Below are 72,089 nucleotides of genomic sequence, written 5' to 3' on the forward strand. Positions count from 1 at the left end.
ATCGAAGGAGATCAAAGTTACTACATGGCTGAAGTCAATCAGGTCAATAAAACTAGTTTCGACAGGAATTTGGCGAACATAGGACCTTGCCATGCTGCTGAAGATATATACACTCCAAACAAAAATGCTTTGTACTGTTTGTCTTTACATCCTAATGGATTCCAATGGAATAGAGAGATAATGGACGGTCCAAAAGATATCCCACCAGCGGAGCATTCACCAACAATACGGCCAACAGGCTGGGATGATGACGTTGATGATGTCTGAGTCATCCTTCTTCGAAAAGATTTCGGCTTATATAGCCGAGAACAAAAGAAAAACGGCTCTTGAAGCCGAATTATCAAACATGATGGTTAACGCAGTTCCAAGAAAGGAAGAAACGACAGATTCGGGGATACACATGATCCCTCAATCCCTTGAAGATCCAGTTCAGGACGAAGTGATCTCAGGAGAAGAATCGAGTCAAAGATTAGACGCAATCTACGATGAAGAACCCTTGGGATTTGAGAAAGACCCAATGGGGGCAACTATCAAAATGTTAGCCCAAGATCCACTCGAAGAAGTAAATCTCGGAGATGGAGATCAGAAGAGGGTAACATACATCAGTGCGAAACTGGCGCAAACGCTGAAGGCAAAAGTCATCGCGTTGTTGAAGGAGAACAAAGATTGCTTTGCATGGGACTACGACGAGATGCCTGGTCTAGGGCGAGATTTGGTCGAATTAAAGTTGCCCATAAAGGAGGGAAAAAAGCCCATCAAGCAAACTCCTAGGAGGTTCGCACCAGAAATTCATTCGAAGATCAAAGCAGAGGTCGAAAGACTTCTACGATGCAAGTTCATCAGAACCACGAGGCTGGAGATTTCCTGGGCTTCGTGGTCCACAAAAAGGGAATAGAAATTAATCAAAATAAACAAAGGCTATTATGGAAACGAAGCCTCCATCCACGAAGAAATAATTACAGTCTTTACTGGGAAAGATAAACTTCTTGAGAAGATTCATTTCCAACTTGAGTGGACGCACACAAGCATTTTCTCCCTTACTTCGACTAAAGCAAGGAAAGTTCGAATGGCGTGCTGAACATCAAGAAGCTTTCGAGAAGATAAAGCGATACTTGATGCATCCACCAATCTTATCTCCCCCGAATGGGAAGAAACACATGCGCCTGTATATTTCAGAGTCAGATAATACAATAGGTAGCATGTTAGCTCAAGAAGATGATAATGGCATCGAAAGAGCCATTTATTACTTAAGTAGGGTACTCAATGATGCAGAGACTAGGTATAGTGCAATAGAAAAACTCTGCCTTTGTTTATATTTCTCTTGTATCAAACTAAAGTATTATATAAAGCCAGTTGATATTTATGTTTCGTCTCACTGTGATGTGATTAAACACATGCTATCAAAGCCTATATTGCATAGTCGAATTGGCAAATGGGCGTTGGCCCTTATTGAGTACTCTTTGATATTTCAACCCCTTAAAGCAATGAAAGGTCAAATTGTATCAGATTTCATTGTTGACCACGCCGTGCTCGAAAACCCTCAACAATACGTAGAATTGAAGCCTTGGAAGCTATACTTCGATGGTTCAACCCATAAAGAAGGGACTGGCGTTGGAATACTAATAATTTCTCCTGATGGAATTCCAACAAAGCTCAAGTATAAGATTGAAGGTCCCTTATGCTCTAACAACGAAGCTGAATACGAAGCACTGATTGCTGGACTTGAGGCTTTGTTAGAATTGGGGGCAACTAGAGTCGAAATTAAAGGAGACTCTGAACTAGTGATTAAGCAGTTGATGAAAGAATACAAGTGTATCAAAGAAAATTTGATCATGTATTTTGTCATAGCAAATAGGCTGCTCAAAAAATTCGAGTACGTGGATTTAAGTCACGTTTCAAGGATGAAAAATCAAGAAGCGAATGATTTGGCACATTTAGCTTCAGGATACAGGGTATCAAAAGAAAAACTGGAAGAACTGATCGAAGTAAGAGGCAAGGGAATGGCTACCAGGCTTTCCCCAAGTGACTTGGAGAATTCACAATTAGGTTTTGCCAACAAACAAGAGTTTGAAATTTTGAATATAAACTCTTTGGCAGACACAGATTGGAGAAGTCCAATTGTGAACTATTTAAAAGATCCTTCGACAGACACGGATAGAAAGGTAAAATATCGAGCTTTATCATACTTTTTAATGGGAAATGAGTTGTTTAAGAAAACTCCCGAAGGAGTTTTATTAAAGTGTCTGGGCGAAGCAGAAGCATATTTGGCTCTCTCAAATGTACATAGCGGAGCATGTGGTGCGCACCAAGCGGGGCACAAAATGAAATGAATTTTGTTTCGATACGGAATGTATTGGCCTTCTATGTTGAAAGATTGCATAGAATTTGCAAAGGGATGTCAAGAATGTCAAGAGCATGCAGGTATTCAACATGCTCCTGCAAATGAATTAAGTTCGATAATAAAACCATGGCCTTTCAGAGGCTGGGCATTAGACTTAATTAGAGAAATTCACCCCAAGTCTTCTAGAGGCCAAAGGTATATTTTGGTAGGAATAGACTACTTCACAAAATGGGTCGAAGCGATACCACTTGCGAATGTGGATCAGGAGGCTGTGATTGAGTTTATTCAAAAACACATCATATACAGATTCGGAATCCCAGAAAGTATAACCACGGATCAAGGTTCAGTGTTCACTGGGCAAAAGATGCAAGATTTCGCTAAAGATATAGGGTTCAAGTTATTTACCTCTACACCTTACTATGCTCAGGCAAATGGACAAGTCGAAGCAGCAAATAAGATAATAATTAGTCTTATAAAGAAACATGTAGGGAAAAAACCCAAGAATTGGCATAAAACTTTGGACCAAGCGCTTTGGGCCTGTCGAACATCGCCAAAAGAAGCTACAAACACAACACCTTTCCAATTGACGTTTGGACATGATGCAGTACTCCCAATTGAGAAATACCTGCAATCAGTTAGGATCCAAAGGCAAGCAGAAATTCCTCCTAACACTTACTGGGAATTGATGATGAATGAGTTAGTAGATTTGGACGAAGACAGACTTCGAGCATTGGAGATGATAAAAAGACAGAAAGAAAGAGTGTCCAGAGCATATGACTTAGTTTGGAAAGCTATTTTACCTATAGATCGAAAGAATCAGGCGTTAGGTAAATGGTCCCCACATTGGGAAGGCCCTTTTTGAATCTTGAAAGTGTTCTCAAATAACGCTTATGAGATAGAAGAATTGGCAGAAGATCGTAGAATTTTAAGGGTAAATGGAAAGTATCTGAAAAGATACAAACCAAGCATGCATGAAGTAAAGATTCTTGAAAAAACGTAGATATTCGAAGTATATTACGTAGGCCAAAATGGTTGAACTAACACCAAAATGGCTATATTTTCAAACAAACATGCATGGTAAATACAGTAAGAAGACAAAGAAACGCCAAAATATTTTTCATTAATATCAAAGGAATACATTCGTTACAGAGAAGGTGGTTCCCAGGAACATTGAGGATTACAAAATTCAAAACATGAAGCCTAAAACAACCCACCTCCTAGTAGATCCTTTGGTCTAAATCTTCTAGGGACAGCAGGGGCAAGCTTTCCGCCTCGAACATGTCCAAGGATCCAAATCTACGCATCCTTATCACTATTCCCTTTTTAAGGAACATGTAGGACAAGAGTCTTCCATATGGAAGACATGTTACTACACCTTGCCGAGCAGCAGCCATAGAAACTACTTCAACAAGTCCTTTGAAGATCATTAGAGGAAAGTTAATTTTCTTCCCACGGAGGGCACAGAGTATAAACTCCAAATCCTCCACCATGATGCTATTTTGATCATGGTTTCGTGGACGAAAGTTGCCCACGAGGAGTTGGTGCCAAACCCTAATGACCTTGGCGCTGAAAGGATCATTATCCATAAGAGTCCTCAACATAAGATGGGTGGTCATGTTGAAGGTATTGTCATCAAAAGTCTCTCCAGAGTTATTGCATCTCAGCAGGTTGGAGATGGTGGAGGGAGTGATAGTAATATGGGCCCTTCGAACCTCAGAAATGATAGTGGTTCTGCCTTCCGGATCTATGCGCAGAGACGCAAACATCCAAAAGTCCGCTAACATATTGGGATAAACAGATCCCTCCAGGATTTCATGGTAAAAGTCAAGCTCTTGGTTAGCAAAGAGGGCACCAATATTTATAAAGTTTTCATCAAGTTCTTCTTCAGAGAGTCTGAATTCTTTCTTGATGCAAGCCCTGATGTTAGCATAAGTTAGGGGTAGTGCCATTTGGAGAAGAAAGGTTGGAGAAGGTTTTATCTGACTCTGTATTTGAGAGAATGCAAGAAGAAACGAAAATTTTGGGCAAAAGTTTGAAGAAAGTGTGAAGGAAGAAGTGGAATGCCAACCCTTTATATAGAATAAGTTGGCAGTAGAGGAACAGTTCATTTTAATGTTTGATTGGACTGCGTTTGGTATTCCAAAGAGAAGTTATGGCTTCCGCCGTTTCCCGCCCTTGGAAGTTGAAATGTAATCATGATGAGAACTGATGCACGCACGTCTCAAATAGACGTTTTGGAAAAGGTGACGTCAGCTTTCAATGATGGTTACGGCTAAGGGTAGTAGAAACGTCAAGTCTAGGCTCAAAGGGCTGCGAAGGGTAATCATGTCACGTGGTTTACATTTATTAAAATTACAGTGACAATGAAAAAGTATATTTTGGCAAGTTTTAGAGAATTGCTAAGGCATTACTTATGACAATTGCAAAATAAAATATATGGGGAGATTGAAAGATAAAGTTGCACATATATATATTCTTGGAGAAATTTGATTACAAAACAAGATAAGTACGCAGCACAAAAAAGAGTACAAGGTTCGAAGCAACTAATTAAAATCTTTGGGAAGGTTATCTTTTATCTTCGAGTACTGGATCTCCCATAAGGACATATGACGTTCGATCAATGCCTGTTGTCTTTTCAGTTCTTCGATCTCTGGCACTAGCTGCTGTGCCGTCTCGAAGTGTCGAGTCCCTGACTGTGCCACTTCAGTTAATTCATCTTGATTGGTTTTTTGGATTTCTACCTGACGAGACTAGGCATCCTTTATCTTCCCTTTGAGTTGCTCAATTTCTTTTTTCCAGGCTTTGATATTTGTCTCACACTCTTCATATTCTCGTTGGTTCTTCGAACGCTCGAGCTTAAGGGTTTCAACCTTCTTCGTTGCATCGTTAGCAGCTTCCCATGAAGAACTGTGAGAAGTCATTTTTGCTGTGAGTTGTCCGTCAATATCCCGTTTTCGAAGGAGATTAGATTAGAGTTGTTCAATCAGAGAACTCAATAAAACAATTACTTCTGAGATTTCCACTGGAACAAGCAGTAAATCCACTTTCTTCAGAAGGTTGTTTAGACCATAATATTTGGTGGAATCCTTGCTGAGAGCTTCGACGAGGTTGGTTTCAAAGAACCTCTCTCTTATCTGATGAAGGAGTTTAGGAATATCATCCTTGTCACCAGCACCTGCCAAGACAGTCGAAGGAGTTCCAACAGACGAAGCGCTATCGATACTCATCATGGTCTTGAGGAAGCTCACAGGATCAGTCTTCTTGAGTTGCTCTAGTTCTGAGGGAGTAGGCATCGCAGGGGCTTGCTTCGAAGTAGTCACAAGAGTGACTGTAGTCCCAAGGTTCGAAGTTTCATTAGAACCAGGTGTAGCCAGTTTGGAAGTATCTTCTGCAGCATCTTGTTCAGATATAGTGTTTTCGCTGCCAGTTGGTTGTCCAGCTGCGTTACCACTATTCGAACATTGCGGATTTTCCTCCATAGTTTCATTTTGGTGTACAGGTGGATACTCATCATTTGAATGGCTTTCTTCAACAGACGCAGTCGGAATAATGGTTGCAAGAGGTTGAGTGTCTTCGAGAACGGGAGAAAGCACATGAAGTTCGTGTTGAGAAGCACCTGTAATGGACAGTTAAAGTCGATCAAAATGGAGGAAAAGGCAGAAAAGTCCATCTTTCATTCAAAAGAGCGGACATTTACCTCGAAGGTTGTCAAGGTCAATGTGTAAACTTGAGGCTTTGAGATCAGAAGTAGCGGTACCAGCATCATCCTACATTTACAAGGTAAAAATGTGAGCTTAATCATTAGAATTAGAATGTAAAGAAATGATTAAATGGTGAAACCCAAAATACCTTGGTCGCAATGTTGTCTGGACTGGAGTTATGACTCTCCATAATGGGGATAGTGCTAGCAGCCTTCAAGGGTGAGTCCTCAGAAGATACCTTGTCACTCGAAGAGGTAAGCTTCGAAGTCCCAGATCCCTTTCCTTTGGCTGAAGGGGTGGCAGCTTTTTGTCTTTTCTTTATTGTTTGCCTGGTGCGAGGAGGAGATTTATCTTCATCGTCTGAGTCGGCTGTTGGAGGAACTTTTCGTTTCGAAGGCGCTGGAGGTTTCGAGCTCTGAAGTACATATTAAAACCAAGTGAGTGACATTCATTAAATTTTACAAGCTAAAATATAAGGTATCCATGTACCGTAGGTTTCTTGCCAGTGGTGACAGAATCACTCCCACTCGCCCTGGTGTTCCTCGAAGTTCCAGAACCCTTTTGTACAGGGGCTTCCTTGATTTGTCTCTTTCGAGCAACAGTTGTGAACAAAATATAAATCAGTATTTCAATGAAAAAGGAAGAATTAGTCGAAGGATTGTCTAAACCCCAACCTTCAGGCATTGGAGTCAAAACGCGAACATGCTAAAGATCTATATGAAGATGTCCTTTGAAAGTATCCAAGGTGTGCTTAGTCGGGACCACTCGTTCAACGCGTTTTTTAGTTTGTTCATGAAGAATTTTCATAGGATTCCCACACACAAACCAGTCTGGAAAAGGAGGGATTAAGGCCACCCCAAAATCAGCACTAGGAAGTGGAGGAAATTTTGGGGGATGAAGTTCGAAAGCCACTTTATAACGTAGTTCAGGTCGAACAGACGTAGGCAATTTCAACTTATCCAGTTTAGCAGAAAACGTTTCACGTAAAGTAACTGCAGCCTCACGAACGGTCCGACTAAGGTCATCAGGCCTGTAGATAGTTTCAAAGAACTTTTGAAATGCTTGAATTTCTTTAATATGATTCGAAGTACCTTTCTGGAAATTCTCCTGCACATCAGCAAAAGCTGCAGTTAGTTCCCGAGTAAGGCTTTCAGCATCGAAGATTTGCGTAGAATAATATTCTGTCCACCATTGATGAAAATCTATGGTAGAATAAAAAGCAGGCTCGAAGGAAACGGGAGACAAAGTGGTGATGCCAACATATCGGGAGATTTTTGATTCATATTCATCTTCTGCCAGATGCGAAGTGTGTAGACACATGTGATTCCTTTTATCATACAAACACTTTGGTTTGAGTTGAACCAGCCCAAATTGTCTTGAAACCAGATTTGGTTGATAGCAGAGGAGACAGCAATGACTTTTTGGAGATCGAAGTCGGTGATATAACAGCTTTGGGGTGAGGAAAGCTTCCCAGGTGGCCATAGATTCAACTTGTTGATCAGAAGAAGTTGTTGGAAATTCTCGAGTAAACCATTCGGGACCCACCTTACGTTGTACGAATGGAGCCATCGAAGGAGTGAACTGATGACGTTCAGCGAACATCATTATGAATGCCAGGAAGGTTTCACGAAGTTTGCCACTTTCTTCCTTGGGAGTTAGGTAAGCCAATTTGGTTCCTTCCACTGTTCGATCCTTTATGTCTGCACTTTCTTTGTCCACGACATTTTTATATGGGAGGTGAGCCTCAAAAGTAGCATTAAGCCATAGTTGCAACAGCCAGAAAGGACCAGCGAAAAGAAGAGATTCTGTTTTGTAGTTCTTAACAAGGTCCGTTGCCTCACCAAGATTCTCATAAAGAAATCCAAGAATTAACTGGCTTAGGTTTAACTTTTTCCCAGCATTTAACTTGTTAGCCATGCAAAGATATCTTTTTTCTACTTGTATGGACCTAGAGCAAAAGACGCATCTCGAGAGCCAAAGCGCTAGAAAAGCTATGTGTTCTTCGTCAGAAACGTCTGGGTCCGTTTTGTTGTGGTATTGTTGAATGAAGGCAGTATAGGTGACTGTTGCTTCATTAAAATTGATGGTGTCAGTATACATGAAATTAGGGTCGAAGGTTTCCCTAGTTGGTCGAAGCCCTGTAATGGCAGCTACATTGAAGAGGGTAGGGGTAACCATCCCGCATGGAAGGTGAAAAGTATTGTGAGAAGCATCCCAGAAGTAAACTGACGCTACTAGCATGGTTTGGTTATATTCTAAGCCTGTTTTGGATAATTGGATTAAATCATAAATCCCTAGTTGTTTCCAGAAAGGCGCTTTTTGCTTTTCTACCTTCGTTAGCCAAGCATAATACAGTTCAGGATCCTTTGCCAAAGGGATTGACCTAAAGACTTTCACAAAATTGGTTACATAGTTTAACCTAATTTTCTCTAAGGCCAAAGGAGTTTTAGTTGAGGTTTCTTTTGGGCTATCAGGGTTGGATGAGACTGGGTGACCTTCATCGTCTATCTTATTCTTGCTAACTAAAGGCCTAGTTTTGTAATAAGCAGGAAAGAATTTATTCAAAGAAGAGTTATTTTCTCTTGGTAAAGGACCCATGAAGGCATGAGTTTTTCCAGAAAGTTCAAAGGGAATGATTACCTGAGAAGCATAGATGGCGCGCGCCTCTGCAGAATTTGGACTTGGTATGTGTTCTTGATTCCCTGTCCGCGTAGGATTTTGAAGTTTTAGAACGGGTTGAAGAACATTTGAAGAAGACGCCATGGATAAGTTTGATTTGGGAAATGGGTTTGAATGTAGCCGAAGATGTTCTTTTCTGTGGAGAGAATGAGGAGATAGAAGTGAAAGTTATATGAAGGTAGGAGTTCAAGTATTTAAAGGTTTAACGGAAACCCTTTCAAATCTTTTGGGTAAAAGCCAAGGGACACGCGGTAGGCGTTGATTTAATCCAACGGCGGTCGAATAATTATTAGCTTTACTCCTAGTATATAGGAGTAATGATCATGAAGTAAGACCAGACCGTGGGAATGTAAGTTATGAGAAGACATCTTTGAAAATGACAAGACGTTTTGGAAACAGAGTCATAAATGATTATGACGTCAGTCAATGGTCTTGGAACTCTAAGAAGTAAGTAAAACGAAATCTCGTTATAACAAGAAACGCCTATTTCTCTTGTCTACGAAACAGGCATTTATTGGGGGCAATTTGTTAGCTGAAGATTTCGTTTGGGAAGAATATCCTTCGAAGGTTTGAAATTTGAAGGAAGATGGTTACTGATGACCATCTTTGAGATCAATAATGGCTACTGATGGCCATGTTCGAGAATGATGGTTTAAGTTGGAACGGAGATAGTTAGCACTGAAGCTAAATTCAAAAAGAATCATCTTTGGGGACTTAAACGTTTTTACGAAATATGTAAAGTACTGAAGCTTAACGTATTTTCGTGGTATTCTCGATTCTGATTACATTGCCACGCGTCGAAAGAGGATTCAGGCGGGAGGATTTGAATTTCGAAGTAGTTTTTATAACTGCACAAAGACAGATGGCATCCCAAGGATTCTCGGGAGTAACGTGGCATCAGATTAGTGTAGGACCGTTAGGGTCGAATTTAGTATAAATAAGGGTCTTAGTATTAGGATTCCGGGTGTTCATTTTGTACAAATCACTCACATATTGCTCAAGTATCAAGTGTTAAGAGAACGAGTTTCGCTGAGAAATGTACGTATGACACCAACATCATTTTAAATACATTTGTATCTTTCGTTATTCAAGTATCTTTTGATATTATTGCATTTCGTTTACTTTCTGTCATTTACATTCCTGCACTCTTTATTTTCATTCTATTTAGTTTCGAAGCATTTAAGTTTCTGCACTTTAAGATCCTTGCACTTTACAGTTTTGTCTTATATTTTATCTTTATCTTACCCTTCGCTGATGTTATATTTACGTGTATAACAAGGTGATTGTTAATCTTTATTTCTTTGATTAAGTGTTTCTTATTTCGAGACAAATCAACCATAGACATGATTCGAACTATCATGAATAACAACCCTTTTAACTATGTCCTAGGATCAATCTAGTCGATCATGCGAGTAACCAAATCATATTTATTATAGTTTGGAAGACTAGCGGTTGTTTACCGGAAATCACCGTAAACAAATACCCAAGTCAAAATTAAGATCTCACCTTATGAGATATTAAAGAAAAGACAACCAAACTTGTCTTATTTGAGAACTTGGGGATGTCTGGCCTATGTCAGAATTCCGGATCCTAAACGAGTTAAACTCGCTAGTAGAGCATACGAATGTGTATTCATTGGGTATGCAGAAAATAGTAAGGCATATAGGTTTTATGACCTAAATGCAAAAGTGATCATAGAATCAAATGATGTTGATTTCTATGAAGACAAATTTCCCTTCAAATCGAGAAATAGTGGGGGCACTCAATCGCGTCACATTCCTGTGATAAGAAGCACAGAAAGCAACGACAATGTAGAAACATAACTTCGACGAAGTAAAAGAGTAAGAGTCTCTAAAGACTATGGGCCTGACTATGCGGCTTATAATATAGAAGAAGATCCAATAAATCTTCAAGAAGCTTTGTTATTGCTGGATGTAGACTTATGGCAAGAAGCTATTAATGATGAGATAGATTCTCTGGAGTCTAACAAGACCTGGCACTTAGTAGACTTGCCTCCTGGATGCAAACCAATCGATTGTAAATGAGTTTTGAAAAAGAAACTAAAACCTGATGGAACTATTGATAAATACAAGGCTTGCCTTGTAGCCAAAGGTTTTAGACAAAGAGAAAATGTATATTTCTTCGATACCTTCTCTCCAGTCACTAGAATTACATCTATTAAGGTACTTATTTCAATTGCTGCTATTTATAATATAATAGTACACCAAATGGATGTTAAAATTGCCTTTTTAAATGGTGACTTAGAAGAAGAAATCTATATGGAACAACCAGAAGGGTTTATGATCCATGTACAAGAAAACAAGGTCTGTAAGTTAGATAAGTCTTTGTATGGACTAAAACAAGCTCCTAAGCAATGGCATGAAAAGTTTGATAACCTAATGATATCGAATGGATACAAAGTGAATGAAAGTGACAAATGCGTTTATTATAAATCTGAGAATCGCATATGCACTATCATATGTCTATATGTAGACGATCTACTCATATTTGGATCAAACATTCATGCCATTAATGCTATGAAATCATTATTGTGCAACAATTTTGATATGAAAGATCTCGGAGAAGCGAGTGTGATTCTTGGTATCAAGATCACAAGATCCGAACAAGGAATTTCTTTGGATCAATCTCACTATATGGAGAAGATCTTAAAGAAATATAAATACTTTGATTGTAAGCCAGCATGCACTCCATATGATCCAAGTGTGAAAATGTTTAAGAACACTGGAGAAAGTGTCAGACAATCCGAATATGCGAGCATCATTAGCAGTCTTAGATATGCCACTGATTGTACTAGACCTGACATTCCATATGTCGTTGGTTTGTTATGCAGGTTTACGAGTAGGCCAAGCAATAAGCACTGGAAAGCTATTGAGCGAGTCACGAGTCTGAGATGATAGCTGGGGGAGCTGTATCTTGGAAATCAAAGAAACAGACCATCCTGGCTCAGTCTACAATGGAGTCTGAGATGATAGCACTAGCCACAGCTAGTGAAGAAGCAAGTTGGTTAAGATGCTTGCTATCTGAGATTCCCTTATGGGAAAAATCTATGTCATCTGTGTTGATCCACTACGATAGTACCACGGTTATTGCAAAAATCGAAAACCGTTATTATAATGGTAAAAGACGTCAAATTAGAAGAAAGCACAACACTATTAGAGGCTGTATCTCTAAAGGAGCTGTAAGAGTGGATTATGTACGCACTGATGAAAACTTAGAAGATCCTTTGACGAAAGGATTAGCTAGAGAGAAAGTCCACAATACATCCAAGAAGATAGGACTAATGCCTATACAGAACTAAGTTGCTCATGATGGTAACCCGACCTAAATGACTGGAGATCCCAAGAAATAGGTTCAATGGGCAATAACAAGTTGTGAGTAATATGTAGAGATCATGCTAGAGTAAATATGAGAAGCATGAATCCTGAAGTAATAAGAGGATGAGATAATAGAAACTCTTAATGAGATCTATACTCTTTATGAGGGAGTACCTAGGCTACAGGAGTACTCTTGGTAGACTCACCTATGTGATTGTGGAACTGAGGCCGGTTCCTATGGAATTTCGAGGCAGAATTCCTAGAGCCTTCACTAAACCGGGATACACGTGCAGGGCCATTAAAAGCACGGGCTATTGAGAATACACCTTAAGAAAGGTTGTGTGCAGGTCTGATGTCTGAGATAGAGTTCAAGACAATAGTGTCACTCTTGTTGAATCGGAATCTTACTTGCAATGCAAAGGTTCAAGTCGTAGACACCTTTGCTTATGCACAATCTTAGAAACGTTTAACGTACTTCTAAAATTCACCTTCTAAATTCAAGTGGGGGATTGTTGGAATACTTGGAATGATGATAACTTGGAGGAAGAGTTGGAATGATTTATTGACATTAAATGAGCACAAGTAAGAGCTAATATGGAGATGAATTTGAAAAGATTCATTTTAAGTCCCACATTGGAGGGAACACAAATATTAGTAGTGTATTTATATTCCAACTTGAACAATTATTGTTGGGCCCAAGGGCACCTACAATTTTGTAAAGGAGTGAGGACACACCAATGTGCCAAGAAGACAAACATACACGCGCGTGTGCCGCCGCCGTCTGTCCGTCCGGCCGGCTTGGCTCGACTCGGTTCGGTCCGGTCTACATGAATTATTTTTTTTGGAACCCGAATTAATGGAAATTAATTATCATTGAATAATTAATTAATTCAGTAAAAATTAAATACTATTAAATATGAAATTAATTAATATTTAATATTAATTAATACGAATTGGTGACGTGTCCTAAGACCAAGTCTTAACCTAGATTTTGACTAGGTTTACTTGTCCTCCATGCTTGCTGACCAAGTAAATAACGGCTACCTTGACTGGGCCGGTTCAACTCTCCCACTATATTTTCGCCCACGATTTGGCTATAAATACATTTCTTTCATTCATTTGTTCACTACTCCAGAATTCACAACCAAATTCTTCCTCCTCTCTCTACTCTGCTTCATCTAAATTTTTCTTTTCTGATTTACGACTGGAATTTATTCCAGATACTACGTCTGGTTTTTATACCATCTGAAGGTGTAATTCGAACGACACATCATAGTGCAAGTGATTGTCGAATTATCTGAACGGGCTGTTTTATCCTGGAGACGTCATCGTGTCTCGAACTGCTTTGCATAATTACTGGCAGTACAGTGAAACGTCTTAAAGAAAGCGACCTAGTACGCGACTTGTCCCGATAATTTTCTTTGTGCCAATATTTTCAAATTCGAAAAACAACCGTCAGTATTTGGAAATGATTGGTGATTGAATGCACAATAGCTCCATTCATACCAGAATTATGAACCAACAATTGCCCATCCCCCCAGAATTTCATCAGCATTAGCACTTCCCCTATTAGGCATTTGTGTCTCATGCGACTGAGAGTGATCATCCGCAGCTTCATTTTGTGCCCTACCACTGTCATCTTCCTTTAACCACCGTGAAGTGCCACCACCAAACCTCCTATTATCTGCTATAATCTCCGTAAATCATTTATTCTTTGAGGGCAGGAAAACAAATAAAATTAAAAAAAAGATTATTGATTGGCTTAGTATAACTAGATATCAAATGAATTAGAACCGAGAAGTTATATGGCTAATCAAGAAGACAAAAGACAAAGAAGAAAGGTTGACAAAGACGAGTGTTAAAGATTGCTTTAGCAGAAACAATTTATGATATTCTCTCTAAAGAACATGGAGTATAGAATTAAAGATGTTATTATACAAACCATTAAAATGAGATGTAGTTTGCATTGTAAACTAGGCATACATGTAAGGAATCTTGCTTAGTTGATATTTTCCTTGAATTTTCCTGGATTTTAGCAATAGGGTGTATTTACTTGTTTTTGGTTGATGAGAATATTTCTTTGCTTAAAACAATCATCCTATAAATCAAATATTTCTTATTTAACTCATATATATATATATATATATATATATATATATATATATATATATATATATATATATATATATATATTAAAAAGTATCTAAAAAACTAAAATAATTTGCTTTTAATAAAGAATATGAAGGAAGTAAATTTTTTTTTTATATATTTTTCATATGAAATTAATTTATTATTATATACAATGTAAGTTTCCCTTTACTCTTTTTTTGCACTTATATTTACTACAAATTTTTTTTTTTTTGAAATTCTAATTACTTCTTATATATGCTAACCTAATTATTTCAATGTAGTTTATTTCATATATAAATAGGTTTCCTAATTGGATTTGGTTGAATTATTGTTTATAGGTTATGGTTAAATAATAATGACAATCATTTATCATGGTAAGTGTTTCATAGATATGGATTATGGATAGGTTTTTTTGGATATTATATTTAATAAATTATTTTTTAATTACAGTTAAATAATTATCATACATATCAAATGTTTCTTAATATATATATATATATATATATATATATATATATATATATATATATATATATATATATAAGGTATTTTATTTATTTATTAGTTATTACATTAATTTATAAAAAGAACTAAAATTTTCTTATAATAAAAAGGGAACGGTGTATAAATACATAGAAGTAAATAAAATTAAATATAATTTTAAGTTCATTTTTATAAAATAGAGGTTAATTTGTTGTCAAGTACCTTGTATATTTCCTTTATTCTATTTTGTACAGATATTTTTTATTTAATTATTTCTTAATAAAATATTCTAATTACTTATTATATATATGAACCTAATTATATATTTTAATGATTTTTGTTCCATATGCATATAGGTTTCCTAATTGGATTTGATTGAGTTGTTTTTTAATAGCTTATGGTTAAATATTAATGACAATAATTATTTATGGCAATTGTTTCATAGATTTGGATAGATTCTTTTGGATATTATTTTTAATAAGTTATTTTTTAATTATAGTTAAATAATTATCCTACAATATCAAATGTTACTTAATTAACTCGTAAATAATCTATTTTGTACAGATATTAATTGATAAGTCTATTTATAAATTAAGTTCTACCCATTCAATTATTAAACTTTTTTTTTTATATTAATTGATTTGTTCTAACAATGCATGCGGAACTTATGATCATGCTGGTATCAAAACAATTTGTGGAAAGTGTTTCATGGAGAGTCAAAAAGAACATTTTCAAAGACTCTTCAAACATGAAGATGGAAAGTGTTCTAAATCAAAGGAAATTTATGAAGGCGGTGTTTTAGATGGTGAAAAAGAAAACACCACTAAGTCAGAAAAACTTCACGGAGGTCTTATTTTGGATAGTTTCAAAGAAAACTCTCCAAAACATGAAGATGAAGAGTGTGTTGAATCAGAAAAAATTGAAGATGATATTCTAGATAATTTCAATGTATGTGATGCTATAGCTGCTATTAAGCTCAAAGATTCTAAACATATCTAGATGAATAAAATCTAGCTTAGAATGTGTGATATATCCGATAGGATATAATCAATAATAAGGGTTATTGAAGTTTTAAAATTATTAATCATGAATTGTTTTTTTTTTCTTTCCTTTTTTTTTGTTTTAATTTATGATATATGTGTGCGGTAATGAAATTGAAATAACATAATTTTTTAGAAATTTTTGGTTTATTAGTCGTCATTAAAAAGCACTTCTAAACTATTAAATTTTATGGTTGGTTCATGTTAGAAATATATATTTCTGTTAAGAGTTTGTTAGCAAGTAGTTATGTAAGGCTAAAAAACTATACAGTTGTAGCGATGTATATAAGACTTGCAATTGTATCTTGAAGTCATAATGAATAACAATGCAATATGCAGATTTTTTGTAGTACTCTCTCCCTCTGCAATTTTAATATGATATCAGAGTCTATCGATCGGATCATGGGCCGCCTACCGTTAATATCCACGCACTAAGCCCAAAAAGAATGTTGAGCGTGAGAGGGTGTATTAAAAAGATCCTAAAGTTTCACATTGGTTGGAGATAGAGCATTGAAAGAGTTTATATAGAGTGACACTCCTCACTTTACCAGCCGGTTTTATAAGGATGAGTTAGGTCAAACTCTAATATGGTATCAGGAGTGGTTCAAATCTAAACCACGTATTTCCGCTTCTCCTTTCCCTTTCACATCTTCTTCCTCACAAGAACCAGGAATCCTAACCAACCTTCCCTTCTTTCTTCCCTCTGCTTCAACAATGGCGACCTACACAAAAAATCAAGATCCGTCTCGCAACAACACTTCAAGCTTCTTCACACCAAACTCAAACAATCCCTATGGCCCAAAACTCTCAATTCAGCTCAAGGATAACAACTATCTCCTGTGGAATCAGCAAGTAGAAGGGGTCATTCTCACCCAAAAGATGCACAAATTTGTGGTGAATCCTCAAATTCCGATGAAGTTCAAGACAGATCAATATCGCCTTAAGAACGTTATCTCCGAAGAATACGAATCTTGGATTGTCTAGGATCAGGCGTTGTTCATATGGCTTCTCTCCACCATCTCAGAGTCGGTTCTTCCTCGAGTTCTGTCTTGCAAACACTCGTATGAGATTTGGGACAAAATCCACAAGTTCTACAACGCCCAAATGCGAGCCAGAGCTCGTCAGCTGAGAGTGGAATTGAAATCCACCAAGAAAGGTAACCATTCAATCACTGAATTCGTGCTTCGAATCAAGTCAATTGCGATCTCCCTATTGCAAGTAGGTGACTCAATCTCGGAGCAGGATCAAATTGACTCTATACTCAATGGGTTACCAGAAGAGTACAACCCATTTGTGATGCAAATGTATGGGAGCACTGAACCATTGTCACTATGTGATGTAGAAGCACTCTTGTATGTGCAAGAAGCATATTTGGACAACTTCAGGCAAGAATTGGTTGTGGCACAGGTAGCTGCGGATGTAGCTCATACTGGTCATGAAGCACATGAAACTCATGGAGGATTTAACAATACTAGAGGAAGGGGTCGAGTATATAGAGGAAGAGGGCGTGGCAGAGGAAGACTTGCACCAGGGAATAGGTCTGTATGTCAAGTGTGTGGAAGACCAGGCCATGTAGCTCTAAATTGTTGGCATAGGTTTGATGAAAGCTACACTCCCAACCACTCTCAGGTCAGACTAGATGCTTCTTAGCGTGACAAAGAGGCCAAAGGAGAAGGTACAAGCTCAGGGTCCCCTGCAATGGCAATGAAAGCTTTAACAAATCCATATCATGCACTGACTCAGGAATACTTCCTACCTTTTGAATTGGATTCTCAGGCTTGGTTTGTTGACTCAGGTGCATCTCATCATCTTACACCCTTTGAAAATTGTCTGCATAGTAGTAAAACCTATAGGGGTAAATGTTAAGTCTTTATAGTTAATGGAAAGAGTCTCCTTATTAAAACCATTGGCACATCCTTTGCTACAAATAAGCTTATTGTAAAAGATATATTACGCGTGCCTTCCATCACCAAGAATCTTTTGTCTGTGTCAAAATTTTCTAATGATAATCAAGTCATGCTTGAATTTTATCCTAACAAGTGCTATGTCGAATGTCAGGGTTCTAAGGAAGTCCTTCTTGAAAGGTTTTTTGAATCCAATGGACTTTACTGCTTCCCCGACCTAACATTGAATAAAGCCAGGTCTGCAAATTGCCCTACTAGTCATAGTTTTTCTTCAGTTGTTTCCAGTCCTAGTGACATAGTTAACTTAGATGTACTTTGGCATTATAGACTTGGCCATATAAATTTCAATACTGTCAAAAGCATACTTAAACTATGTAATATACCATTACAGAATATAACTTCTCTTGTTTTTTGTAAATCTTGTTGTCTAGGGAAGTCTCATAGATTGCATGCTCCTATGTCTGTTAATACCTACAACAAACCATTTGATCTTGTTTACATTGATCTGTGGGGCCCTTCCCCCTTTGCAACTGTCTCTGGTTTTAATTACTACATAACTTTGGTTGATGTTAAAACTAGATTCACTCGCTTTTATTTACTCAAACAAAAATCTGAGGCTATGAATGCTTTCAATTTATTTTTCAAGTTTGTATAGACACAGTTTCAAACCACCATAAAATCAGTTTAGTCTGATTATGGAGGTGAGTTCAGGCCCTTCACTAGATACCTTAATGACTTGGGCATTACACATAGGCTCACCTGTCCTCATACATCACACCAAAACGGGTCTGTTGAAAGAAAGTATAGAACAATAGTTGAAATTGGTCTCACCCTACTATCTCATGCCAAATTACCTCTGCAATGTTGGGATCACAGTTTCTTAACAGCTATATACCTCATGAATAGGCTTCCCACTACTGCTCTGGCTGATTGCAGCTCACCCTTTCTTGTTTTGTACAACAAAAATCCATATTATACTTCCACGAAAGTTTTTGGGTGCTCCTGCTTCCCATCGTTGAGACCCTATAACAAACACAAACTAGAACTCATAAGTGTATAATGTGTGTATCTAGGGCCTTCTCCACAACACAAAGGCTACAAATGCCTAAGCCCCACTGGAAGAATTTATGTGTCCAAGGATGTTAAATTTGATGAACATAATTTTCCTTATCCAACTCTGTTCTCTGTCAAGTCCAGTACAGTCCAATCACATTCACCATTGTCTCTACCCTGTCCTACTGCTTAGGTTCCTTAGTCAGCAGGTACAGTTCCTGCAGAGTCCCAAGAGTTACCTGCTCCAACATCTAATCAACCTTTCAATCCATCTGACAGTGGCCCTAGTCTTCCTGATATGTCTACACCAAACCTACAACCAGCTCTATTACCTAATGAACCTTTGTCTCCTAATGGAACTTTACCTTCTTCACCTCTCATTTCTTCCCCAAACACGGGGTCCACCAATGAGTTATCTGTCCAATCACAAAACTTACCACATAATGCCAACCCTTTCCCTATAAACACACCTACACACTCCTTATCAGAATTACCATTAAACTCCTCTAAGACATCTCTCTCTCATTCTTTCCACAGCCTGCAACCTACACCATCTCTCCCACAAAATGAACACCTTATGTTAACTAGAGCAAAGACTGGACATTCAAAACCAAAGGTCTTCATAGCCCACACAGAACCAACCAGTGTGAAACAGGCCTTACAACAACCTGAATGGACTCAAGCCATGAAAGTTGAATATGAAGCCCTCATGGCTAACCAAACATGTCCACTCACAAACCTACCTCCTCATAGACAAGCAGTTGGATGTAAGTGGGTTTTCAAGGTCAAGGAAAACCATGATGGAAGTGTCAATAAATACAAATCCAAATTAGTTGCTAAGGGCTTCCATCAACAATAAGGCTTTGATTTCAATGAGACCTTCTCTCTAGTTGTGAAGCCAACAACAATCAAAGTCATCATTAGTCTGGCACTAACATACAAATGGGAAATGCAACAAATCGACATCAACAATGCCTTTTTTAATGGTACACTTCAAGAAGAGGTGTACATGGTTCAACCACCAAGCTTCATTCATCAAAATAAAGACCTGGTTTGCAAACTTCACAAGGCTCTTTATGGACTTAAATAGGCCCCTCGAGCATGGTGTGACAAACTGACTCAGGTCTTTGCCTTAAAGAGGCTAGGAAAACCATAATATTTCCTAGGTATTGAATTCATCTCTCAGGCAAATGGTTCTCTATTGCTTACACAAGCCAAGTACATCAGAGATTTCCTTGAAAGAGCTCACATGCCTAATGCCAATGGTGTGCCAACTCCCATGCTCAACACTTGCGAACTTAGCAGACATGGTGACTAACTCTTTTATGATCCTCAGCTTTACAGGTCTATTGTAGGTGCCTTGCAGTATGTAACACTAACCAGACCTAATATATCATATAGCGTCAATAAAGCTTGTCAATTTGTGGAAACACCTCGTGATCCACATTGGGCTGTAGTAAGGAGGAACTTGAGATACCTCAGTGGCACAATATCGTATGGGCTGGTCTTTTCCCCACCCCTTCAGCTCACAACTTCTCCTTAAGAGCCTATAGTGATTCGGATTGGGCGAGTGATCCGGATAATCGAAGGTCCACCTCAGGATCATGCATATTCTTTGGTCCTAATGTTGTCGCGTGGAGCTCCAAGAAACAGTCCCTTGTAGCTAGATCCAACACGGAAGCCGAATATAGAGCTCTCACGCATACTACCTTTGAACTACTGTGTTTAGAATCTCTTTTAACTGAGCTGAAGATTCCATTTTACCCTCCCACATTTTCATGTGATAACTTGAATGCGATTATGCTTGCTCATAATCCCATCCTGCATGCGCGGACCAAACACATTGAAGTAGATATACACTTTGTGCGTGAAAGAGCTGCGGCCAAGAAACTTGATATTCAACATATGTCTGCCTTTGCTCAAATAGCTAACACACTAACAAAGCCGCTTGGTACCGCCGCATTTCAGAATCTACGAAGCAAGCTCAAGGTGCTTAAATATCAAACCCCTTGATCTTGAGGGGGAGTGTTAGAGATATATATTTCTGTTAAGAGTTTGTTAGCGAGTAGTTATGTAAGGCTAACAAACAATACAGTTGCAGCCATGTAGTATATAAGACTTGCAATTGTATATTGAAATCATAATGAATACTCTCTCTCTCTGCAATTCTAATAGTTCACTTAATAAATATACTGTGTTTTTAAATTTTTAAATTTGTGTTATTGTAATTTATTTATATAAAACTAAATATTCTCAAAAAGAACAATTATATTGAAGAGAAAATAAAACGGTATTAAAAATAATGTATATTTTGAAATATATTTTTTAAAATATTTTTGTTACTTTTGGGATATACACAATTGTTTATTTTAAGAATCTAGTGTCTTATACAAATTTATATATATATTTAAGACAATTAGTTTGCATGTTAAAAATATTATAAATTTAAAACATTTAATTTAGGTAAATTCTTTGGTACCCATGAGTTTTAGTTGGGTAATAGTACCTTTAGTGTAAGTTGATTTTAATTTTAATTTTTTTAAAAAATAAAATAAAACAAAAAAATGATGTGACATTGAATATCATTATTTGATTGAATAAGAGTATCGGTACCCAACTAAACTCGAGGGTACCGGCCTTTCATTTATATTCTTAACTAATGTAACATATGTTAGAAACTTGGTGGTTTTTAATGTCAAGGGTCTAATTGGAATTTTGAACAAGAAAGGGGCATGTTGGTAAATTGTCACGTTGAGAGTTTCTTCTAACTTTAATCATTTCTCTCTTCTCATTAATGAAAATTAAAAAGGAAAAAAAAAAAAAAAGAGAGGAAGAGGAGGAAAACGTGGAAGGGTTTTCTAACTGATTTCATTGGATTGGTTTTTACATAAAGTGTTTCAGAGATTTAAATAGATTATTTTTTATAAGTTGGTATTTATTTATTTTATATAACCGAAAAATAATTATTATATATATTTTTTTTGGCAAAAAAATATGATTAGATTTGATTAGATTGTTTTTTTGTTAAAAAATATGAATAGATTTGATTAGATTGTTTTTCGTAACTGATTATAGTCTATCATTAATGTCCATAATTGCTATTTTTCTTTATAAATTAAACCTACCCCATTCATAAATCATCAAACAATTTCTCATAAACTAGTTTTGTTCTCTACTATTGTGATTTCCTTTTTCGTTCATTCTTTCTTAAGCATTACCTGAAACAACATGGTTTCACTAATTTGTTCCAACAATGTATGCGGCACTTATGACCGTGCTGGCATCAAGAACATTTGTGGAAAATGTTTCATGGAAAGTCACAAAGAAGATTTTCAAAGATTCTTTAAACAGGAAGATAAGAAGTGCCCTAAATCAGAAGGAATTGAAAGTCAAGTTTTGGATAACTTCAATGTATGTGCTACTATGGCTACTATAACTCTTGATGACTCTACAAACTCAAACATGGAAAAGAAGTAGATTGAAAAACAAAATATATTCTATAGGTTATTAGCATAGATTAAGATTCTTGAGGTGTTATATTTTTTATTGATCAAGAATTGTTTCTCTTTTTACTATCAACTAGTGTCTTACCCGTGCGTTCGCACGGGTACCCGTCTGTCTTGCGCATTGGGTTTTAGGGCACTTTAATAAAATAGGGAAAATGAATATATATGTGTAAGTTCATATAATAAGGTAAAATATTTGAAATAGGTTAAAAATACATGTTGGACCTTATAGTTGGTTAATATATCTAAGTTAATAGGACATTAAAGTTTATTGGGCCTTAGATGGTTAGCCTTGGTGCAGAAAACCTATTTTTATTGTTAGACCTAATATGTTAATAGGCCCACAAAAGAATCCTATTATTGTTATTGTTACATAACGTTGGCATTTAAAATTAAAGTAACGTTGGATTCATAACTCTTCAACGTGTTGGCAATCAAAGAGTCTGTCTTTGGCATTGTTGGTGTAAGAAACGCAGGGTTGGGTGATAAGTGTGAAGAACAAAATGTCGCAGCCAAGAAGGTATGTGCATGTGTTACTGTTTATGTTGTTTGCAGAGTTTATCATAAGATATTCATCCATTTAGAGGTCGCAATGTTGTTTTGATTCCAGTTCACCCGATCGGTTGGAGTTGCAAACTCCATGGAAGCGGCTCACAGTTGAGAGGATACTGAGTGGGTCACATGAGAATGAGGATGTTATGGAGGAATGGAAGAAACAACATGAAAGATTGAATCATGTCGAAGATGCCGGTAAAGTTTCTGTAGAGGCTGCCAGGGTTGTTGAAAATAAAGGGTAATCTTATAGTTTAATTTATTTTTTTGTATTGAATTCCATTTAACCTCCACAAAATTGAATGTGTTTCCGGAATAATGAGTTACAACTTAGTTTAATAAATAGTTTGTATGTTATTGTGTTGAAGGGATGATGGAGATGGGAATGAATACATAATGATATCTTCTGATAGTGAGAGGTAAAGTTTATTTATAAGTGATAGGGAATATATTATAGTTATAGGTATATTGATGCTGTTGTGTTGGCATTGTGCTGTAAATGTGGTCTTAATTTCAGGGAAATGAGTCCTATACAGGAAGAGTTCGAAGAAGCGTACTGGACTCGTGAAGTTCATGATGTAAAGAAGTTTTGCTCAAATGTTATGGTAAGCAGTGTTCAAAGTCTATAGTTGTTGGCACAATGGTGTTATACACAGAAGTAATGTAACTGATATTGTATGTCAATGAGTGCAGCATATTCCTGCAGAAATAGTAGAGAAATGTGGGCTTGCTGGAATGTCAGAGATTACCCTCAATGATGTGGACAACGGGTACCCATATGAGTGCAATGTGAAGAAGAGGCAAAAAAAAAATGAAACATATTTGTATGGAGAATGGTTTGACTATGTAAGGGCAGCTGAATTGAAAGAAGGTGATAAAGTGCACTTTGTGATTTATTACCCGCCAGTGTTAGATATTATGGTAACAGTGGAGCGCAGTGGTGATCGTTGATAGAGCTGTTGGTTAGGCAATGTTTGTGGTGGATGTATAGGGCCGTTTTTTAGCAGTTTGGTTTGTATGGGATTTATCGTTTTGTTTTTTTTTGTAATGGTGGATGTGAACAAAGATTAACAATTATGGCACTATGTATGGTTTTAAATTAAATATTATCAATTTTGGTTGTAAGTTTCATGGAATGTGCCAAATCTGCCATGGTTTTTATGCAAAATTGATTACCATTCTGTTTTAAAATTAAGTATTGTTTATTATAAGTATTGAACAGGATATCTATCAAACTTGATCAGAATAGGGTACCTAATTTCATTATTGTTGGTATAAGTAGGGGTATGGCTCCTGTAAATGGTAGGCTATTAAATCTAAATGGTGAACACACAACAATGGACATATGAATAGTTGAAAATTCAATTTAATAGTATATGTTAAAGAGTAGTACGATAATATTAAATGGTTATAAAATAGTTGTAATGTGTTATATTATATTGGGATGTGAAAGATCAATTGGGTTATGGGCAGTTAATGTTTTTCGTGAGGAATATAAATAAAACGAAAACTGTTTTGAAGTGATGTAAATGCAAAGAAGACTAATTGAACAATTGCATTGAATTCTATTGGACGGTGGAAAAGTTGCAGGTATGTGAAGAGTCCATTTAGAGTGTTATATAAGTAATGTGTAGGAAGTTTGAAAGCACTAAAAACTGAAGCATTCATCATTACTCTGGAACCAATAGTGTAAGCTGGGAATTTCTGAAAAGATGGAAGGAAGAGTTGATCAAGCAATGAGAGGTAAAGGTAAACATATCATTTGAAAGTTTGCTCTGTTACATTTTGAATTTAAAAGTTATATATGGTTGCATGCAGGCGAAGAAAACTCGGTGAACCAAATGGCTGTGGGGAAAGCTGTCACTTCTGATAACTCTGTGTATGTTTGAATTAGCTTATGTTGAGTATACGTTTTATGCTTGAATTTAGAATGTTTGATAACACATTTATTTATTGACCATGTTGTTTGTTTGTATAATGTTCCAGATGCCATGAACCGGTTGTTGAGGATTTTAGTTTCCATGCAGAGCAGCCTGCTAAGTTACAATATTGTATCTGGAAGCAAGATGTGGCCAATGGGAAGATGGCTCAGTCATGTCTTCTTGTAAGTTATTATTCGTTTTAAGCTTATTGTCTTTCCCTATCAGTTAATGGGATTATCTAATGTTGTTTTATATCAATATTGCAGGAAATTCCTGAGCATGTTGTGGCAAGTCGCTGGCTCCATGGAGCAAGGTTTGTAGATTTGGTTGACTGGGAAAGGGAAGTCAGGTATGAATGTGAAGTTCATCATACCGAAAAGGGTCAGATGTTCTTAGGGCGTGGTTGGTACAAATTTGCCAAGGAAAGGTGCCTGCTTGATGGAGACTCTATGGGCTTCAGCGTTAAGGATCCCATCAGCAAGGAGATACTTGTAACAATGTTGAAAAATTGAAAATGATGTAAAAGTTTGTTATAAGTATCTAACTCTTTAACTTTTTGTAATTCTCTAGTGGACTTAGGTCCACCTTTATATTAATATATAAGATTTTGGTATTTAGATGTTATGCTATATATATATATATATTATTTCTGTTACTTGCATTGCTAATATGCTGTTAGTAATATATATTACTGCTGTTACTTGCAATACTAATATTCCGTTAGTAATATATATTACCGCTGTTACAGATTTACTGTGATTAATTTTTAAAACTTAGACATTGTTAAAAACTTCTTTATACACAACATTTGTAGTTTTCTCCCTGAATTTCTTTTCTTCATCATGTATCAGTATTTTGATTCCCTTTTTTGTTGTTACTCTTGACAATGCGACATAAATCTGGCCATGTGTGAATACATCTTTCGGTAAGTACAAACCAACGTTATCCAATGACTGTCCTTGTGATTTGTTGATTGTCATAGAATAGGAAACTATAATAGGGAACTGTCTCCTATTCAGTTTGAATGGCCATGGTGATTGGGATGGTGACATGTCCATTCGAGGTATGTAAACCAAATTTCCCAAACCTTTACCACCCATTATTGAAGCCTCGAGTACATGGGCTGCCATCTTTGTTATACACAGCCTTGTGCCGTTACACAAACCTTCAGCTTGATCTATATTTCTCATGAGCATTATAGGTGTCCCAACCTTTAGTTTTAAGTGATGGTTTGGCAACCCTGATGTTCGGAGGGAACTTAGAAATTCTGGCGTGAGGATATCAACTACTGCTGGGTCATGAATCTCAGACTTGTCAACTGAATTTGCGCTGTAGTAGTCACGAATCTCTCCTGCATTGTTGACTGAACAGAATTAGTAAAAGCAAAAATTAGATTAATATAATCCATTAAATTATATATTTTTGTTGCTTAACCTGGCATCAAGTTAAGTATATGGTCATTGATCTGATCAACAATCTCCAGTGTAGAGGCAAGTATCGCTCGACTTTTAAGGTAATCAACACATTGGAAATTATTTATGAAATCAGGGTATGTGGTATTGACAATGGCCACAATTGGATCATCGAATTCTGTTATCAGAATATCAGGTGGTATGTTGATTTCGGCGGTGCCGTCATTAGGCTCAGATATTCGGCCCTCTCCTATTCTTAAAAGCCAATCTGAAAACTGTGCTATCTCATTTTTGTTAGTCTGTGTTGATCCTGTTCGTAGCCGCATGTTTCTTGTCAATGTTAATACCTCAGCTGAATTCCATATGTAAGATGCATTTATGGCACAGTGTACAATATCGGAACGACTGCCTCTGGGGACGACAGGTAAAATCTGTCTGAAATCGCCCCCGAAAACATCAACCTTTCCACCGAATACATCAGTTGAATTTTTGTCTGCACTCATAACATCTTTCAAATTTCTGTCAAGCGATTCTATTGCATACTTATGCGCCATTGGTGCCTCATCCCATATTATAAGCTTTGTCTGTCGTAACATGTCTGCAACATCATCGTTGAATTCAACCTTGCAAGTAGAATTGTCCATAGTTGGTACCGGTATCCTAAACTTTGAATGTGCAGTTCTACCTCCTGGAAGTAACAATGATGCTATACCGCTAGTTGCAACAGTTAAACATATATCGTGTTTTGATCTTAAAGCAGCTGCGAGTGTTCTCCACATATATGTTTTTCCGGTACCACCATAACCATGAAGGAAGAAAACGGCAGGTTTCTGAGACTCCACAGCGTGGATGATTTTTTCATAAATACGTCTTTGCTCATCTTAGGAACATAATATTGATGGTAGAACGGTGTTAAAATAATTGATTCATAGAATTTCAAAGCGTAAAATAAAATGAATTTAATTGACGCAATAGTTACCTGTAAGAGCAGCAAACAGATTTTCAAATTCTGAGTTCATTGATGCTGTATCATAATTACGCTCATCATATATGAGCCTGTTTCCCAACTGTTCAAGAACATAAGCATCCGGATATGGAATAGGACTAAAATCCTTTAGTGTCCTTCTATTTGCTTGAAGCAGTTTCTCAATTTCTATTAAAGTCAAATTTTGTAACTCTTCTTGTGCGAGGACCAATTCTGCATTGATATGAGAAATTGAGTTATAATACTTTTGGTAAGTCATCTGTAGGTTGTTATTAAGAAATTGTTTTGTTTGCTATTTTATTATGTCTAACAAACCTGGATTTGCAGCCAATGCTCTTTGTGTATGTAAGACACCATCAGATAATAGGAGCCAAGTTTGTTCCCAAACATGTGCAGGGCGATTAACAACACCAGACAAAAGCATGATAACAAACAGTTTTCGAAGAAAATGACCAGTCCCCCAATGACTTGCCTCCTTTATAGTAGCTATGTATTCTTTGTCGTCTTCAAAAAATCCCATTGCAAAGCATGCATCTCTGAATGTATCATACTGAATGTTATCCACGATCCTGATTTCCTCATATGTTGTTGGTCCTTTTGCCACCGTCAACATCATGCGCAGGTAAAACAGTTCACCAGTTGTTGGCGGAACCCATATGAGACGTCCAATGGTGAAGCCTTTTTTCCGCGGTTTCCATTCTCTCTGTTTTTTGTGATAAACAAACTTTGAGACAAATTGACCATAAGTTAATGTTTGTGCCTCTTCATATTTAGCATTTGCCACCAGCCATGCAGTAAACATTGATTCAGTCACACTTGCAGTTTCCAACACATTTTCCATGCGTGCATAATCTGTATAGTATATAGGTTTCTCCCCAACCAAATGATAGAACATACGTTCCACAACTGGTTTTCTGCCATGAATATTGTAAGAGTAAATGCGCCAGCATGCTTCACTGGGAGAGACATACCTGCAGTCGAGATATTGTTGGATTTCATCAACAGGTTGATTGCTATTTGTTGAAACTGCTGCTGTTATTCTGTCATAGCCTTTATTGATATATTTGAAAAGATATTTTATGGAAGTACTCTGATTACACCATTCCATGTTTATATGTGCCTGGTATTTCATAAGAAATCTGGTGTTATATGGAACCACATGTCTGTTGTCCAAGGTGATACCATTTTTTTCAATAGTGAAGGTTTTTGATTTTCTCCTATACAATGGATATCCCTCTGCATCAATAATAGTGTGTTCAATAACCTTTTTGGGATAGTATTTAGAACATCGTCCATTCTTCATACATTGTGAGGTCACGCGCGCAAGGCCACGGGGTCCATGCATCATATGTGCCTTAACCAATTTGTATAAATTGGGATGAACAGTCGGGTCGGGAATTTCAGCAGAAATGATCTTGTCTATGTCAGATGGTGTTGGGTATTTGCTCTGAGGGTGTAGGAATATCAAGATGTGAGCATGTGGCAATCCCCGCTTTTGGAATTCAATGGTGTACATATCTATTAAATTGAAAGTTAGTTTGATGTAATATTTTGGTACTACACAGACACATGATTGAAAAGTAGTATAATTAAATGAAACAACTTACATGCAATCACTTTTCCAATGACATGGTGTTTTGTAATATCATCCATGAGGGTATCAAACTTTATTTTGAAAACTTTTGAAATGATATCTGGCCTATCATGGGGTTGTAGACCTGTGCCTGACAATGCTCTTTTAATTTCAGGCCAATTTGGGTTGCAGGTAAAAGTAACAAATAAATCAGGGAATCCCAATCGACTTGAAATGGCCATACCGTCAAAATATAGTTGATCCATATATCTCTTGCTACCAACAAATGTTGATGGCAGAACAACTCGTTTTCCTCGCTTTTGGTGTTCATTTCTTGTATCGCCATCAGTTTGAGCGGCCAAATTATTATATTTGCCCACTCTTAATTTCGATTGATTATCTCTCAACCAATTCAGTCGTTCGGATTCCATCATAGCATAGCCGTCGACTAAGAATTGTTGAAATAGGCGTCTTGAGTAAAGTAGTGTTTTTGCCTCTTTGCGACGTTGTTGTAACCGGTAAGAAAACCAATCCTTAATGCTTTGACGGTTTCTCCTAGTGACCTCAGTTTCATTGCGATATCTGTGCATTATATTTTTCCTGTAACCATCTTCCCCATAAGGAAATATAAGAGGATACTGATAAGCCAAATATGCTGGGTGAAACTCATCTATTCGTTGCAAACCACCATTGCGGCGCTGAATTAAGATGTCCCTTTTATCAGCAGAATCAATGTCTCCCACAATGAGTGCAGCCACTTCTGAGACAGTAGGTTTGTTGTAAACACGGCCATCTTCGGATCTATCAGAAATAAGCCTGAGTTTTAAATCTGTGAAAGAATTTGTCCTTAAAATATCCCTTGCCATTCTAAAAGCTTTGGCATGAACATTGTGCTCATCTAACATCATCTTGAGCTTTTTGACAACCGGTCGCTCGATGCCTTTGTGTCCCTGTTTATTTTTCACAGCCATGAATAAATAGTTTAACAAAATATTTTTATAAAACAATTGTGTAATTATGTCTGAGCAAGCTTACTTGGAACATTCTGTGTTCAACTTCATTGTCCGTGTCATAGATGTATAATTGAGCATATTGCGGAGGTTGCCCTGTTTCTGGCAGCAGTGTACCAATTCGATGACAGGTCTGACCCTGCAGTCTCAAAGTAGGGGGTCCTCCTCTTTTAGAGTATGTTGTGTCGAACTTCATTCCAGGGGAAGTGAATGAGAATATTGCGTTGTATGTTCGTATGTTAGCCTGGTAGTTTTTACTATCTGAATATGTTTTATTAAATAGAAGATCTTGCAACACCTGTGGAGGTTGTTCAAGGAACGGAAGAACAATTTTTCCTCCACGGCAACAACGATAAAAGCGAGGAGTTGCTGTAATTTTGTGTCTATTCACTTTTTCTTGGTACCACATACATGCTTGGCAGTGTGCGCATTCATAACTTTGGTCGCCAATATCGTAATATTCTGAAAGAAGAAAGCACAATACTGAATATGTCTATTAACAGAAGAAGTGTACATCATTTGGTTATCAGTGTATGATATGGAAATACCTTGAAGATGGGCCTCCTGTAATTGTGCCGGGTCTGAATCTTCGTCAGAGTCGGAACTATTAGAAGAATTTAAATTATTGTCAGAGTTGGAGTCATCATTGTCTTGATAATGAGATTCAACAGACATATTATGATTTGAGGTAGATGGATGATCCATGGACTGAATTGACATATTATAATTTGAAGTAGATGCATGATCCATGTTCTGACTTTGACTAACAATGTTGTTTGTATTTTGAACCCTACTAACTTCAGTACTGAACAAATTTCTCAATCTTTTTCTGTTATCCAAGATTATTTTCCTTCTCTTTCTAGCCATAGCCGTTTCAATAGTGGTTTCATATGTTACAGAGGATGTAAAATTATGATTTAAATGGGAAGTGAGGTTGCTTGATCTGACACGGTTTCGATAATCCCTCTTTGCTTTAAGAATAAGCTTTCTCCTCTTTCTTGCAATGGATGTTTGAGGAGCGGTGTTTTTAACAACATCTGTTTCCATCACAAACACAAAAGTAGGATGAATAATAATACTACAAATAAGATTGATTTGTATAGATTTATGCACACAATATGAGATGTATAGCATGCTACTTCATGGTTTTGAATACTAAAAGTTTACAGTTTCTAATTGAAGGGGAATTGGTGGGTTCAAATGTCATGAATGCAGTGTTGATTTTAATTTTTCTTTCATACTTGAATATATATGAAGTTGGAACTGAATATGAATAGAATGATGGTTATAGATTTAAATTACCACTTATCCCTCCCTTATAACTGTTGTGTGTGTTAAATGTATTTAATTTAATCTATACAGGTTATTTATAATATTTTATTTGATGAATGTGTTACTATTTTAAAAAGACTTTAAGTCAAAACTAATATTATAAGTAAATAGAAACTGAACAGTTAACCCACTTTCTGCATGTACCAAGTACTTGTTTCCTATTGCACTTAATAGAAGTTTAGCATTGCAACTGCCTGCGGTTAGGGTTTCGACAATGGCATCTTCACACGGTGGTCCTTCTGTGCGGATACCCTCTGATGATGAAAATGATTTCAGGTATGAGTAGATAATTTTATTTCACCTTTGCTTTGTTGTACAAAATAGGGTATATTGGTATACAAAATATGGTAGTGTGGTAATAACAGTTAACAGCATTTAGTGATGGGTGTAGTATCAATATAGCTTAATGTTGTATTATGTGTGGTATTTGTCAAGAAATCAAATGTGACTGAATGACTATTGTTGTTTTTTATTGTTGGATTGTATATCCCGTCGTTGCTCGACATATGACTACTGCTTAGTAAAGAATGCTTCATATGCGGTTTGTTTTTAATCCATATTTGATGTTGGAACAGCGATGATCAGGCAATGAAAATCATAGAAGATTTGGTAAAGGAAACAGGGTACGATCCTAAGGTGGAAAGAAAACGCAGGAATAAACAGCGCAATGTCACCCCTGGTCGTGTTGTGTCGAATGTTGATGTTGTCACACAAAATAGCACAAGTGTTAAAAGCAATCCCAATGCAGGACCTATAAAGATAAAAGAGGAATCAACAGACATTGACACAAATGAAATCAAAGTTTCTGAAGTTGGTGAACCAAGTGGATCAAAAGAGGGTAAGAAACAAAAGGGTAAAGTGGTTTAAAAAGCAAAGGTGGGTACAGACATTACTGTAGACAGTTCTACAGGGGCTCAAAAAATTTTCTGGAACACCCATGTTACAAATGCTAAATCTACACAGCAGAATGTAATGGTAAGGAGATATTTGAATAATAGCATCATGTTATTGAAAATGTAAATAGTATATATTGTTAATAGTTACCTTATTTCCTGTATGCAGCATTTCCCTAAGGAAATCGCCAAAAGATGCCTCCGTCGCTTTCAAGATGAAATCAACCTGCTGGATGTGAGGACGAAGAACATTGTTACCTATCAGGTTCACAAAGCTAACTGAAAAGGAATACCCCAGCCATATGAAAAGTACATGGCCCTGGGATGGTACGAATTCGCCAAATCTCTTAACCTGCGTAATGGGGATACAATAGCGTGGAGTATGCTGCGATTCTCTCCGTATATCTATGTGAAGGTTGAAAGACAATGAAGAAACTGCTGCTATTTGCAAACCGTGTACTATACCTGAATTTTAATGGTTATATTATATGTTGGGAATGTTATTTTGGTACATTGTGTTATATATATTCTGCTACATGTTATTTTGTAAGCACTTTATCCAAAATGGGAACACAGTAATATTGTGACCATTAGAAGATCTAATATATAATCGTTTTCGGGACAAATTTTTTAAGTTCTCCTATTATATTCTATTAATCCGCTCTGATATGCTGTTAGTTAAAATGAAATCTGTCCCATAATATTGTATCAACATTATACTAAGATCAGACATAAAATTATTTATTGATAGTTAACATAGTCAAATGTTAAAAGTTCTGGTGTTTGTTTGTGAGGCACAATCCATGTTTTAGTTTACAATGTAATGACAGAAAGCTTAGATTTTGCTAATCCAAACAAACCGTTCTTTGCGACATCATTATTGTAACTACATGCAGTAGAATATTCATTAGTATATTACGGTCAATTTCGTACTTTCTATTGTAAGGTTTATATCGTCGAAATAATAAAAAAGCAGCACCCCGTTATAAGAGGTATAGTTAAAATGGAATGTTTGATATATGATCAAAAAGAATCAAAATAATTAATAATAGTATATATAATATGTAGTTGAATTTGAATCATTTGAATATAATAAGCCACACAAACCATTGATAATTCTTAAATCAAATTGAACATAACAGAAGCACATAGCCAGTATTCATGCACTAATTATTACAGAAAATGAAATCACACACATGATTAAAAGCAAAGGAAACTAACATTCAGTTTTTATAACAAACACCTAAGCAAAACACACACGAAATAAAAATAGATCTAATCAATCTTCTCCATTTTAATTATCTTCTTCAGCTTGTTTGATGACAGTTCTCCATCATGTAATCCGTCCAAATCAGTGGATTCACTTGATGCAGCAGGAAGATGCCTCTTACCACCAGGTGTGACAGCATCAGGCTTGTGTTCAGATGTAATTTCCAGGTCCTGCAATGCCACGATGAAGACTATTAGTTAGGAATATTGATATAAATGTAAGTAGGTAAGTGTTAGGAATATTGATATAAATGTAAGTAGGTAAGTGTGTTGCAGTGAGACTTACTGTAACCAATTCACAGTCTTCATTGGCATCTGTTTTAGCCTCATCAACACTCTCTTTAATCTATATATTGTTAAACACAGTTTTCAATATAATATAATCACAGGAAAAGTAAAAAAATGCATACACAGTTTAAAATTTCTACCTCCAGAGTCTCAGGTACGACAGTTTGGATTGGAATAGGTTCCTTGAGAATTTACCAAAGAAAAACAAAATCAGGCAAAAAATTGTTATAATATGAAGTCCTCTTTTATAAAACAAATGTCAGTTTATTAAAGCTGACCTCATCTGTTCCCCATTTTTCCTTAAGTTGCTGGATAATAGGATCATTTTTTATAATCATAACGACGGAACAGTTCTTCCAGCGTGGATGCCACTTAACCTTCATAGCCATTTCCAACTTCAACAACTGATCAAGTGCTAACGGAAAGTCCAATGGATCAGTAATTCCAGCCTATTTAAACAACTGGCCATATTAGTGTACACAGAGTATTGGAAAGTACATTCTAATTCGTCTGCACAATATAAATATAACCTGAATCATAGTGTTACGAAGTTGCGATGCAGATAAACCCAACAACATTTCACATTCTCTGTTCCAGAAAACAAAATTGCAGCTTTTGCCCCCGTGAGTAACCTCAATCTCAATCTTATACCTGAACATCATAAGAAGTCGTTCCGTCAAAAAAGCCGACAACAAAGAAACATCACAAACATGACAGAAACAACATCTATTAGGTGAGAACAACTAAAACCTAAGGACTTCAGCCATGGTTTCATGACCACCTTCACACTCAAAGGGGGGGCTGTCCCCACGCGCTATAGATTGACACATATGACAGGCACGATAGTACCATCCAAACGGAGATGCTACTAATAATTTTGTTGTAGCGACAGTAGCACAAAATGTAACCTGGACAAATAGACGCCAAAATCAGAAACATGTGACGCACTAAACAATGAGGTTAGAATTATGATAATATAGGAAAATAGAAAGACATACACCCGTAAGTTGAATAATCTCAGCAATAGGCAAAACAATAGCCTTTGAGAACAATTTTTGCACAGGAGTGAGCTGTTGATTTTCAGAACTTTGGGAGGAATATTGGGAATTCCCTCCAAGTTGTTCAGACAGGGATACCCTGCTCTCCTCAGGCATTCTGCAGAGCATGGATCATTATCAAATTCATACATGAAAAAAATAATTGCACAAAATGGATGACACTATCAACATACCTATCAATAAAGTCTTTCATGACAGGAAAATCAGCATCAACACATAAAAGGGTCACATTGTAGGTGTTTGTCACAGACAGAGGATACTTTCCTGCAAATTCAAATTATACCTTGTCAATATATTTATCACAGATTTTGTAGTTTTAGTATTAATTTAAAAAATAAGTCATGGAATAACCTTCTTCCTTCACTTTGGCATACTGAAGCAACACAACTGTAGGGAGTGATTCAGCAACCCTAACTTTGTTAAAATTGATGAACTGATCCGCGTATGATTCCCACAGAGTGCAGTTCAACATGTTGTTGCTAAACCATGATCACAACACATTAAGATATATAACATGATTCATATATCAGGCAGTCTAATGTATAAAAAAACAAACCTGTGGTCACGCAACATCATGCTAATTTGCTGCTTCTTTGCACCCGACTCAGTCTGTGCATAACCAATACTATCCACCATTCCAACGACATCTGAAATAAATTTATTAATTTCACACGGCTAAAATGCATCAAAACATGAGATAATAAAACAGCCAAAAACCATACTCACGAATCAGAACATGTTTGTCAAACCTCCCTGTTATGATGTCGGAAAAACTTGTAAATAAAATCGATTTCGGGGGTATCTCATGTTTGTCTTCATCAAGAACAGACGTTCCAGCAGTAAACTTTATCATATATTTGTGTCCCGATGCCCTGAACGCCAGAACATAAGGCACCACCTTAAAATTAGATACAGTATAAGTATGCCCTAATAAGCATTTTTCGGTGAACACCGACACATGCGGTGCTGGAACAACAACATGAATATCATCTCCCTGCAGCAGAAACCAAAAAATGATTCAAACTATACAAACATAGGTAAATGATAAACATACTGAAACATAAACAGGGTAATCACCAATTTGTCAACAAAGATCATTTCAAAATGTTCCTTGTTGTTGGAGACAACATTCCATCTGTGGTGAATCCTAACAACAATCTTCCAAAGCTCTTTTCCATCATTGATCTCTGCTATTCTCTCAACAGGCCTTGACATGATAATGCAAATTCACACTGCACTGAATGATAACCGCAGAAGTTAGCAAGCATGGAAAGAGAAGAATGAAATCACTGATAAATAGGCAAGCCATTTAAACAGGTAATTACTGCAATTGTGCAGTTTGGAACGTGGATAGGCACACAATAATGGACCTTACATAACTGCAACAGCACGAGAAGCTGGGAGGGTGAAACTCCCACAGCAATAACTGCCGCAGCCCACCATGCAGATGAATGATCAAAAATTCAGTATTAACCGCCAAAGCTGATGTGGATTAACCATGGAACATATGCTGATGTGGATAGCCTAAGAAAGTCTCAAATGGTAGACTTTTCTTATATGATAGATATATGAAGTGATGTTATTATCTTCTTAATGAATGTATAGTAGTGCTATTGAAAAGTTACATCAAGAAAAGAAAATAGTTATATCCAAATTTATTTAAAATTAATTAAAATTCTTAATATACGTCTGTTAATAAAACTTTTCAAAATATTTTTCTATATTTTATTTATGAATTCAACATTTAAAATCATTACATAACCTCTATCAGTAACATCAATTTAAAGTGGATAAATAAAAACTGAATCACAGTATTTTGTTATTACATTAATGCTGTATTGCATAAGTAAGTTTACATTTTAATGAGTTTTCTTGGGTGTGAGTACCATACCCAAATGTAGTTTAGTTATATATTTTTTAAGATCTTGGTGGAAAGGAGTATCCTTTTCGGTTCTAAAAAGGATGATTCTTCTAATTGATGTGTAGTAGGGATTGTTAAGAAGATTGGAACATATCTCTAGACTTTTTTTTAGGTAGACCCTTGGATAAGGAGTATACCCCTTAAGACAAAGTTTAAGAGACTTTACACCATCTCCCGAAGGAAAAAATGACATTGTCAGTGAGATTGGTACGTATGTGGGAAGAAGGGGGGATTTCTTGGGACCTTAGTTGGAGGAGACCATTCTGCGTTCATGAAGAACCCATGGTCTCTGATTTCTTCTTTGTTCTGCATGAGGTTAGTTTAGTGAGGTGAGTGATAGGTGGGTTTGGAGACATGTTAGAGATAATATATTCTCTATGGCTTTTGATTATCTAATTGAAGTCGCCTTTTCTCTTCACATGTGGACTCTTTATCTAGGGAGAATCCAACTTTTTCCCTTATTTGGGATACTTGGGCTCCCTCTAATGTGGTGGTATTTTCTTGTTAGATTTTGCAGGACAAATTTCTAACTAGGGGTAGTTTGTTCAAGTGGAAGGTCATTTGTTGACCCGAAGAGTATCTCTTGTATATTTGGTGAAGATTGGCTTGAATCAACCTCTCATTTATTTGTTACATGTAATCTAACTTCTAGGGGTTGATATAGAATATTTAGGCGGTTAGTGGTTCCGTTGGCTATTCCTAGGAAGTTTGCGCTTCTCTTTGAATTTCTTTCTTTAAGTGATAGGGCTATGTATAATGGAGGTTTCATTTTGATTTGTAATGTAGTGATGTGATCCATCTTGTTAGCATGCAATAATAAGTTGTTATCTTAATTGTCAACAAAGATGAAATAGTTGGAGGATAAGATATTTTTTTTTGGCTTGGAGTTGGTTTCTTAACATATCAATATCAAACTCTCTCTCATTCTTCTACTGGCTTTAGAACACTAGTCTTTTTGTTAGTGTCGTACCCTAATTTTTTTCCAAGATTTTTAAATTACTTTTGCATACCATTTGCATTAGGTCAAGTATTACTTCATTTGAAATTGCAAAAATATTCTAAACACACTACATGCATTATATGTGAAATGTATTGTTTAAAATTCATTAATTTCAAGATAACTCCACTAAAAGTCAACCAAAATACAAAATAAGCAATATTTAATTATTTGAATAATTTCGTGGTGTGTATCATTCCAAATAACTTCCTATCATTCATTATATGAATTTTTCATCATTCCAAATCAAAATTAAACATAAAAATAATGTTAAAGTTGACTAAAACATTCAAATTATTTTGATTGATAGGGCTGGCTTGCTCCTCCTATTTTTGTTTGGCTGATTTCGTCTGGGCCTCCCTTGTGGGCTTGAGTGCAATTCTTTTTTGCACCCCCATTTCCTTTTTGTATGCTTTTTATTTATTTATTATTTTTTTGCTTTTATTTTTAGAATAAGGGCCTTAAGCCCATTTAATTTTTTATTTTTTCAAGCTCTTGTATTAATAGTGCATCCCCTTCCCTTTTATTATTTATTTTATTTTGTGTATTTTTTTATTTCCTTTAGTTGATGCACGATTGATAATTGATAGTTCAAAAGATAAAATAATCTTAAAATTAACTTTTCAAAAATACTAAAAATTAAAGATGCTTGATCAACATCAAGTACATCTTTAAAATCACGCCAAAACCTTTCCTAACAAAAAATCAATCGCTTAATATCCATTCGCAAATAAAATCAATCTTTTAACAAAAAATGTTGGATCAACATTAAGCCATTTTTTAACCATTTCGCAATCAAATTTTTATCGATTCAAAAATCAAACGCTTGATCAACATCACGTTCATTTTCCAAACTTAAGAAATCTTCAAATGTGCGAGTAATAACATTTTTCGCTTGAATGTGATTGAGGCATAATCTTCGAGAATCTAGATTATGTTTTATCCATTCTAAATGTGATGGACACACAATGTTCCTTACTCCCAAGGCTAGGTAGCAAGCAATGTTTTTCTCTCGGATGCAATCTGGGAATCTTTCGCTAAAATCAACAACCCACAAACATTTGCTACCCATAACTCATAGCCTTGAGTTTCCCATTGCACCTGAGAATACGTAAGAGCGAGATTCAGCTTCTTGTCGGGCACCATAATAAACAACCTAATTTACCCCTTTTCTTTCTTTATACAATATCCTGGAATAATAAGAAGAAAGACAATAAACAAATCCTAACACTCTTTCGCAAAATTAACTAAATGGCTTCTGACTTTCCGTTGTGTACAACGGATGTGAGGGGTGCTAATACCTTTCCTTCGCGTAATTGACTCCTGAACTTGAGTTTGATTGCGAAGATTATTTTTTCGTTCTTCAAGGGTTTAATTGACATTTTCCATTTCCTTTTGGAATAAATAGATTTCGGTGGCGAATCTGCTGTATTTTGAATGTTCGTTACGCTTTGGTATTTATCACGCTATGATAGTTGGCGACTCTATTGGGAACCTTAAGAGATTCAAGCCTAGTTTAATTAACTTTGTGATAAATGTTAGCATTGTTTATATGCTATCCTTTACTGTCTTTGGATCGTTTATCTCTTATGTTTTATTTTTGTTGTTTCTTTATCTGATGTATAATTCTTATATGATGTGGATAGGATTTTTTGGTTGCTTGTACTTCGAGCGGAGCTCTACACCCGAGCTTGGAGAAAAAAAACTAAGCTTAAGATGGTGTTTGTATAATGTTGACCTTCGAGACGTAAGACTCATTTGGCTGATATGAAGACCCCGTCTAGAGTAGATCCTCTTCAAGGTATTATTGTCTAATGAGTATTCGTGTTATAACGGTAATATTTTCAAATAGGATTTGAGACTCTAGGGACCTTTTAGAACCCTAAAATTTTTTGTTAGGGCCGATGGTTGTGTAGCATCGACCTACTTAATGTAGGTACCGCTTGGTTGACGTAAAGACCCAACTCAGAATATATTCTCTTGAGAGTATTGTTGTCTTATGAGTAGTCATTATGAAGACAATGTTTTCAAATAGGGTCCATGACTTTGAGAATCATGTCTAGAACTTTGGAGTCGATGGCTGTGTAGTGTTGACCTTCGAAACGTAGGACTCATTTGGTTGATGCAAAGACCACACTTAGAATAGATCCTCTTGAGGGTATTGTTGTCTAATGAGTAGTCATTATTGAGGAAATATTTTCAAATAGGATCCGTGACTCTAGGAACCTTTTAAACCCTAGAGCCTGCCTGTGAGGGGATTGTTGGTTAGATAGATCCTAAAATCCTCCTACCTCGAGAAACTACACGTGAACATTTTGAAATTGTATCATACGTGCCATTATGCATCCATGCATAACATAACATTTCATTTCATAAAAAACATTTTGCATATAAAAAAACTCATTCAATTCCTTTCCACTCTTTCCATCCTAACAGTTAACAAAGCAAGTTGATTACATAGCATTTGCCTCGAACTTGAAGTATGTTTTGAAAACCCATGGACGAACTTCAGCAAGGCCATAAATTGTTAAGAGAGGAGGTTAACCATTTGAAAAAGCCAGATGGGCCAGATCATGAAAATCCTACAAGTTTTATTAAAGGGATGCAATCTTCCACCAATTGTTACAGCTGAAATGGTTAATACCCAAGGTCATTGGAGTCTGAATGAGAACCAAAATCAAATCAGAGAAACATGGCTCCATTCGGCGTGATTCCCATATCATACATTCAGATCTACCTGTTCTTGATCTAGAACTTATTGGTGACTCCTCTGTCTAATGATCCTTTTTCAGCACCATATCCAGCATGGTACAACCCAAATGTGACATGCAAGTACAATGAAGGGGTAGTGGGACATTGCCGAGATACTTGCATGGAACTCAAGGATAAAATGCAAGAGCTGATCGGCAAAAAGATGATTAATTTCAAGGAGAGTAACCCGAACGTCAAGAGAAACTCTTTGCCAGGACATGGTGAATGAAGCAAGCATGAGAAGTTATCTCATAAAGCTAGTGGATCACACAGGAAAGCTCATCATCGATGTTGATAATCATTAGGCTATTGTTTTCATTTTCATTTTCAATTTCATTGTTTGTTAAATTCTATTTACTTTTAAGTTTGTTGGTTTTTGAATAGTAATATTAATGAAATGAGCATGCATCTTTTGAATTAATCATTTCATGTTCATTTGTTTTTCTTCTTTCCTTTTTATCTCATAAAATAAATAAAAAAGAGAGAAAAAGAAAAAAAACAATATCAATATTTCTTCAACCTCAATTTCTTCATCAGCTTTTTTTTAAGCAAAGATTGGATGTAGGATGGTGTAAACAAATGCTCAAAATTGCTAAAAATTTGATTTTTAATAAAATTTTGTTGATAATGTAAGGCATCGCTTCAATTTCCAAACACTAAGGAGTTAAGGAGGTTTAACCAGGTACATGGTAGTTCTTAGTTAATTTGACCGTGCATTCAAATTTCAAGAGAAAACATCCCATATGAGGTTCAACCACATCTTCTTCGTTGCACACGTTATGTAGTATTGAAGACGTAGTGAAAATTCAAATGCTAGGAAAACATTTAAAGTAAACATTAGCAACTTTCTCGCCTCATGTGTTCATCTTCTCTAGATTGATACTTGGAGGAGATCCATATATCTTTTTCAAAGTATCCCACATTTTCTTGAAGGTTTTACAATAACGAACATCAAGAAGGTTGTTATCCTTTAAAGACATTATTGTGAAAATTTTGGATTTAAGATCTATATCTATTTTTGCCTTTTCTTCTTTGGTCCAAAGAGAATAAGGTTTTTTCGTTTCTTCATCATTTACTTGATGAGTAGGGTAAATCAGACCATTGATTATGATTTTCCACAAATCATGATTAATACTTTGAAGAAGTATTTTTAATCTCTTTGTCCAAATATCTAAACTATATATTTTTACAAGGTGGTGGTGTGTTTAAAAATGATCTAGTGTTGGAAGTCATCTTCCTCCTGGGACGATTAGTCTTTAAACAACAGTTAGGCTATGATACCACTTGTTGGATTCAAGACTTCACACATAAGAGGGGGGAGCGGGTGAATTGTGTGGTTTAGAAAAACAGGATTTTGAAAATTTTCAGCAAGTCAAATCAGAGTTTGAAAATATTTTCTAATTCTAATTAGCGAAAAGTAAATATATATAAAGTGCAGAAATTGAAAATTCATATGATGGAGAACACAAAAAATTATAGAGGTCCAGTTAAAAACAAAAAGGACATACTCCTCTACCAAAGACTTGGTTTTGAGAGTTTTCAATAATAGTTGAGAGATTTTAGTAGAAAATACTCACGAATCCCCTTATATAAGAAAATGATGGTTGTCCTTCAACCAAATGATACAAGACGATTGATATGGGTGTTTGCGTCTTTTCTCTAATAACTTGTTGAAAGTGAACTGACCAAGCTTTCTTCCCAACTGTAGATAAAAGCAGTTAGTCTTTTCTCCACGAACACAGACCTTGTAGCGATTAGTATTCAAGTTCCAAATATCTGAACTCAATTTTGGAACAAATTATCAAAACTAGATAATCCTCAACTTATATATATATATATATATATATATATATATATATATATATATATATATATATATATATATATATTGGAACAAATAACACAATCACAAAGAATAAGCTTTTAATGAGTTTAACTTAAAACCACACATATGATCTCTCTTTGAACAATATTCAACCAAAATTTATAAACACAATTACCTTGGTGAATTTATACAACTCTACCTTTTAGAATTACAATGATGACCTCAGTCACAAATGGTACTTTTCTCACAAAAGCATTTGGCTATAAGAGCTATTGAGAGAAAGTTAAAATAAAACTTAGAGAGAGTGTGCGTGAGTGTCACTACATAAATTCGTGTTTTAGATGATTTGAAATAAGAAAGGGAGCCTCTATTTATAGGCTTGAGGTTCCCTAAAAAAGAAAATAGCATTTAAGCCAAAAGCTGTTATTTAATCGATTGACACTATTTCTAATCGGTTAATTTTTGAAAATCAATCGTATATTAGTTCCCAAAATGGAAAAATAAGATATATAGCCATTGTATAAAAGTTGTGTGCATTCAACTTACCTTGTGCCTTAAGTTCGCGCCAATCTAATCGGTTAGCATTTTTCTCCAACTGATTAAATATAGTTAAAAATTCTTTTATGGCTTTTTCACTGCTCCCATCCTGTTCTATACAACTTCTATATATTTTTCAAAGTATTTTCGTTTGGTAAATCATTTGAGATAAATGTTTAGTGTTTGTATGTGCTTATAGCTATGTACTTCTATGAAAAAGTCTATTTGCTTTTACATAGTTTCACCTACTAATTTAAGACATTTACTCTAAGCATTTTTCGGTTGTAATCTTTTTGCGTTGACACTTGCTTGAGATCTCTTGAGGCTTTTGATAGAATCCAATTTGTTTGCCTTTATCTGATAGTCATGTTTATCAAACCTTTATATTCATGACTTGCATCTTTAACTGCTTAAGTGCATTGTATGACTTATCATTGGTTGCATCTTTATCATGATCGATGTCTATGTAATTTTTTTTATAGTTGTCATCATCAAAATATGTTGTCTTGATAAAAAGTCTATTACCTGCAAAATAAGGTTTCACACGAGGTACTTTTCACAATCGAGCATCACAACCTAAGTCATTGATCATAACCTAACTTTATCTTTTCTAATCCTTTTAACTTTGCCAAGATCCTAGGTTAAAACACATTCATTCTCATAAAGTTTGATCATTTACTGTTAATTTAATGCATGCATACCATAATATAAGTTATATAGCATCTAAGATAGCTTAAAAATCATCAAACAAGTGATATTTTATATACAATCAAGCATTATAGTAATATATGATCAACTACAATATACAAAGACCACACGCACACACAGGCCCGACCCAAGGGACAGACAAGCTAGACAATGGCTCACTACTAATGCATGACGTTCAGTATCTTTCAAAGATCAAATGGAGAGATATACCACTTCACTTCCAAAAACCAAACACTCACTCATCATACATGTTCCTTATTGATGGTAGCAATGAAAGTAATTAGCATACTGCTACGAGTTGTCAAACATAAAACACCAATAGAAACTTTAAAGTGTGTGATACTTTCTTAAGCCAACAATATGAAGGCAAAAACTTAATATGAAACCTGGAAATATGCATAGTTAGTATGCTTGTTGGTAACGTATGGGAATGTAAATGTATTGATAATTCACAAATTAGTATAACACGTCCTGACTACAAAGCAGAAGAAAAAATAATTGCAAAGTTGCAAACTTAAAAAGTAAAAAGTATGCAATTTGAGGAAGAATAGCATAAGTAGCAAGTTCAGGAGCTACATTAGGGTTCACATTTGAACCAATCCAACCTTCCGAAGCACCATAGTCAGATGTCAACAAAGGAATTTCTCCAGCATAGTGTCTTAAGTTTTTCAAATAAGGCTCCATCGAACCTATCATGATCCCTTGAATATTCTTAACATTAGGGAAAAGTTCTTGGATCAATCCATACTAATTACTTAATCCCGTGCATTTTTTATTGATCAAATTAGCTTGTTCGGGATTTGGTTTTAACAATTTAGACATAGCAGCTATAATAGATGGAATTGTGATTCTACTACTAAGAACACCTTGTTTGATATCAGTAACGAGTTCTTCCCAATCTTGTTCAAATTGTCTGAAAGCATAGACAATGCTATGTGCAAATGTTGAAGAAATTGAATGAAGTTCTTCTCTAAAAAGAAGTCCACATAAGAGGTGGCAATAGAGTGATTGGTGAAAATCAGGACTGAAGATAACATCGTCTGGACTACAATTTGGAGATTTAAGAGCCTCCAATAATGGCTTATAACCAGGACTTTTAAACAAATGTTCCGTCGCTGATCCAAACACCACACCCCCTTTTATTTGTGTAAAATTGTTGCTGTATATAAAATTCATAGCTTTGCCATCTCGAATAGGAAACTCCCTATAAAATGGAAATTGTAAGTTTCTGTAAATTCAAATTAGTGCATGGTATCTGTTACAATGTTGTGTGTACTGAAAATGTCAATGTTGCTATAAAGAAGTTAGCACCAACAATTTAAATTGAATTAATACGTAACGGACACCAGACATTTCTTTAGTACGAGGAGTCGATTCTACCTAGCAAAAAAAATCAAGTTGAATTAAAAATAAAGTATAATAGCTACTTCTATAGGCGAACGAGGTTTGATAAATATGGACCGTGGTTTCAAACACTTCATCATTCCATGGAATAAATTTTTGTTTCCCTTGACTAGTACCTGAACTGCAATGGAGGAATAAAATGGAAAATCTGCACAAGTTTGCTTAGCCGAGGTCAAGCGCGCTTCAATAGGCTCAAAATAAGGATGAGAAAAATCATCAATTTGGTTTTCATTTAGTCATTGTTAGATAGAACATTGAATAAGCTTTCCAACGCTTCGAACCGAGCGCAATTCGGAGTTACGGTTCTCAAGTTATGGCGAAAACAAAATTTGATTTTTTCTGTTACTCGCTTAGCGATCTAATCTCGCTAAGCGAGCTAATCTCGCTAAGAGAGATTGCCTGAGACAGCAGCTCGTTAAACGGGACAAAAATCACATTTTTTAGGTTATGTTTTGGGGTATTTGTTCCCAACTCATCAAACTCTCATTTTTAGGTTAGATTAGGTTAGAAAACAACTATGAAGCTTGCATTTGGATGATTAGAGGTGGATTGCTCATCAAACGGTGCTGACAAACTGGGAGATTTTTGGTTTATTTCTCTTCTTCTTTGTGTTTTCTCTTATAGTTGGGTTTTGTGTATGTATTTACTTTGAACTCATGTATATTTGTCGCCCATGACGTTATATAAAACTTGCTTTATAAATCTGTGTTGATTGTTGTCTTAGATTTTTGCTCTGTGCTCGGGATTTGAGTTTCTTTAGAGATAAACTTTTTGAATCCTTATCTAGGATGATTATCTGTTAGTTTCTGAATTCTAGAGATAGATTTAGAGCTGACAATCACTTGTGTATCTGTCCTTAATGCTTTTGTGTTTGACTGGCGCGCGAGAGATCGCCGACGTGAGAATACGGATGTTCTTGGGACTTTGTGTTAGAGATAACCTTAGTTGTGAGTTGATCTCGTAGGTGCTCCAAAGAGGGATACTGATGTGAGGGATACATGATGACAAAGATGAGTATCGTAGGTTCAGTATAACTGGTCGATAAGTTTAAGTTTGTGAGAAGTAAATTATATACAATGCTTGATAAATCTTATCTTTCCGAAGAATGAATTCTTTTTGTGTTAATAATTACTTTTTCGTTTTTATATTTTTGTTCATTCAATCTCGAGCTCAAAACCATAGAAATCGTTGAATGGCATTCTACAACCATCTATGTGGACACGATAATTGTAACACCCTTCTAAACCCCCGATAAATTAAATAATATTTTCAGAGTAAACATGTAATTAAGAGCGTTACAATTATCTCATATAAAATAAAACATCTGTCATGCTGTTCTGAGGAACATAAACAATTGCAAACATGTTTAAAACACAGCGGAATACTTTATTAGTTGAATAATCAAAACCATCATCTACCATGTTTAAGGCATAACCAACATTATTCAACAACAAAACCAAAACTAGAGTTATCATCCAACTCTAGACACACCCGTCCCCCAGTGTTACAAGAGCAGAGCATGACACCGACACAACCGAACTAAACGAAGTAACTCTACGAGTTATCCTCACCCAGCACAAGCCGCTAATCCTTAATCTGAAAAATAGTCAACAGTAAGGGTGAGTCTCATTCGCAATTAAACAATGTTATCAGTTCATAAACGATAAAACATCAACAGTATAATATTCACCCAACATCGACATATATTCAGGCTATACACACATACATCAAACACACAACATTATAACATTGGACAACTTCCATTCATGTTATAATAAATCAAACACCTAATGCAATGCAACTACATGCATGTGGTACCAATCATGGGACGAACCCATCTCACCAATCCACCATCGTCAAGGATACGGCGACACCCACTCACTAATTCCACACAATGGGAATTAGCTACCACTGATCCACCATCGTCAAGGATCAGCCACATAATGATTATGAAATGCATGTATCAACCATAACATGCTCATCATCCACATAGGCCAACCAATGTCATAATCATCAACCAATATAGTAATCAATAGCCACACACACAGTTATGCTATTCCCAACCAAATAGAATAAATATTTTACATCAACAATATATGTATAACAACACCAATTACAACCACAACATCATAACAGATATAACATCCACCACACAGTGCAACAACAATAGCACCTCTCACAATCGTGTATCAAGTACAACAAATCAACCCAACAACAACAGAGCATTTACGTCATCATTCATCAAAACACATGATAACCATATTTTCCATGAACAACATCCATTTGCATAACAAGCAGGAGCAATCACATTATAACAACACATATCATTGCACATATTCAATTATGCAACCAACAATTTATTGCACCTCATCAATTATGCAAAACAAGAATAAACCACATTTGGAGAAAACGATACTTTTCAAAATAAAATCAAGTTATTGTTGTTTTATTTATTTCACATGGTAGAGCATTCAATTTAAGGAACAACTTCCAAAACGGCGTCTAAAACGGATTTACGGTTCAAAAGATACGAATTTTTGAAAATAAATTTTTTTTCGTAAAGGCTGCAGCGTAACGGGTTACGAAAAGGCGTAACGGGTTACGAACAACAATTTTTCAAAAAAAGCTTCAGCCGTAACGGGTTACGAAAAGGCGTAACGGGTTACGAAAATAATTTTCAAAAAAACAGTTTCAGCCGTAACCGGTTAAGAACAACACCGTAACCGGTTACGAACTCGTAACCAGCCCAAAAACCCCATTTTTCACATCCGTAACCGGTTACAAATGTAACCGTAACCGGTTACATCACCTGTAACATCCAAATAAGCACTTTTGACAGCAACTTATCCCCATCCAACACAAACCAAATCGAATCATTTCGACCATACACGAAAAACATAATCAATTCACAATCATTCCATGTTATTTCACGTCTCAACAACACATCCAAACATAATCAAACATCACGATAAGCATTTACACATAATCTATCAATTTGAACCTGAATGTCAAAATCCCAACCTAGAACATACTTCTCTATTGAGTCAATACCATACAAATCTTAATCCTATCATCTACAATCCGATAATAGAGGTTAATCGGAAGAGTCCCCCCTTACCTTAGCCAAGAATATGGACTTTTCCCCTTCTTCTCCATCAAACCCGTAAGCCCTTTTTCTCCAAATTCAGCAAGAATCTCCAATCTTCAAACTCACTTATCTCCCTCTTCGAGAACCTCCCTGACACGAATTAATATATCAAATCGAAGGAAATTTCGTGTAGAATCCGAATCTTCAAGAATTACCTGATTTGGAGTTACGAGCAGGAAGTTATGACCCATTTTGTGAAGGCTTCCAAATAGTTGCGAAAATAGCTTTTGCCCATGAGTTCTTCTTCTCTCCCTCTTAGGTTTACCTCCTATATTTCTCAATTTCCTCTTATTTTCTTGTTTTATGAAAACATAACATAATTTAGTATTGGGCTCCTTCACACTAACACCCCCACATTACTAACTCCACCAATGGCCCAACACTACATTTTATTATTTCTCCCAACATAATTCCAATAAAATGCTAATTCAAATTAATTAATTTAAAACTTAATTAATTTAATTAAATAAGAAATTTTGGGATGTTACAACTCTCCCCCACTAAAAGAGTTTTCGTCCTCGAAAACATACCTCAAGTGAAAAGTTCCGGATAGGAGTCCTTCATCTGGCTCTCTAGTTCCCAGGTAACATTTCCCTAGTCGATCCTCAAAATTCATCTAACATATCCAACAGAAAGCATGTCTCATGCATCCAATCTCAGCTCTTAAGTCACATTCGACCACCCCAAAAGTATACCACTCTTTATATCTCAAAAAGGTTAACAATAATAGAACATCGGGATACAACACATACAATGCGCCCAATAATTGAATATTATAATTACACAACCATGGTATGACCACACCTGATCAACACTGGAGTGATGCATTCCACCTTCCGAACGTACCAACCTTAGATACACTCTTCCACTTGAGATATAAAATAATACTTACACTTTTCACCAACTGCTTCCTTTAAGAAACTCAATAATAGTATTCCTTTATCATTGGATTTCAACCATCTGACTCCTCTTAAGTCACACCAGCAATTATCCAACATATTACATTCCGCTTTTGATGCACTATTCTGATTACTCATTACGATCATCATCACCAATTAGATTTCTTAGTTTTACCCAATTTCGAATCTCTTTACAAATTCATTTAAAATCCTCCTTGACCATTCATAGCACTAATTTACCACTTAGCCATACTTACACGCACTCAAAACAAATTCCTGAGTTACCACATCTATTAAAACATTCCAACCATCGGAACGAGTACACCCAAGTAATTGTAATCACACTCATTAGCATTAATATACCGTTGCCTTCAAAATAGCTCAGACTGAGTCTCGCTCTTTTCTAGGAATTAAATCAACTTCGTCCTTCATAGAGTATAATTCCTCATTATATCTGGAATCTACAATGTCACCTTAATAACAACACAAAATTATTACAGCGTCCTATAATATCAACTCTTCGTTTTAATTTCGTCGAATCCATACTCGTTTAACTACATACAACCATAATAACATATTCATTATCTTGGCAATTATTCAAAATAGTTATAATTCTTCGACACGTCATCCTTACATCCACTGGGTTCTAAATCCAATATATCGATCAATACACATTCTCTATGTAGGCTCCTGACATATCAATTCCTCACTTCCCACAAGTAGTACTCGTAACACCACTCCACATCACACTTTCGCTGTGCGACTTCGATTACCCGTCTTAAGTCACCGTACAATATGTTGCACTTTTTCATATTCACTTTTTCATAAGTTCACACATCATGGTGAGTGATTATTCTCACGGCTTAGTATTCATCACATCTTATACCATTAAAGTAACAAAACAAGCTCATCTCATTTATATGATTCCGTCTACAATCAACAAGAGATTAAGGGTGATCAAGTCCTCAATTTGTCAATAGATAGCCGACAATCATATTTAAGCATAAACTGTTGTTACTACATAATAGTGTCCTTTCTGAGTTTGTACTCAAACTCATTAACATCATCATAGTCCAATAATTCACTACGGTGTCCTTCTTCTAGAATATTCTTTCGAAGTTCAGCAACATCAGGAACACAATTCTGTCACCAAACCTCAGTAGACCATTCTTGTCAACTCCGAATTCACCGCCTATGCCTTGATTAATCAAAGTCAACTTATCAATCAATTCAACATCAGCTTTTTGACTTTCTCTAATCTCGTCAAGAATATCATTAGTCAGCTTTAGCATACCCAATCTAACACTATTAGGGGTGCCTTCACATACCAAACTCAAATCTCTAAATTGTTCAGTTAAATCCAACTCTTCCACCATTGGCACCGACATATTTAAAGACTTCCTACGCAACGCATTAGCACAACATTTTCCTTACCAGGGTGGTAATGCAAACCAAAATCATAATCTTTAAGGAATTCTAACCACATCCTCTACCTCATATTCAACTCCTTCTGCTCGAAGAGGTACTTCAGACTCTTATGATCACTAAACACCTCGAATCTCGAACCATACAAACAATGTCGCCATAACTTCAAAACAAAACCACGACTGCCAACTCCAAATCATGAGTCGGATAATTCCTTTCATGCACTTTGAGTTGTCTCGACGCATAAGCTACTACTTGCTAGTCTTGCATCAATACACCACCCAAACCTATCAGTGATGCCTCACAAATACGACTTCAACCGTTCCAAGTTTATCTCACCTTTACTACCAATTCAATTCTCACTAAAATCCATCGGCACTCAAATCATATTTATTACCGAACATCTCATCAACTTATTCATCAACAACATGTTCGAATCAACTTCATTTCAAACAATCACGGTAGTAACCATTCCTATTCAACAAGCTTCACGCTTTCTTAACCAACTTTCAAATATATAGGATCACCCAACCGTATTTATAACTCTCTTATAAGGTATAACATAATCTCTCCTCTTCGTAGGTTCAAACGGCACCCTAATCCGACACTCGGAACTCAAGATATGAATTTTCCAATCGTTATCCAAAAAGGCAACACCGACGTCATGTAGCGACACTCTAAACAATATCTCCAAAACTCTTCAAATGGTATATTCAATTCTTAAAATTACTTCTCAACAAACCTTCTAATTATTCCTTCAATCCATTCAACTCTGACACTGGCATCTCGTGTCGTACCAACAACAAGTCTAGTTCTAAGAACAAGTGTAACCGCAACTTCACCTCTTTCCGACATCATCCTGTCACAATTAAATATGTTACAGCTTCTGCAACCATTTTTATAACAAAGTTCATCTCGTTAGCTTTCCGACGCTTCAAACAGAACTCAAATCGGATGTCTAGAACTCCAGTTATGAATTTTCGAAGTTTCATAACGATTCAGCAACTTTCCTGCGTTTTGCTTGCGGAAATTCCACTCCGAAACTCATCCTCTTCAAATCAATCGCATTCTATGCAGCCCCTTATCATATCCCCTTGCTCCCAATATTCTTACAACTTGAGCGACACATTTCCTCACCGAAGTTCAATTTTTGAAACATTACGACCGCAAACCTCTTTGCTACTTGCAGCTGAACCTCTTCCGAGACGCAAGGCTACTCAACTGACAACTTCGCAGCACACCAGCAGAGCTGATACATTGCAACTTTCTAATGTCCCTCTCATATAAATAATCATCAATTACTTCTAATCATCCTCCCTCAAGATACTCCAACTTAATTACTAGCCAAGTCTTAATTCCAAGTCACCTTCGATTCGGGAAACAACAACTCAACAACGCTTGCACTGTTGCCAACAACAGCCTACTGAACCAATCATCTTACAACTGAAACATAACCGAGAAATGAAGCTTCTCCCCCACTTGTTTCAATCCAACACCTGCAACAAAACACATAAGTACCGACAGTGATTCACTCACATGCCGCGTACCCAGGGATAAAACGCCGACAGTATACACATGTCGCATAACTCAACTGACTCAACAATTGGCCGGACAGACCAACCAGGCTCTGATACCACTATTGTAACACCCTTCTAAACCCCCGATAAATTAAATAATATTTTCAGAGTAAACATGTAATTAAGAGCGTTACAATTATCTCATATAAAATAAAACATCTGTCATGCTGTTCTGAGGAACATAAACAATTGCAAACATGTTTAAAACACAGCGGAATACTTTATTAGTTGAATAATCAAAACCATCATCTACCATGTTTAAGGCATAACCAACATTATTCAACAACAAAACCAAAACTAGAGTTATCATCCAACTCTAGACACACCCGTCCCCCAATGTTACAAGACCAGAGCATGACACCGACACAACCGAACTAAACGAAGTAACTCTACGAGTTATCCTCACCCAGCACAAGCCGCTAATCCTTAATTTGAAAAATAGTCAACAGTAAGGGTGAGTCTCATTCGCAATTAAACAATGTTATCAGTTCATAAACGATAAAACATCAACAGTATAATATTCACCCAACATCGACATATATTCAGGCTATACACACATACATCAAACACACAACATTATAAAATTGGACAACTTCCATTCATGTTATAATAAATCAAACACCTAATGCAATGCAACTACATGCATGTGGTACCAATCATGGGACGAACCCATCTCACCGATCCACCATCGTCAAGGATACGGCGACACCCACTCACTAATTCCACACAATGGGAATTAGCTACCACTGATCCACCATCGTCAAGGATCAGCCACATAATGATTATGAAATGCATGTATCAACCATAACATGCTCATCATCCACATAGGCCAACCAATGTCATAATCATCAACCAATATAGTAATCAATAGCCACACACACAGTTATGCGATTCCCAACAAAATAGAATACATATTTTACATCAACAATATATGTATAACAACACCAATTACAACCACAACATCATAACAGATATAACATCCACCACACAGTGCAACAACAATAGCACCTCTCACAATCGTGTATCAAGTACAACAAATCAACCCAACAACAACAGAGCATTTACGTCATCATTCATCAAAACACATGATAACCACATTTACCATGAACAACATCCATTTGCATAACAAGCAGGAGCAATCACATTATAACAACACATATCATTGCACATATTCAATTATGCAACCAACAATTCATTGCACCTCATCAATTATGCAAAACAAGAATAAACCACATTTGGAGAAAACGATACTTTTCAAAATAAAATCAAGTTATTGTTGTTTTATTTATTTCATACGGTAGAGCATTCAATTTAAGGAACAACGTCCAAAACGGCGTCTAAAACGGATTTACGGTTCAAAAGATACGAATTTTTGAAAATAAATATTTTTCGTAAAGGCTGCAGCGTAACGGGTTACGAAAAGGCGTAACGGGTTACGAACAACAATTTTTCAAAAAAAGCTTCAGCCGTAACAGGTTACGAAAATAATTTTCAAAAAAACAGTTTCAGCCGTAACCGGTTACGAACAACACCGTAACCGGTTACGAACTCGTAACCAGCCCAAAAACCCCATTTTTCACATCCGTAACCGGTTACAAACCCAACCGTAACCGGTTACATCACCTGTAACAGCCAAATAAGCACTTTTGACAGCAACTTATCCCCATCCAACACAAACCAAATCGAATCATTTCGACCATACACGAAAAACATAATCAATTCACAATCATTCCATGTTATTTCATGCCTCAACAACACGTCCAAACATAATCAAACATCACGACAAGCATTTACACATAATCTATCAATTTGAACCTGAATGTCAAAACCCCAACCTAGAACATACTTCTCTATTGAGTCAATACCATACAAATCTTAATCTTATCATCTACAATCCGATAATAGAGGTTAATCGGAAGAGTCCCCCCTTACCTTAGCCAAGAATATGGACTTTTCCCCTTCTTCTCCATCAAACCCGTAAGCCCTTTTTCTCCAAATTCAGCAAGAATCTCCAATCTTCAAACTCACTTATCTCCCTCTTCGAGAACCTCCCTGACACGAATTAATATATCAAATCGAAGGAAATTTCGTGTAGAATCCGAATCTTCAAGAATTACCTGATTTGGAGTTACGAGCAAGAAGTTATGACCCATTTTGTGAAGGCTGCCAAATAGTTGCGAAAATAGCTTTTGCCCATGAGTTCTTCTTCTCTCCCTCTTAGGTTTACCTCCTATATTTCTCAATTTCCTCTTATTTTCTTGTTTTATGAAAACATAACATAATTTAGTATTGGGCTCCTTCACACTAACACCCCCACATTACTAACTCCACCAATGGCCCAACACTACATTTTATTATTTCTCCCAACATAATTCCAATAAAATGCTAATTCAAATTAATTAATTTAAAACTTAATTAATTTAATTAAATAAGAAATTTTGGGATGTTACAATAATTCCCGAATAAATACTTCCAAATCTTTTGTTGTTTGCCGCAATGTCTGCTTCAACACATATGTCCTATAGGGGAGAGCGAACCCATATGATAGGAGGACTCCATGTGATTTAGTAATCTCACCCCAATCCTATTATCGTTTTTAGGTACAGTGGAGAAGTAAAGGAATTGCTAGAAAGTTTGGATTAAAGACTTGGATGAGCATATGGCACGAAGACCTTATTAGATCTTATCTTTTCGTTATGCATTTCTCATAGACATATGCATTGTATACATTTCTGAGCAGTAGAGTTGAATTGTATACGAGTTTGTTATGTTAATTTCCACTTTTTGTATGTTTTTATGTACCATATAATAACATCAATACATATTATTCTAGACCTATATGTATTAGGTGTTACATAATCCATAAAACATTTGAGGGTTAACATAAATCATAAATCATTTTACTTCTTAATGAGATGGATTAAAATTAGCGGTTTTAATAAACTTTTGTAAGATGTTAATTTTTATGCATCTCGTTAACAAGTCAATTGATTTCTGATTGATGTTAAGTTTTATATACATTATTTATATAATAGTAACTTTCAATTCAAGTGTTCGTATAGTTATACCGATATACAGTAAAGAATTTTCAGCTGTATCATAATATTAACTTTAACATATTAGTATCATTTGAACCTGATCATAAAATAGCAACACATTAATAAAATATATTTAATTGCTGGTTGATAAAGTGGTAACGCCACGTAAATTACCGTTAAAATATGTTGCCTTTTCTTTTTTTTTTTGTCAAGAATTGACTTTTTAAAATTACCGTTAAATATGTTGCTTGTTGTTTTTTTGGCTAGAAACATATGATTTCGAATTAATTCTTTTCTTTTCGATAATATCCTAATTATTTCCTATATATATGGACTAGTTTATTTTAGGGGGCGTTTGTTTCACGGTATAAAAAATTAATCTCAGGAATAATTTTCTCAGACATAACATTCCAAGGAATAAGTTTTTATAAAAAGTGTTTGGAAAGTATTTTAAAAAGTCTAGGAATCTTTTATTTTTAAATTATTTTTAATTAATAATATATTATAATTTTAGATAGAAAATAATAGTTATAAATAAAATAGTATGCAGTAGTGGAGGTAACTACTATAGTGGAGGTAACTACTATTTTGGTGGTAACCGCCGGGAATAAAAGATTCTCACACTTATGAGAGGGGATTAGAAAGCCATTAAACATGGGAAAAATTCTTTCTTGGGTATAATTTTTTCTTAGGAACAATTTTTTATTCTCTTCTAACTAACATAGGTATTTTTATTTCCAACCTTAAATTCTCGGGAATATATTTTGTATCCATGAAACAAACACACCCTTAGTTCAATATATTCCAAATACATATATATATATATATATATATATATATATATATATATATATATATATATATATATATATATATATATATATATATATATATAGGTATTCTAACTGATTGCATTCCATTTGATTGGTTTTTTCATAGAGTGTTTCAGAGATTTAAAAGATTTTTTTTTTGATTTTTTATTTAAGTTGTTTTTATTAATTATTTTATATAACCGATAAATAATTATTTTACATATATAATCCCTATCTAATTCCTATATTTAAGGAACTAATTTTAATGCAGTATGATCCATATACGATTAGTTCTTTTCAATATGAATAGATTTTTTTTTGACAAATAATATGAATAGATTTTTTTTTTTTGACAAATAATATGAATAGATTTGATTAGCTTGTTTTTCGTAACTGATTATCTAGCATTAATGACCATATTTGCTATTTTTCTTTATAAATTAAACCTACCTCATTCATTTATCAAACAATTTCTCTCTTATTCATAAACTAGTTTTACTCTCTTTTTTCATTCTTTCTTTCTCAATCCAATCTATTTGAAGCAACATGGTTTCACTGGCTTCAAGAACATCTGCGGAAAATGTTTCATGGAAAGTCAGAAAGAAGATTTTCAAAGATTCTTTAAACAAGAAGATCGAAAGTACCCTAAAGCAGAAGAAGGTCATGAAAATCATACTTTGGAAAACCACAAAGAAAACTCTCCAAAACCTTACAAGCATGAAGATAAGAAGTGTCCTAAATCAGAAGAAATTGAAAGTCATGTTTTGGAAAACTTCAATGTATGTGCTACTATGGCTACTATAACTCTTGATGACTCTACAAACTCAAAGATGGATACGAAGTAAACTGAAAACAAAATATATACTATAGGTTAATTATCATAGATTAAGATTCTTGAGGTGTTATAGTTTTTATTGATCAAGAATTGTTTCTCTTTTTACTATGAATATATGAAGTGATGTTATTATCTTCTTATTAATGCATGTATATGGCAGTGTTCTTGAAAAGTTACATGAAGAAAAGAAAATAGTTACATTCAAATTTACTTATAACTAATTAAAATACTAAATATAAATTTGTTGATACAATATTTTGAAAAAAAATTATCTCATTTAAAATAATTACATAATCTCAGCCATATCTATATAAAGTGACCAAATTTGACGAGTTTAAAAATTGAATCAGAGTATTTTATTAGGTTTAAATGCACTTTTAGTCCCTGTAAGTTAGTGGGTTTTTGATTTTCATCCCTGTAATTTTTTTTGTTTGAGTCCCTATATCTTACTTTTTGCTTGCGCTTTAGTCTCTAAAGTCAAAATCCGCAGGAAAATTTGCAGGTTTTCTGCGGATTTTTCTACGAATTTTCCTGCGGATTTTGATTTTAAGGACCAAAACAAACGCGAAAGTAAAATATAAGGACTCATAAAAAAATTTACAGGGACCAAAAGTGCATTTTATTATTACATTAATAATAAATGGCTTAATATGATAACATTTTAATGAATTTAATTGTTTGGTTTTCTTGAGTCTGTACCATACCAAATTTAATTTACTTATATGATTTTTAAAATTTTGGTTTCGATTTTACTTTGACTAAATTAAACGTCTGGTGAGGAAAAAATGGTGAGGTTCGGAAGGTGTGTTGGGTTAGTTGGGCAAAGATTTATCGGTCGGTTAAGGAGTGAAAAATATCGGTCTTTTTACTCTTTCTTTGATGAGTAAATGGTGGTGGATATTTTTGTCGGAAAAAGATTCGGTTTGGTCTAAGTTGTTGGAGTTTAGGTATGGTGGAGGAGTGTAGGCTCTTTGTGATTTTGTTCCAGATAGGCTTTTATTGAAAGCTTCTCTTTGGTGGAGGAATGTTAGTCTGGTGTGTGGTTTTGAGGTCAACGATGATCCTTGGTTTTTTGCTTGTATCTCGTGTAAATTAGGAGATGGTGAATCAATTCGGTTTTGGGATCATGCATGGTTGGGTCATACACCTTTTAAGGAACTTTTCCCTCACCTTTATGGTCTGTACTCTCTTTCTACATCTTCCTCTTCTTCTTTGTCTTGTGTGGCCAATATGGACGATTGGATGGATAACTTGTGGAGGTGGAATTTGAGGGTGGTTGATGATGTCGTTGAGGATTTTTTTTTAGAGGATTGAGTCGTTGGACCTTTTAGAAGGGGTTTCTCCGATGCCGGGGGTGAAGGACAAATGGATTTGGTGGAGGCATGTTGATGGCTTTTCGGTGGTTATATTCTTTAAAGTCTCCGGAAGTTGTTTTGGATGATGAGAGTATTTTTTAGTTAAAAATATTATGGGTGGCTTGTGTTCCTAGTAAGGTGAAATTGTTTGGTTGGAGATTTTTGTTTAATACTTTACCTACTTGGTTGGTGCTTTGCACACGAGGCATGTAAATGATTCCTCTTGACCATGTATGCCTTTTATGTGGTTTAGAGGAAGAATCGGTGGGCCATCTCTTCTTTGTTTGCGATCATACTAGAATTGTTTCGAAGGAAGTGTTTGATTGGTTGGGTGTGAATTTGGAGGAGGACGTGGTGGCAGTGGATGGTAACCAAAGGGTATGTTTCGGGTTTTTGTGTGGTGAATTATGCCCGTATGAGATTATGTGGGATTATTAAACCTTCATTATTTATTTTCTTTTGGCTTTTGGTAAGTTGGTGCATTTGGTTAGGTAGAAATAAAGTGGTTTTTAAAGTTTGTGTTTGAAATCCAACCGAAATCTTGATCTTTATAAAGTCTTTCGGTTGGGATTGATTTTTTATTCTTGCTAGAGGAGGGAAAATTGTAGGAGAGATGTTTGGCTTGTCAATTCTTGTGAGTATATTGGCGCCTAGCTTTTCTTTGTGCTTTGTTTTTCGTTTTGGTTTTCTTAATTCTGTTTCGTACCTTTTGTATTGGATTGCACCCCTTGTGCTTTTGTTATAAGTGCTTATAAAAAAAACTTATGCGCGGATTAAGATCACATAGTACATTACACTAAATGACCAATAATATGTTAATTATAGGCTCTTCTGCTTTGATTTTGTGTTTCGTTAAGCCAAACCTCAATGTAGAACTTGCACCTTTGAAGTTTTTAAATCAAACAAGGGAATATTTTTCAATAATAACTTAGCATATTTTTCTATTTTTTTCAATGGTGTTGATGGTTACTATCTTTTCAATAATAACTTAGAATATTTTCTAACTTAAAAATAAGTGTACGCGGGAGCGCACAAGTAATTTCTTGTTTGGCTATTTCTTGTGCTTTGGTTTCTACACACTTTTTTATGACTATTTTTTATACTTTAGTTGTCGTTGGATATGACTTGTATTGTGTGATTCGATTGGTTTATGATATCGGTGTTCTACGCAATGTTTAAATAGTTTCGTTGGAAATGCTTATAACTTTACCTAATACTCCCTCCGTCTCAAAATAAATGTCGTTTAAGGTTGTTACACACATATTAAGAAAAGCAATGATTGAGTCAATAAAGATAACATTTTTACAAAATTACCCTTAATTATTATTGGTTGTTATATATTGACATGACTTGAAAAGAGTGTAGATAAGGGGTAAAATTGATAAAAGTTAGTTAATGTTGCATTGACAACTTTTTATGACTAAAAAGACACTTATTTTCACGAGGATGAGAAGGAGCATCCACGATGCCAAAAAATTACTAGCGCTTTTTATATCTTTGATAGTCTTTAAAGCGCTATAAAAGCTCCAACTATTATAGACTGGATATCTATAATAACACTTTAAAAACGCTATTAAAATGATACTTTTAATAACGCTTCAGGATAAACACTATCATAGTCATGTTCTATGCTACCATATTCCTTATTTAAAAAAGGATTTAATAGCATTTTTTTTAAGAAGTGCTATTATAGTCCTAGTAATTAATAGAACTTTTCTTAAAGTGTTATTGTAGACACTATCTTTAATAGTGCTTTCTAAAAAAAAGGTATTAATGCCATTTATTTTATTTTTTTAAGAAAATTAAATTTTGTAACTCAATATTACAATAGAAAAATTATATATTATTCTCAAAATGCAAACATAACAATATTACGCATGAGGCATGAATTTATTTTAATTTGTATTCAAAATAATTACAATTAATATAAATTAATCACAAACAATAAAAATTCATATAATTATTTGAAGTAGATTATCACAAAGACTGCTTCAACTCTCAAAATGATGGTAATTGGATTATAATTAAGAGATGGATCATCAAAAAATAGCATTAGGACTCTATCTCGGATCCTTGGATTATAATCTTTATATAGCAATACAATCCATTTATGAATATCTTTATCAACAAAAGATGAGGTGATGATCCAAAGCAACTGAGATTGCATTTTGAGATGAATCAAAAACTAGTAAAGAACACAATGGATACTGTTTGGGACAAGAAATAAAAAATATGAAGAATTCTACACTGATCCTAATTGAATTAACCCAAGGAGCTTAAAATGACTTTATTGGCCCGTTTGTTTTGGCTTTTTTTAAAAATGATTTTTATAGTGTTACAAAATTTTGTGAAAAAAAATTTTACAAAGAAACTTTTGATAAAAGCTTCAAATGAAAATTTTGTTTGAATAGTTATTCTTAAAATATGATTTTAGGTATTTCATCTATTTATGGGAAAAAAATTGGATATCAAAATTTCAAAAAATCACTTAATTTTGAAGCTATTTCAAATAGATTTTCATAAAAATCATTTTTGAAATACAACTTTTTGAAAAACTTGCGATTTTGACTAAGTTTTGGTCTTCAATAATCTATGTTTATGTTTTACGATGTCAAAATTAGTGTTTCATTTTAGAAAAAATGAATATAAAAAAACTTGTAATATTTTAAAAAACAGTTTTGAAAAATCTATTTTCAAAAATACAAAAAAAAAATCTATTTTTTTAAAGCTGAAACAAACTGGCCCGATCTTAAGCCTAACAAGATCCATAACATAGTGCAACTTCAAAATTACTCTATATCTTTCTACCTAGTGCATCATCTCCATCAAAATCTTATTATTATATAACTCATCAAAAATAGCATGGTAACATAAACTCTTACAAAATATTTTTTCAATTTCAATTTAAAATCAAATTTATAGTAAAATGCAGAATTGCAAATGACTTGAAGTTAGCCATCCATAAGTGATACATGAAAATCCATTTCCAATATAAAAATCACTTAACAACACCTACACAGATTATAGGTTTTTTCTTACAACACCTCACAAAACATCTATGTGATGAAATCTTATCATATGAATGTGGATACAATTTCAACGATTTATTATACTGCTAACTTTATTCTTTCTTTATTGAAAAAAAGTCAATTGTAAGCGGTACTCTCCGATATTTCTAACATGTTCCATATAGGATTAGTTTTTTTAATATGAATAGATTTGATTACCTTTTTTTTTCGTAACTGATTATGATCTAATATTAATGACCATATTTGCTATTTTTCTTTATAAATTAAACCTACCTCATTCATTTATCAAACAATTTCTCTCTTATTCATAAACTAGTTTTACTCTCTTTTTTCATTCTTTCTTTCTCAATCCAATCTATTTGAAGCAACATGGTTTCACTGGTTTGTTCTAACAACATTTGCGGCACCTATGACCGTGCTGGCATCAAGAACATCTGCGGAAAATGTTTCATGGAAAGTCACAAAGAAGATTTTCAAAGATTCTTTAAACAAGAAGATGGAAAGTATCCTAAAGCAGAAGAAATCCATGAAAATCATACTTTGGAAAACCACAAAGAAAACTCTCCAAAACCTTACAAGCATGAAGATAAGAAGTGCCCTAAATCAGAAGAAATTGAAAGTCATGTTTTGGAAAACTTCAATGTATGTGCTACTATGGCTACTATAACTCTTGATTGAAGGTAAGAGATCAAACTACTCTCTTCTGATATATATATTGACTTGCAAAGGATTTGTTGCAAAAGTGAAAAATAGGTTACAAAGAGAGGGTCTTTAAATAGAGACCAGGGAAACATAAATAGACATAACATTTAATGATTAACTATTTCCTATGAAAGTTTGTCTGCCCTAGAGAATCTGTCTTTTGGCTTTCCAAGACTGCATTTAAATTTATCCAACAAAACTCCCCCATAAATTAAATGCTCCTTCGATCAATTAATCCCAGCATTATCTTGCCTCTGTCGAATATCTCCTTCGACAATGGTTTTGTGAAAATATCTGCAGCTTGATCCTTGCTTGCCACATGCTTCAGTTCGACGCTTCCATTTTTCACATGTTCTCGAATGAAATGAAAACGTACGTCGATGTTTTTACTTCTTTCATGATTCACTGAATTCTTCGCCAGTTCGATTGCTGATTTGTTGTCGACTTGTACTATGGTTGCACTTTCCTGCTTCTGCTCTAACTCACATAACAATCTTCTAAGCCATATAGCATGGCATACACACCATGATGCAGCCACGTATTCTGCTTCGCATGTTGACAGTGTTACAGTTGGTTGCTTCCTTGAGAGCCATGTGAAAGCAGTGTTTCCCATAAAGAATACATATCCTGATGTGCTTTTTCGATCGTCTATATCTCCACACCAATCGCTGTCGGAGTAACCTGTTAGCTTGTAATCTTCTGCTTTTGAGTAAAACATTCCAAGTGACGCAGTTCCTTGGATATAACGAAGAATTCTCTTCAAAGCTTTCCAGTGTGAGTGAACTGGTTCTTCCATAAATCGACTCAAGATTCCGACACTTAGAGAAAGATCTGGTCTAGTACATGTGAGATATCGAAGACTTCCGACCAAGCTTCGAAATTTGTTTGCTTCGACACGTTCCCCCCCATCAAATTTTGAAAGCTTGGCTCCTGGCTCCATTGGTGTCGAGATTGGATTGCAACCTTCCATTTTGAACCTCTTCAGAATGTCCTTTGCATATTTTTCTTGTGAGACAAAAATTCCAGTTTGTTCTTGTCGAACTTCCAAACCAAGAAAGAAGCTCATTCGACCTAAGTCCGTCATTTCAATTTCTCGTGTCATTCGACCTTTGAATTCTTCGATCATTTGATCACTGTTGCCCAGGAAAATCAAGTCGTCGACATATAGTGCAACGAGCAGTATACCTCCTTTATACTTCTTTACATATAGGGCATGTTCGTAAGGACATTGTTGGAAACCATTCCTTTTGAAGTAAGTATCAATACGTGTATTCCATGCACGAGGTGTCTGCTTTAATCCATAAAGTGCTTTCTTGAGTCTTAGCACTTTTCCTTCGCTTCCGTCTTTCATGTATCCTGGTGGTTGTTCGACATAGACTTCTTCTTCGAGCACACCATTCAAAAATGCTGATTTGACATCCATTTGAAATATTGGCCATTTGAGCTGAGCAGCTTGAGAAATCAGCAGTCGAATTGTCTCCATTCTTGCAACTGGTGCAAATACTTCGTCATAATCTATTCCTTCCTTCTGCCTGTATCCTTTTGCCACAAGTCGCGCCTTGTACCTTTCGACTTTTCCTTGAGCATTCATCTTTTTCTTAAACACCCACTTCACACTAATGGTTCGACTTCCTTTTGGTAACTCTGCTAGTTCCCAAGTTTTGTTGTGTTTGATAGCTTTAATTTCTTCGTCCATGGAATTCTTCCACTTCTCATCTCTCCATGCTTCTTCGAAACTAATGTTTTCAGAATCTGCCAGTAGACACACAAGATGTACTTCTTTTGTATTATCATACAACTCTTGCAAGCTTCTCATTCTGGGCTGTGAGGATTCGTCTTCACTGTCAGAGTATTCAAACCTTGGTAATTGATTTTGGGTTGTTGGTATACCGACTGAGGGTTCTTCAGTTTCGACTATGTCTTCTGTCGAATTGTTCCAGTCCCACCTACTTGCTTCATTCACTCGAACATCTCTACTTACTACCACCTTTTTGTTTATGGGGTCGAATAACCTGTATCCTTTTGTTTTCTCATCATACCCAATTAATATATATTTCTGACTCTTGTCTTCAAGCTTCGTTCTTCGTTGATCCGGTACATGTGCATAAGCAACACTACCAAATACTTTAAAATGAGATACAGTCGGTTTCTGTCCACTCCACGCTTCTTGCGGTGTTCGATCTCCCAACTTTGAATGCGGACATCTATTTTGAACATAGATTGAACATTGCACAGCTTCTGCCCAAAATTCCTTCGACATGTTCTTACTTTTGAGCATTGAACGAACCATGTCGAGGACTGTTCGATTTTTCCTTTCAGCAACCCCATTTTGTTGAGGTGAGTATGCTGCAGTTAGAAATCTCCTTATACCCTGCTCCTCGCAATACTTCATGAAAGCTGTCGAAGTATATTCTCCTCCTCTGTCAGAACGAAGTGCTTTGATGTGTCGATCAGTCGATTTTTCAATCATTACCTTGAACCCTTTGAATGCTTCGAATGCTTCAGATTTTTCTCTCAGGAAGTAGACCCAAGTCTTTCTTGAGAAATCATCGATGAAGGAAATGAAATACTTCTTGCCACTAAAGGATTCTGGAGTGATTGGTTCACAGATATCAGTGTGAATTAATTCAAGGATGTGCTTAGCATGATATTCTGCCTTCTTTTGAAAAGAAGTTCTCATCTGCTTGCCAAAAACACAATTTTCACAAAATGTTCTTTCAAACTCCATGTTAGGCAATCCATGTACCATGTTTCTTCCCGCTAATCTCTTTAACCCAGCATGATGTAAGTGACCAAAACGTAGATGCCACAGAGTTGCTTGGTCTTCAGTGTCGATTTTCAAACATTTTCCTCGAACGCTTCTCAGATTCAGCTTGTACATTCGATTCCTTCCCATCTCAACTTGAGCAATTTGGTGCCCTGACTTATCCTTCAAATGCAGTATTCGATCCTTCATAAATATCGAATATCCCTTCTCTGTAAGTTGCCCCAGACTTAGAATATTTGCTTTTAAATCTGGTACATAATAAACATCTTGTATTTTTCCAGGTACGTTGTCTTTCTGCAAATAACAAATTGTTCCTTTGCCTTCGACCTTTACCTTCGACGCATCTCCAAAAGATACATGACCATCTTCAATTTTCTTTATTTCTTTGAATAGATGTTTGTGACCACACATATGATTACTTGCTCCTGAGTCAAGGTACCATATAGTGTCATCTTCTGTGTTTGTCTCCTTTTGGGTCATTAATAGGAATCCTTCGTTTGATTCTGTTTCTAGTGCGAAATTTGTTGTCTCTTCGACTTTCCTCCTGAATCGACAGTCTTTTGCAAGGTGTCCCCCTTTTCCACAATTGTAGCAACTGTATGAGTTGCAATCCTTCGCAAAATGTCCATGTTTATTGCATTTGTAGCATTCGATGTTGGAGTTCGACCTGCCACCTCTATGACCACATCCTCGACCACGCCAATTTTGTTGACTTGCCTGTCCTCTTTCGAAATTGTTATTCTGATAGCTTCGACCACCATCTCGACCTCCACGACCACGTCCTCGACCACGCCAGTTTTGAGATAAAAGTGCCCTTTCATCTCTAGTGGATTCCTTTGTCTGTTCTGCATTATCAAGTGTCTCCTCCTTCTTTTGTATTTTGCGTTGTTCGTGTGCCTCAAGTGAACCAGCTACTTCTTCGACAGTGATTGTCGCAAGGTCCTTCGACTCCTCTATTGCACATACTATATTTTCGAATTTTTCAGTCAAAGATCTTAAAATCTTTTCGACAACTCGAGCATCGGTCATTGCTTCTCCATTTCGTTTCAGTTGATTTACAACTGTTTGCACACGCGTGATGTAGTCCGACACGGACTCCGTCTCCTTCATCTTCATCCTTTCTAATTCTCCTCGAAGAGTTTGCAAACGAACTTGCTTGACTCTATTTGCTCCTCTGAACGCCGTCTCTAGTGTATCCCACGCTTGCTTCGAAGTAGTTGAACCAGCAATCTTCTCAAAACCAGATTCGTCTACTGCTCTAAATAACATGTATAATGCCGTTTTGTCTTTCGACCGCGTCTCTTTCAACGCCTTGTTCTGGGCTGCTGTATTTCCCGTCGTGGTTTCTGGTTCTTCAAACCCTTCTTCTACAACCTCCCACACATCTAACGATCCAAGCAGCGCCTTCATCTGAATGCTCCAGTTCTCATAGTTTGATTTTGACAGTTGCGGCAATGGCATCTGGTTCATCATGTTTGCCATGCGCTCTGATACCAATTTGAAGGTAACAGATCAAACTACTCTCTTCTGATATATATATATATATATATTGACTTGCAAAGGATTTGTTGCAAAAGTGAAAAATAGGTTACAAAGAGAGGGTCTTTATATAGAGACCAGGGAAACATAAATAGACATAACATTTAATGATTAACTATTTCCTATGAAAGTTTGTCTGCCCTAGATAATCTGTCTTTTGGCTTTCCAAGACTGCATTTAAATTTATCCAACATTGATGACTCTACAAACTCAAAGATGGATACGAAGTAAACTGAAAACAAAATATATACTATAGTATAATTATCATAGATTAAGATTCTTGAGGTGTTATAGTTTTTATTGATCAAGAATTGTTTCTCTTTTTACTATAAATATATGAAGTGATGTTATTATCTTCTTAATGCATGTATATGGTAGTGTTCTTGAAAAGTTACATGAAGAAAAGAAAATAGTTACACCCAAAATTATTTAAAACTAATGAAAATATTAAATATAAATTTGTTCATACAACATTTCAATTTTTTTTATCTCATTTAAAATAATTTCATAATCTCTATCAGCCATATCTATATAAAGTGACCAAATTTAACGAGTTTAAAAATTAAATTAGAGTATTTTATTATTACATATATAATGAATGGCTTAATATGATAACATTTTAATGACTTTAATCGTTTGGTTTTATTGAGTTTGAGTACCATACCAAACTTAATTTACTTATATGATTTTTAAAATCTTGGTTTCGATTTTATTTTGATTAAATTAAATGTCTGGTGAGGAAAAAAGTGGTGAGGTTCGGAAGGTTGTGTTGGGTTAGTTGGGCAAAGATTTATCGGCAGGTTAAGGAGGGTGGATTAGGAGTGAAAAATATCGGTCTTTTTAATTTTTCTTTGATGAGTAAATGAGGGTGGAAATTTTTGTCGGAAAAAGATTCGGTATGGTGGGGGAGTGGAGGCTCTTTGTGGGTTTTGTTTATGATAGGCTTTTATTGAAAGCTTCTCTTTGGTGGAGGAATGTTCGTTTGGTGTGTGGTTTTGAGGTCAACGATGGTTCTTGGTTTTCCGCTTGTATCTCGTGTAAATTAGAGGATGGCGAATCAATTTGGTTTTTAGATCATGCATGGTTGGGCCATACGCCTTTTAAGGAGCTTTTCCCTCACCTTTACGGTTTGTATTCACTTTCTACATCTCCCTCTTCTTCTTCTTTGTCTTGTGTGGCCAATATGGACGATTTGGTGGATAATTTATGGAGGTGGAATTTGAGGGTCGTTGATGATGTCGTTGAGGATGAAGCTTTTTTTGAGAGGATTGAGTTGTTGGACCTTTTATAAGGGGTTTCTCCGATGTTGGGGGTGAAGGACAAGTGGATTTGGTGGAGGCATGTTGATGGCTTTTCGATTAAGAATAGTTTTCGGTGGTTATATTCTTTAAAGTCTCCGAAAGTTGTTTTGGATGATGAGAGTATTTTTGATTTAAAAAGATTATGGGTAGCTTGTGTTCCTAGTAAGGTGAAATTGTTTGGTTGGAGATTTTTGTTTAATACTTTACCTACTCGGTTGGCGCTTTGTACACGAGGCATGGAAAGAATTCCTCTTTACCAATTATGCCTTTTGTGTGGTTTAGGGGAGGAATCGGTGGGCCATCTCTTCTATGTTTGCGATCATACTAGAATTGTTTGGAAGGAGGTGTTTGATTGGTTGGGCGTGGGTGATAAGTGCTAAATTGTAGTTATTTCTGTGTATAGTTTTGCGGCACTTATCTTCTCTTTTTCCTCAATTTAGACGCGTTTTAGTGTATACTACATAAATACATATACTTTGTGTTTAATCGAGTTTTTGATTCATTTATGTATCGGCTAATAATTTTCTATTCATTTTGAAGGTATTTGAGCATGTATGGAGCATCGAGTAATAAAGCTTCAAGGATGTAATTTTGGATCAATAAAAGAGCCATTTGAAGAAATAAAGAAGTGCAGATTGGTGTGGTTCGCCAGGTGAGCCTGCTGCTTCTGGTGTGAGTCACGGGGCGAAGCTCACCTTCGCCGGGCGAGCGTTTGGCTCGCCTCTATGTCGCCAGGCGAAAGAATAAGGAGTCTTCGGGCGAAGCTTCCCTTCGTCGGGCGAAAAAAGATATTTTGCCAGCTTATTGATGTGGCACAGGCTGTGTGGCCAAAGTAAAGCCTTTCTCCGGGCGGAGCATTTGGCTCGCCGGGTGAACGCGTCGGGACATAATTTTGTATATATTTCAATTTCATTTCATTTGTTAGAGTTATGTTGTTTGGAGGTGATTTTTGTTCTTCCAACTTCACCAACCTCATTTATCTCTAGGATTAGCTTAGATAACAACTGTGGGTCTTGCATTCGGTGATTCGGAGGTGGATTGTTCATCAACCGGCGCTGACAAATCGGGAGATTTGTGGTTTTATCTCTCTTTCTCTCTATGTATTTCTCTTAGTTGGATTTTGTATATAATTTTACTTTGAACTCATGTATATTTTCCGCCCATAGCGTTATATAAAATCTGCTTTATAAATCTTTGTTGATTGTTGTCTTAGATTTTTGCTCTGTGCTAGGGATTTGAGTTGTTGTAGAGATAAACTTCTTGAATCCTTATCTAGGATGATTATCTGTTAGTTTATGGATTCTAGAGATAGATTTAGAGCTAACAATCTTTTTGGGTGTCGAAGCTTAATGCTTTTGTGTTGGTTGTGTCGGTTGAGAGATCGTCGATACGATTAATATGGATATCTTCTGTGTTGTTGAGGTTGGCTGAGAGATCGTTGCCAAGATGATAAAGTAGTTCTCTCGACTTTGGGTTAGAAATGACTTAGAGTGTGAGCGATGCTGGATGATATTGACTAGTATTGCAGGCTGAGTGTACCTAGTGATAAGTTTAAGTTTGTGAGAAGTAGATTATATGCAATGCTTGATAAGTTGCTTCTCTCTGAAGAATGAATTCTTTTGTGTTGATATTTACATTTTCGTTTTTATCTTTAACAAATTCAATCCAAACTCATAACTGCGAAAATTGTTGAACGACAGTTCAATGCATTTGTCCCTATGGAGACGATAAATCTCCCTGATAAATACTTCCAAAATTTTTGTTGTTTGCCACTTTACCGTTTCAACAATGAGTTTGGAGGAAGACGTGGTGGCAGTGGATGATAATCAAGGGTATGTTTTGGGTTTTTGTGTGGTGAATTATATCCGTCTGAGATTATGTGGGATTATTAAACCTTCATCATTTGCTTTCTTTTGAATTTTGGTTTGTTAGTTCATTTGGTTAGGTAGGAATAAAGTGGTTTTAAAACTTGTGTTTAGAATCCGACCGAAATCTTGACCTTTATAAAGTCTTTCGGTTGGGATTGATTTTCTATTCTTGCTAGAGGAAGGGGAAATTGTAGGAGAGAGATTTGACTTGTCAATCCTTGTGAGTATATTGACGCCTAGCTTTTCTTTGTGCTTTGTTTTTCGTTTTGGTTTTTTTAGTTTCGTTTCGTACCTTTTGTATTGGGTTACACCCCTTGTGCTTTTAATACAAGTGTTTATCGGATAAAAAACGTATGCGCGAATTAAGATCACATAGTATTTTACACTAAATGACGAATAATATGTTAATTATAGTCTTTTCACTACAAAAAATATGCTCTGCAGCGACGTGGGAAACACGTCGCAACATGAAATATCACGTGGCAACAAAAAAGTAGCGACGTGAGCCACCACGTCGCAGGAGACAAAGTGGCAACTTGTAGCGACGTGGAGACCACGTCAGAAAGTAGCGACGTGACTCCCACGTCGCAACAAGGAAACATGGGGAACATCCATCTGCACACACAGCAGGCGTGGCAGGTGTGGGGCAGTGTGTTTGCTGACCAATGTAGCGACGTGATTACCACATCGCTACATTAAATGCTTTTTTTTTTTTAAATTTATTCACGCTAGATTTGTTTTGTTTTATATATTTTTTATAATTAATTAATATATAATAAAATATATATAATAAAATATATATAATAAAATATATATAATAAAATTTATATAATAAAATTTATATAATAAAATTTATAAAATAAAATTTATATAATAAAACCTATAAAATAAAATTTATATATTAAAATCTATAAAAACTAATTTATATAATAAATTTGTATAAAATAAATTCATATAATAAATATTATATAATAAATTCAATTAATTAAAACTAAAAATTTAAAACTAATACTGTAATGAATTAAAATGTAGAATATTTTACATAAAAATAAATTAAAAATAAATAAAATACAAAATGTTTTCAAGACGCATCATCCGGAAAATAATTATCCGGATTAAAATCATCAGCCACCCCGTCATCCTCCGGCTCTTGAGGAGGAGCATTACTGTAATTTCCACCTCCTTGCATAAACCGTCTCATCTGCTCCTCCATCTCAGCTTGCTTCTTCATAATGCCCTCCATCTGTCGCGCATGCTGCTCCTCCATATCAGCCTGCTTCTTCCGCATCATCTCGATCTGGGCCTCACTTTCGCGTCTCGCCAATTGCCTTACTAATTCAGTTTGTTCCTGTGTCAGATTTGGTTGACGCGATCCACCCTCTCCATCCTGAAGTCTTTGAAACAGATTGCGGTCACCACGTCTATAGCTGGCCGCCAAATTTCCAGCACCAAAAAAGCAACCATTAGGTCCTTTTTCCTTAATAACCTCACACCAGATATAGTGATCAACATCCGCATTTAGCGGCTCCCCCTCTGCTGGCATGAATTGAGGATTATTTTCCAGAAAAATGGCAAGTCGCCTATCATAATCTTCCTGCACAGATATTCAATAAAAAATGTAAGTTAAATATTTAAATGCATATTTAATTAGTCAATTAAAATATATTAAAAAGTTGCCACGTGATTTTCACGCCACAACTTATGATTTGCCACATGATTTTAATGTGGCAATTTATCAATTGCCACATGAAATTCACGTCACAAATTTTGTATTAATTTAAAAAAAATAAACAACGTAAATTTCACTTACAAGATACAACTTCGTGCGCTCGTCGACAAAACCTCCCGATCTCCTTGTCCGGGTCCTCGAAATCAGCTCAGGCATCAATGGTTTTCTCCCCAACTCCTTAGCCTAAATAATATAATTAAAAATAATTAGTAAAATATATTATGAATAAAGATGTAACTTAAAAAATTTAAAATTTTTACCAATCGTCGGGCATGCTCGGCGGTGCTAATACTTCCAACTGTGTTGACACAACCGCCCTTTTCAGATGCCCTCATCTTCTTAAAAGTTTCTGATTTAGCCCGGAATTCTGGACTCCTCCAATATGTAACAAGATCATGAAAAACCTCCTCGCCTATCCAGTTAGGACGGATGCCATGAAGCTCATGATTCTCCCTTACTCTCCGCAGCATATCAGACATTCTTTTAGAGCATCTGGTGTTGAAAACTTTCTGAACACTTTTTTCACTCAAAGGATCCCACACACATTTCTCCTGCAATAATGTATGACATTAAAATAAAATGTTAAGTAATTATAATGAGAATTTTATTTAAATAACTATAACTAAAACAATAAATTAAATGCATAACATATATAAATAACAATACCTTAAACATTCTAAACCATTCATCTTTATTTTTTACGTCCCCATAGCTCTTAAAAGCTGATTTATACATCTGCTGAATTATATAGCTAACAACCCTAGCAGCTGTCCGACTCGGCGTAAAACTGAAACAAAAAATGAAAATGTTAGATATAAATTTATAAAAAAAATGAAAAAGTATACATACTATAAAAGTTTTTAAATAGGAAACTTACTTGCTTCCTTCGGGCTGAATCCAAAATCTGCCGTCAATCACATGAATCTCATCAGGATCATCCCTCCCACGAAGATCAGCTCCATCTATCTCATCAACTGCCTCATCAACCTCACGTGCTGGTACATGTGTGGGATGTGGGGTGCGTGAGCCTCCAACCTGTGTGGGGCGTGGACTAGGAGATCGTCCAGCCTGTGTCGGACGTGGACGGGGAGATCGTCCAGCCTGTGTGGGGCGTGGACTAGGAGATCGTCCAGCCTGTGTCGGAGGTGTACTACTGGATCCTCCCGTATGCTGAAAGGAGGAAGTCATCTGCATGGGATATGAGAAACCAGATCCTCCAGTATGCTGGAAGGATGAAGGCATGCCAGTATGGGCGAATGGAAAGCTGGGCGGGGGCACACCAGTATGTGTGAATGGAAAGCTAGGTCCTGCCGCCTGCTGGAAGGACGGGGGCACACCAGGATGCTGGAAGGATGGCGGTACCGCTGAGTACTGGAAGGATGGCGGTACTCCAGACGGGAATGTGTGGGAGGAGAGTAATGGGGTAAAAGCCTGAGTACTGGCTAAAGACATATGA

General features: G+C 35.7%; 3 protein-coding genes, 2 long non-coding RNA genes and 1 pseudogene across 6 annotated transcripts in view; all 6 read right to left on the minus strand.

The window, feature by feature from the left end:
• Positions 1-25,379: 25,379 nt before the first annotated feature.
• On the minus strand, positions 25,380-30,673 carry LOC131598101 (uncharacterized). The gene is made up of 9 exons (XM_058870735.1): positions 30,175-30,673; positions 29,652-30,088; positions 28,651-29,566; positions 28,226-28,561; positions 27,359-28,093; positions 27,038-27,256; positions 26,081-26,938; positions 25,525-26,009; positions 25,380-25,385 (listed from the first exon to the last, which is right to left on the minus strand). Exons 1-9 carry the CDS (start codon positions 30,671-30,673, stop codon positions 25,380-25,382), a joined length of 4,491 nt encoding a protein of 1,496 aa, XP_058726718.1.
• Positions 30,674-33,405: 2,732 nt separating this feature from the next.
• LOC131599973 (uncharacterized) lies at positions 33,406-33,936 on the minus strand. The gene is made up of 3 exons (XR_009282965.1): positions 33,687-33,936; positions 33,549-33,590; positions 33,406-33,466 (listed from the first exon to the last, which is right to left on the minus strand). It is a non-coding gene; the product is annotated as an uncharacterized LOC131599973 (long non-coding RNA).
• A 215-nt stretch (positions 33,937-34,151) lies between these two features.
• LOC131598102 (uncharacterized) lies at positions 34,152-35,828 on the minus strand. The gene is made up of 7 exons (XM_058870736.1): positions 35,544-35,828; positions 35,203-35,460; positions 35,023-35,141; positions 34,818-34,945; positions 34,640-34,730; positions 34,407-34,563; positions 34,152-34,316 (listed from the first exon to the last, which is right to left on the minus strand). The coding sequence occupies exons 1-7, from the start codon at positions 35,679-35,681 to the stop codon at positions 34,152-34,154; spliced, it is 1,056 nt and encodes a 351-aa protein (XP_058726719.1). The 5' UTR covers positions 35,682-35,828.
• A 7,833-nt stretch (positions 35,829-43,661) lies between these two features.
• LOC131598103 (jasmonoyl--L-amino acid synthetase JAR6-like) lies at positions 43,662-45,096 on the minus strand (annotated as a pseudogene).
• Positions 45,097-45,974: 878 nt separating this feature from the next.
• LOC131599974 (uncharacterized) lies at positions 45,975-48,023 on the minus strand. 2 transcript variants are annotated; one of them, XR_009282967.1, is made up of 3 exons: positions 47,913-48,023; positions 47,728-47,847; positions 45,975-46,205 (listed from the first exon to the last, which is right to left on the minus strand). It is a non-coding gene; the product is annotated as an uncharacterized LOC131599974 (long non-coding RNA). The 2 variants fall into 2 exon arrangements; XR_009282966.1 differs by lacking the exon at positions 47,913-48,023 and having other exon boundaries at positions 47,728-47,897.
• A 17,834-nt stretch (positions 48,024-65,857) lies between these two features.
• The window catches only part of LOC131598104 (uncharacterized), a 6,352-nt gene continuing 120 nt past the window's right edge, over positions 65,858-72,089 (minus strand). The window contains exons 1-6 of the mRNA XM_058870737.1: positions 71,511-72,089; positions 71,300-71,420; positions 70,894-71,184; positions 70,715-70,816; positions 70,354-70,498; positions 65,858-65,967 (exon numbers count right to left, since the gene is read on the minus strand). The exon at positions 71,511-72,089 is cut by the window's right edge and continues 120 nt beyond it. Coding sequence (XP_058726720.1) covers positions 65,858-65,967; positions 70,354-70,498; positions 70,715-70,816; positions 70,894-71,184; positions 71,300-71,420; positions 71,511-72,089 — 1,348 coding nt within the window. The remainder of the gene's footprint in view (positions 65,968-70,353; positions 70,499-70,714; positions 70,817-70,893; positions 71,185-71,299; positions 71,421-71,510) is intronic.

The sequence above is a fragment of the Vicia villosa genome, linkage group LG4, assembly GCF_029867415.1.
Source record: "Vicia villosa cultivar HV-30 ecotype Madison, WI linkage group LG4, Vvil1.0, whole genome shotgun sequence".
Taxonomy (NCBI): Eukaryota; Viridiplantae; Streptophyta; class Magnoliopsida; order Fabales; family Fabaceae; genus Vicia; species Vicia villosa.

Bases quoted from the DNA above. Each gene is read 5' to 3' on its own strand.
- LOC131598101 (XM_058870735.1), bottom strand. From the start codon at position 30,673: ATGGAAACAGATGTTGTTAAAAACACCGCTCCTCAAACATCCATTGCA. The intron at 28,094-28,225 runs GTATCACCTTGG...ATATCAATAAAG, and splicing joins CTTCACTATTGAAAAAAATG to GCTATGACAGAATAACAGCA. The intron at 27,257-27,358 runs GTTTGTTAGACA...ATATCAATGCAG, and splicing joins AGCATTGGCTGCAAATCCAG to AATTGGTCCTCGCACAAGAA.
- LOC131598102 (XM_058870736.1), bottom strand. From the start codon at position 35,681: ATGTCAAGGCCTGTTGAGAGAATAGCAGAGATCAATGATGGAAAAGAG. The intron at 35,142-35,202 runs GTTCTGATTCGT...GATGCATTTTAG, and splicing joins CAGGGAGGTTTGACAAACAT to CCGTGTGAAATTAATAAATT. The intron at 34,731-34,817 runs GTTATTCCATGA...TTGAATTTGCAG, and splicing joins TGCCAAAGTGAAGGAAGAAG to GAAAGTATCCTCTGTCTGTG.